Consider the following 72089-nt stretch of genomic DNA (forward strand, 5'->3'; position numbering starts at 1 on the left):
ATTTCTTTCCTCCAATGTTGTTTTCATTTCTGTGATTAATAAGTTTATTATTGCCTGCATACTTTTCTTATCTATGGTTACTTCTGACTGATTTGTGGTTTCTTCTGGGCTCTTGTCTTCATTCATTGGGGTAGCAGTTTTATTTGTTTTTAATCTACCCATTTTTTTTTTAATTTATGTGTTTCTTTTTTTTTTTTAATGCTCTGTTGTTCCTCAGTTGTTGTGTTTTGAGCACAAGTAACACTGTACTAAATACCTTTATGACAATTGCACTCACCAACCTCCGGAATAACAGTAGCAACTGAAGTAAGTATTGAAGGAGTTTAATCGTTACCAGTTAGCCAAACAATTTCTCCAGTCCGTGAAAAAATAGTAACCAAATCCCAGTGAAGAAAGAGAAAAGGAAGAGAGGATAGCAAGAATAGACAGTTATGCAAATCTACTATCCAGTGTATATTCTAAGGGTAACAAGAGTGTAAAGGGAACTAGAGCAGAGATACACACGTAGAGAGTCCACTCTGGGTCAGATTTCTTCCCCAAAGTAATTCACAAATTCAGAAAGGCAAAGAAGAAAGAAGTGTATGACAAGATTAACAAAAAAAAAAAAAAAGAGAGAGAGAGATAGAGAGAGATAAGAGAGAGAAAAGGGAGAAGATAAGAAGAAGAGTTGTAATTAAAGAGCAGTGCGAGGAACTTCCCAAATGTGTATCAGTGAATTAAAAAAAAAAAAAAAAAAAAAAACCCTGTTTGGTGGTATGGGCTATCCTGCTAGTAGCTGGTCCCAGGCACTGCTTATGGGGGCGGGGGGGGGGGGCGGCGGGAAGGATGTATGCTTGAAAATTAAAAGGAAGAAAAAAGAATTTTTTCCCCCTACTCTAATTCTTAACCCAAATTAAGTTATAGACACATCCTTGGTATGACCGTTATGGCCCCTTATTGGCTGGCCTGCTAAAGGCAGAAAATCCTATTGTTTACACGAGATGTGTCCGGAGCTCAAAGGCTGGCAGCTTCTCCGGGCGCCATCTTCCGGGAAACCCCGCCCTCCAGACTTTTTTAAAGGATTTCTCAAAAATGAAAACTAGCTCCAAGTCCTTTGATCCAATGAGAGCTATACTCAAGAAGTCTTTGGATCCACCCTCAGGGTCGCGGTGGACCCTCGCGACTCCCAAGAGGCAGCCCCCGAGCTAAAGTGCTCTCTCTGGGTCCTCTGCCCGCCGGGCTCTGCAACCGGCGGAGGAGCCGCCTTCCCGGGCGGGCGGAGGACAATGCCCGGCGCACTCGCCTTGCCTGGCGCCGCCTGGGAATTCTGGAGCCCCGCTAGTCCGTGTCACCTTTGCTCTAATTGTTAACCCAAATTAAACTGTAATCACTTCTTTGGTGCTCCCCCCTTATTGACTGGCCTGCTAAAGGCAGAAAATCCTACCGTTGCCGACGATGCTATCAGAGCACTCGCTGTCAGCGATTTCTCAGGCTGCCGCCATCTTACCTCCCTCCCACTATTATAATTTTATAAATCGCTGATTTTTAAAAAAAGACTTCAGTTCTATTAAAGGGTAAAAATAGGGATAGGGGACTGGGCAGTTGTGTACCCAGTTGAGCACACACACTACCGTGCACAAGGAACTGAGTTCAGGGCCCTGCTCTCCACATGCAAAGGGGAAGCTTCATGAGCAGTGAGGCAGGTATGTAGGTATCTCTCTTTCTCTCCTCTCAATTTCTCTCAGTTCTATGCAATTAAAGGGGAAAAAAAGGTCACTGGGAGAGGTAGATTTGTGGTACAGGCACTGGGTTCCAGTGAAAACCTTGGTGGCTATTAAAAAAGAAATAGGGATAAACAGGAAGGAAGGAAAGGAAAAAGAAAGAAGAAAAGAAAAAAAACCGTAAAGGTAAAGGAAAAGAACAATAAAAGCAGAATGAACGCAGGAGATGTAAATGACGCATGGTGGCTGGCATACAGATGAGAAATACTTAAGAAAATGCCAGATATTTACCTTGATGTCTGTTTTCTTAACTGCCTTGCTTTCTACACAGGAAACTTCTCTGTTAACTTTATTAGCCCCCAAATCCAAGGAGACCAAAGTATGTATATAGGGCAGAGACAAGGCAAATCATTATACTGTATTCACATTCTAACCACTTTTTTCCCTTTGGATACATCCATGACACCTTAGTGTCTGTAAGGAACATATCCTAAAGAAATTCTCTCCAAGCCAATTAGTACAATTCTGTCATGGGCTATGGTTGACTCTTGCTTGTCATTTTTGTTTGCATGCTTTCTAAAATGAAAGTGTGTAGCCCACACTAGGGTCCCTGTACATTAGTGAGAGGTGAGACTTGTGTTTCAGTGTAAGACAGGCAGGTGTGTATTAGTTTGATTTCTCATCTGGGGAGAGAATGGTAAGGTAATTTGCGTGCTCCAAGATAACTTAAAAGTTAACTCTGCATTCCTAGACACTGATGAAACAAGACTGTGCCCACAGGCAGTGGCTCAAGGTCACACTTTGTATTTTCCTTTACCCCTTCATTCAATCCCTGCAAATTTATATTGGTAAAATGAGCTCACTTTGTACTGAATGACCCATCTTAATTAATACTGATGTTGTGTAACTTCTCATAAGTGTAACTCTGACAGACATTTACATGGCAGTCTCTAGTGGATTGAGCAGGTTAGGCTATAATAGTTCCGTGAAATCTTTTTTGCCTGGAGAACTAAATATTTCCACCAGCTTTACGGAGGTTTTTTTAAATTTTATTTTATTTTATTTTTTATTTTAAGAAGTAGTTTTATATTCCAGTAAAATTCTGTGATTCAAACTTCTTCTTTCTTTTATAGCCTCAAAGCCTATATATTAATATTACCATTTTAATATATCTGGCAATATTATATTATGTATAAAGTTATCAATACATTTAAACCATGTATTATTTTATTTTTTTTATTTATTGAATAGAGAATTGAGAGGAATGGGGGGGGGGATAGAGAGGAAGACAGACACCTGCAGCCCTACTTCACCACTTGTGAAGCTTTCCTCCTACAGGCGGGGACCAGGGACTTGAACCTGGGACCTTGTGCGTTGTAATGTGTGCACTTAACCAGGTGCACCACCACCTGGCCCCTAAGCCATGTATTCTTATAAAACAAATAAAAGAGCCAAATAAGACTTGAAATTAATTTTTCTCGTGAAACTCTTGACATTACTGGTGGAGCTGGGGCTGGGGCAGTGGCATACCTGGTAGAGCACAGGGGTCACCATGTGCAAGGATTTGGGCTCAAGCCCCTGGCCCCCAGTTGCAGGAAGGAAAACTTCAAGAGTAGTGAAACAGTGATGCAAATGTTTTTCTTTCTCTCTTCATCTCTATCTTCCCCATTTTCCCTCTGTCACTACAAAAAAAAAAAAAAAAAGAAAAGAAAAGAAAAGAAAGGAAAAAGGTTGATGTCTCCTATAGATTAAATTAGACTGTATAGAATGTGTGTACAACTATACAGGTATATACACATGTATATTTTCTATTCCTAGACAAATGTTGGGTCATATTGTATATATCTTTATACACTGTCTTGCCACTGAATAAATGTAACATCAGCAACTCTCCACATCAGTTCATATGATCTACCTTATTCCTTTTAAAATATTCAGAAGAGCGGGGCTGGGCAGTGGCATACCTGGTTGAGCTGAACTCCTATATGTTATATGTTTCTAACAGCTATATGTTAGAAAATTCACCCCATAATGACCCTGGGTCCATACTCCCACAGGGTTAAAGAATAGGAAAGCTATCAGGGGTGGGGATAGGATACAGAGTTCTGGTGGTGGGAATTGTACCCCTCTTATCCTATGGTCTTGTCAGTGTCTCTATTTTATAAATAAAAATTTAAAAAAGAAATTTCAATAGATACCAGAAATTGCAGATTTCTCATTTGGAAACCCCTATAAATTCCACTAATTGTAACTTGCCTTTGCAACTCTGAAGCAGCAGTGTTGAGGAAATTTACTCTAAGGCTGCTCATTCAAATTGAGTTTGAGACGAGTGATCCTCTTATCAAGAACCTCCATCACCCTGGTGAACTGGCGAAGGGACTAGCCTTGTCACATCTACTACCCAAGAAACCTTGCAAATTGCTAAATCTGATCGAGTTTATCTGTAAAGTGTTATCATAAAAATCTCCATATTGACATTTAGCTAAGGGCTGAGATGAGATTCTTAATGAGATTGCATGTGTAAAGCATGAAGTATAAGTCCTGGCCCAGAGTACCAGCCATTTTTACTGTCACCCATCAAGTAAATAGTTTGCAATCCTAGTTGAACACCAGATTCGCCTAGGTAACTTTTAAAAGAATGCAACACTTCCTCCCCGTACTCTCCTGGAGTTGATGTCTAAAAAAGCCCCACAGGCAATGCTGCTCAATATCTGGGTTAGAGGAAAAGTTCAGGTGATTTGACCAGTTTCATCTCTCCCAAATCCCAATTTCTAGAAAGACCTTCCTTCTATCTAGACAAATTTAATCTCTGTTAATATTGCTGGTAATTGTAATCATTTTAAATATTGTGTTTATTTTCATGACAAAGAGAGAACAGAGAATGCTTAGCTCTGGCATATGCTGGTGCTAGGGATGGGCATGTGACCTTTGAGATCAGGCTGGTACACTACTTTTTGTTATCTCCCAACAATATTTTTATTTTAGCTCTGATAAACAGAACAATGAAATGTTCTCCTTCAAAGTTCTTCAGACACATAAAAGCAGCTATAACCTTTCCCACTGTGTCCCTTCCCTTCCTGGGCTAAATACTCTGTTTTTCAACTACTACTATATAACATGAACATTTTAAATCTCTGTTTCTAGCATACTAAGCTTTGATATCAGCCTAGGACAAAATGCAGCACTCCAGATTCTGCTGATCAGTCATGAAAAGGTCTTATTATTCCCTAAGTTGGCATTAGGCATGTTGCCATTGTTATAGTTGAGAGGTTAGAAGCAAGGTGCTATCACTGATTCATGCTGTGTTTGCTATAACTTGGAACTCCACTATTCTTGACTCCAACTAACTCCACTGGTTAACTGTGCGTCTCGGTCCATGAGTCTGATATTTAGTTCACTTAGCCAACAATTTTGTTAAATTTTTATCTATTTTGCCTCTCATGTTCTATATAAATTACAAACTAATCATCCAATACAATTGCTATAATTCTGTAGAGTTGCGGCATCAATATTTCAGCACAATATTAGCAAAACTATCCCCAAGGACTAAAGTGAGAGGAGGAGCCTGGGAGTACACCCCTAGACTGAGAGGCAGACTTTGAATCCAAGTATTTTTGCAGTTGCAATCTCTCTGCTTATAAACTGTATATCCTCTGTGGGGCAAGCTCTGGAAGGCCTGCCCTGTCCACCCCATGTCCACTACTCCGTTGGCCACCAGAAAGGTGTCATAGAGGAGGAGAACAGGCCATCGTGGGGGTGAGCACACAGAGTTAGGACTCTGGAAACTACAGCAGGGGATAGTGCGTTTATTGAAGAAAAAGGCAGGGTTTATATGGGGTAAAAAGAAGCCAGGTGCTGAGGCAGGTGCTGGGGCAACAAGCCAAATAGGGGCAAAAGTTTGACAGGCAAGAACCAATCAGATACTTCAGACTCTAGCTTCCTATTATTGACTCTGGCTCTTGATTTCCCCTTACCTGGGGCCTGGGACTTAAGAATGAGGAAGGGACTCTTCGGGTTTATCCACATTCCATTGAGTAAATCAGGTTTATCCAGACCAGGTGGAGGGGGAAGGGTTATGGCCTCTGGGTCTACAAGATGGAGGTCAGGGAGAGGTGGGGAGGCTTACAGGTGAACGCCTTCCATCCTTACAGAGAGGTATCTGGGGTTCCAACCAGGCTCAACCCACCATGTCCCCACAATCCTGGAAGGGAACTATCATGGTTCCTGTGCCTTGCTGATCTCATCTATGAAGCAGTAATAAAATAATAATAATGAATCTTATGTTTTTTGTGAGGATTAAGCTAGAGTCGTATGTAAAGCAAGATAAAACAGCTGGTAAAGTCAGAAAGTGTTGGTTAGAGGCATTTGTTTAGATTTGAGTTATACTACCATTCCACACTTAGGAGTCGTTTGAACATAAGCAAGCTGTCTGTGCATGTAAAGCACTTAGTATAGGATCTGTTACATAAAGATCACTAAATTAAGTGCAGTATTGTTGCTGTAGTTGTTGTTATTTATACTGTCATTCAGTCTTTTGATTCCCTGCAGAATGTTATTGTCATTATTTTATATTACCCAGGTCCCCATTTTTCAAAGCCAAACTACTTGGCCATCAGTCCCTAAATAAATCTTTGTTATTTTAAAGGAAACAAATTGAAATAAAATAAAAATGTTTATGTAGAATATTCACAAGTTTTATATCTTTCCCTACAATAAACTTTTAAACATACTGTTTAGAATCTATTTCTAACTTAATAAATCTTTGAGGCTCTTAATTTTTCTAGTTGTGTTTTCAGTTGCCTTTATTACATGTACAAAAAAAAACATTCTGTCTTTACAACAGTGCTGCTGTTAATTCTTCAGTTTTGAATTCTGTTAAAATAAAGTTGTCTTTTTATACTGTTGTAGTTGCAGACTTTTCAGTTAGACATAAAATTACTGGAATTTGAAAACTCTTACTATCTCTAGTACTTATACTTTATATAAGCACATATGAGCTAGCACCCAAAATTCCACTCAGGTGCAGATACAAATAAAAGTGTGGTTATGGGAAAATGACTGATGTTCTCACTTGCTCACAGAGAAGCTTCTTCCTGAGGTCTTCTTGAGGCCAGGGAGCCCCACTTCCTGCCTTTGCGCTTGTCCTGATGCCTGCCCATGTTGGACCCTTGTCTGCAGACCCTCATAAATTCTGGTTTTCCTCTCAACAGTTATTTTCTTGACTCCTGATTTCAAGTTTGGCCTCAAGGACTCTCCTACAGGGCTATCTGTAAACTATCCTGGTCTCAGAATTCTTTCTTTTAACCTTTCTTTGCAGATTGTCCCACAGAAGGTTGAAATATTGTCCCTCCCTCTCTTCTCATCTCTTTTTCTCATGCCCTGCTAGCAGATGTAACTCCAGGTGGGTTGACTGGGATTCTGTGGACACTTTGGTTGGATATTACATTGAGAACTTGGTAAAATACAGATGGATTTGCCCAGCTCAATTATCTTTGGTGAGATATAGAAATCCGTGTAACTAAAATACCAGGGACTGGAGAGATAGCTCTCCAGGGAGATTCAGGACTTGCCATGTGCATGCCCTGATTCAAGCCTGAGGGCCACATGGGAGGTGCTATGGTATGGGAGATACTCTGTCAAGGTAGTATCTCCCCCCTACCCCTGAATAAAAATGTAACCCAGAGCAGTGCGGTTGTGTGTGCGGGAGACCTCAGGCCAAGTAATCCCAATGTATGCCAAAGGTTCTGGTGTGGTGGTTCTTCTTCTTCTTCTAGCGTTTGCCCTTCCTCCATAGCCAGTCAACAGCATCAGGTTGAGCCTGATGTAAAGTTTCGAGACCTCCTTTGAATCTGGAGAGGTGGCAGTCGTTGACTATGTGGGTCATAGTCTGTCTGTAGCCGCAGGGGCAGTTTGGATCATCTCTGGCTCCCCAGCGATGCAACATAGCCGTGCACCGGTCATGGCCTGTTCGATAGCGATTGAGGAGGGCCCAATCATAACGTGCTAGGTCAAAGCCTGGTTGACGCTTGCAGGGGTCTGTGATGACGTGATTGTTCTTTACCTCAGCTGACTGCCAACTCTGTTTCCAAGAGTCTGGAACAGAGAAGTTCAGTGTAGGCATAGGGGACCAGATTGGATGATGGGACGTCAAGCTTTGAACAGGGTGGGCAAAGATATCCGCGTATATTGACAGATCTGGTTGAGCATAGACGTGGGAAATGAACTTAGATGATGCCGCATCCCGACGAATATCTGGCAAGGCAATGTTGCTAAGAACTGGCAGCCATGGAACCAGGGTGGAATGGATGGTTCCAGAAATTATCCTCATGGAGGAATATAATTTGGAATCGACCAAGTGGACATGGGGGCTACGCAACCATACTGGGGCACAGTATTCTGCAGTGGAATAGCATAATGCCAGAGATGATGATCGTAGTGTGGAAGCGCTCGCACCCCATGAGAAGCTGGCCAGTCTTGCAATGATGTTATTCCTCGCGCCCACCTTTGCTGCAGTTTTTATGAGATGTTCGTGAAATGACAGAGTGCGATCGAGAGTAACGCCAAGGTAGACTGGCTGGACTTCATGCTGGATTCTCGTATCGCCAAGCTGCATATTAAGCTCATGCGAGGCCGAGGCATGGTGTAGATGGAAGATAGATGATACCATTTTTGCAGTGCTAGGGATTAGTCGCCATTTTTTACAGTAATCAGATATCAGAGACATGTCTTTCGTGAGTGTTTCCTCGAGGATGTCGAACTTGGATGCCTGAGTTGCACAGCAGATGTCATTGGCGTAGATGAACTTCCTTGAAGAAGTTTCTGGGAGGTCATTGATGTAAATATTAAATAGCGTAGGAGCCAGAACAGAGCCCTGGGGGAGGCCACTTGAGACAAGTCTCCATCTGCTAGACTTGTCACCCAGATGCACCCGGAATCTTCTGTTTCGGAGAAGAAACGATATAGTGTTGGCCACCCATGGAGGCAGGCATCTTGAGATCTTAACTAGGAGACCATGGTGCCAGACCGTGTCGTAGGCTGCTGTGAGATCAACAAAGACAGCACCCGTCTTTAAATTCTTCTGGAATCCATTTTCAATGTAAGTTGAGAGGGCCAGGGCTTGTTCGCAGGTAGATCTTCCTGGGCAGAAACCGGCTTGGGCGGGTGATAGGAATTTCTCTGTAAGAGGAGAAATTCGTGACAGAAGCAGCCTCTCAAGGAGTTTGTAACACACGGAGAGGAGAGAAATTGGTCTATAGCTGGCGGCCAGTGTTGGGTCTTTCTTTGGTTTCAAAACTGCTATAATCTTCGCACGATGCCAAATTTTGGGTGTGGTGGTGATGTTTTGCATATCACTACCACACCAGAACATGCCAAGTGCCTGCTCACAATAATGTTTATTAATGTTTCTTCAGTCCTACAAATTAAATTCAAACCCCCTAATACCATAGACAAGTGTACCATAGCTTGACACCAACGAGTACTAACTTTTCTGTGACTCCCATATACATACTACTTATGATAGCCAAGCTTGGCCTAAGTCTTCTGGCCTCTGTGATTTAACAAATGACCTGCCCTCCACCTGAGTCACCTTCTGCCCAGCTCCGTCAATTGCCCTAATCTCCCCCATCTTTTGCTGTTATTGTTGTTGTTACCAGAGCTTCACAGCTCTGAGCTGACTTCTGCAGATAACAAGAGCCAAAGATAGAGAGAAAGAGGCAAAGAAGGGGATATATATCAAAGCATGGAAGCATCCCCCAGCATGACAGTGGCCAGGTTTGAGCCTGGGTTGTGTCCATGACAAAAGAAGACCATTATTCAGGTGAACTCCCTTGTAGCCCCAATCCTCCTCAAATTTAGAGAGACAACTCAAGACTCTACATCAGAGCTTTGTTCGACCTGTGCCTTCCAATTTAACCCCTGAGGGAGTGTTCATTTATTCAGTGAAAAAATGTAAAGTGATCATGTGCCTAGTGGTAATAAGTCCTTGGTGATACTCTGCTCATGAGACAAGGCTTTGTGGCTTGTATCGTCCAGCATAATTATGCCTTTTAACCCGGACAGATCTTGGTGTCTGCCTTTCTTACAGTGTTGACCTTGGATAAGTCTTTTGTGTGCATGCCCCATGTCCTCACTCAGACTGTGCCCCTCCCTATTGCTCCCTGCAGCATCTGCCGTAGGCTTGTTCACATGGCTGGCGCTCATCGAAGTGTTATTGGACTGAACTGAATTCCTCCACCGAGATAAGCACCAAGTAGAGGCTACCCACTGATTGTCATTAGACACTTCAACTACCTCAGATCATCCTCGGCAGTAGAAAATACGCTTTATGGATACCAAAGCGGAGCAAAAAACATTGCTGAATTTCTAAGGGCCAATGTGCTTTTCCTCACAATGTCTTTAATATTAGAATCTGAATCCAGAATACTTTGAATTCTACTTCAGAGGCAGGTACTGAAATAATCACAAACCCATGTATGATTTATCAGCCACGTTGGAGAACTGAGATAAGAGAATATGCACAAGGTGCCCATGTCAGCTTAATTCTCAGGAATAAAGCTGAAGTGCTGCCTTTCTTGAAAATCTCAAGATAGGCAGGCCCAAGAAGAAATAGTAGTAATAAAAAAGCCTTGGAGGTATGTGACTAGCCTCTAAATTCAGTAATAAATGTGCTTTGTTGAACATTAGTGTCAGCATGTCATAACGTCAGCTCATTTGATGTGGCATAACTCCTGTAAGTCTTCTTAAAATGTCAAAATACAGGCTATAGCTCTTTTTTTTCCTGTGGAGGAAATAGGAAATAGTAATAAATTTCTCTGTTCTATGCAGACTGCTGGACAGGCCTGTTTCCTAGCTCCCAGGCTGGTTGTCAAGTGGGTTATATCCCTGAGGAGCATGAAATGTTGTTCCATGGGTATCTGGTGATTGGCCTCCTGTGTTTACAAAATGGCTAAAGGCAGAGTTCCCAGTAGAAAGCAGGGAACAGAGGCAAGAATAACCTGGGGGAAACTCCTCTGCTCATAAAAGTGTATTTTAAAAAAATTATTAGATAGAGGCAGATATAAATTGAGAGGGGAGGGGAGGGAGACGTAGAGAGGGAGACACCTGCAGCCCTGCTTCACCACTTGTGAAGCTTCCCTCTGCTGCAGGTGGGGACCAGGGGCTTGAACCCGCATCCTTGTATATTGTAGTGTCTACGCTTAACCAGGTATGTCAGTGCCTGACCATAGAAAAAGTATATCCTTAGACTGTGTCTCTGTGCCTAGCACTGTGTTGGGCAAATAGCAGACACTTGCTAACTGGTGAGTCTTGAATGGATTCTAGTTAGTTAAAACTGAAATATATAAAGCCTAGGTCAGATGCTAAAACACCTTAAAAGTGAATGGACTATATATGGGGATATCCAAAGGATTTCAAAAGAAAAGTCCAGAGATACACAATTCAACATGTATCACAAACTTGCCTTCTCCAATTTGTTTAGAAACAATATGCTAACAATTATATGCTTGTCCAGGACAGTGTATACAACTCAAACATTCTCATAGCTCCTACATACTTCAAAGGATGCTTGATGTGTGTTTATTAGCTAATTAAGGGAAGGAAACAAACAGGCAAGAGAAAACTTTAATGTCAATGCAAGTGGAAAATCCACAAGCCCTGAAGGAAAAGGTGGTTTTGGCCTCAGGTGGCCCTGAGACATAGCTGTTTCTGTTGTTCCTGTTCTGTCCCAGCTTCTCCTTATTGGTTCACACTCTTATCAGTAATGAATTTGCATCTGATGGATAACAGAATTGAGCATAGTGATCTCCTCTCTTCCTCTCCTCTCAGGAAGTGTGGTAGATGTCTTGTACCTGTTTGACCCTCTTCCTGCATGATGAGCTCATCCCTTTAACTGACTCCTTGGAAATTTCTTGAAAGAAGGTGGCAAAGGTTGCCACTTTATTAACTTCGTGTACACTTTGTGATGACTAAAAGGGAAAATTTTTACTTTGTCTTCCTTCCCCCAAATATCTTAAGTATCAGTCAATGAAAAGTCAAAATCTGAAGATATCTTCAGGGTTGTACAGCTCAAAGACATTCACACACAATCCTCTCTGAAAACAGGTGCCTTTTTAAAAAGCTCCAAGCACACTCTGTTGGCATTATTCTGGCAAAACTGAAAACCCTTCAATAAAGCTAGAAGGACAGTACTGGGAGCTGGTGTCCCAAGCCAAATTCACAAAATTTCATTAATCCTAGTTAGCACCCTAACCCACTCAAAGCAGATGGCACATTAAGAAAACACCATGCTTCAAAATACTAAAGTAGGTCACCAGATTCATCAGGACCTACAAAGTTATTGTGATGCTGAGAAAAAGTTTCTTGAACTAAACGCAAGAGCAGACTTTGCTTCAAACACAAAATGTCACTTATTAATTATTTCTTCTTCTTCTAGCATTTGCCCTTCTTCCGTAGCCAGTCAACAGCGTCAGGTTGAGCCTGATGTAGTTTCGAGACCTCCTTTGAATCTGGAGAGGGGGCAGTCGTTGACTATGTGGGTCATAGTCTGTCTGTAGCCGCAGGGGCAGTTCGGGTCGTCTCTGGCTCCCCAGCGATGGAACATAGCGGCGCACCAGCCATGGCCTGTTCGATAGCGATTGAGGAGGGCCCAATCATAACGTGCTAGGTCAAAGCCGGGTTGATGCTTGCAGGGGTCTGTGATGAGGTGTTTGTTCTTTACCTCAGCTGACTGCCAACTCTGTTTCCAAGAGTCTGGAACAGAGAAGTTCAGTGTAGGCATAGGGAACCAGATTGGGTGACGAGACGTCAAGCGTTGGACAGGGTGGGCGAAGATATCCGTGTATATTGGCAGGTCCGGTCGAGCGTAGACGTGGGAAATGAACTTAGATGATGCCGCATCCCGACGAATATCTGGCAGGGCGATGTTGCTAAGAACTGGCAGCCATGGAACCGGGGTGGAACGGATGGTTCCAGAAATGATCCTCATGGAGGAATATAATTTGGAATCGACCAAGTGGACATGGGGGCTACGCAACCATACTGGGGCACAGTATTCTGCAGTGGAATAGCATAATGCCAGAGATGATGATCGTAGTGTGGAAGCGCTCGCGCCCCATGAGGAGCTGGCCAGTCTTGCAATGATGTTATTCCTCGCGCCCACCTTTGCTGCAGTTTTTATGAGATGTTCGTGAAATGACAGGGTGCGATCGAGAATAACGCCAAAATAGACTGGCTGGGCTTCGTGCCGGATTCTCGTATCGTCAAGCTGCACATTAAGCTCATGTGAGGCCGAGGCATGGTGTAGATGGAAAACAGATGATACCGTTTTTGCAGTGCTAGGGATTAGTCGCCATTTTTTACAGTAATCAGATATCAGAGACATGTCTTTCGTGAGTGTTTCCTCGAGGATGTCAAACTTGGATGCCTGAGTTGCATAGCAGATGTCATCGGCATAGATGAACTTCCTTGAAGAAGTTTCTGGAAGGTCATTGATGTAAATTACTAATTACTAAGTATGAGCCATTTCATCTGTATATAAACCTTTTCTATCAGAGTGAATATGAGTCCTACAAACTCCCATAGAGCTTCTGAGTTTTTTTTTTACTAATATACATAAAAAATACTTTGAAGTGCTACTTATATATGATAGCAACTGTACTTCAATATTCATAGAAATGAGGCAACATCCCTATAACAATCAAATTCTCTCTCTTCATTCACTCATTCATCTATGAATCCATTCATTTAAGCAATCAGAAGTATGTGTGAGGGCCAGCGAAGACACAGCTCACCTCACAGAGTGCACACTTACTTCACCAAGAGTGAGGACCCAGGTTTGAACACCTGGCCACTACATGGTGGCACCATGCATGGCAGGTGCGATGGTGTCTCTCTTTCTCTATCTTCAATTTTTTTAAAATAAAAGATTCTTCCAGGAACACTGGAATCAAATAGGTACAAAGCCCCAGTGTACCAATATGCTTGTATGTGTGAACATGCACACATATACATGTGTGTGTATTGAATGCTTGTGTTCTAGGCAGTGCTCTAGGGGTTGGAAATGTAGAAATCATAAAACAAGTTCTTACTCTCATGAAGTCCACATGCTAGTGAGGACAACAAACAATAAGTGCTCTGAAGTCAAATGAAATTCTGTTGGTGAGAGTACCCGCTTTTGGTAGGAGATTATGATATTAAATACAGTGGTGTGGGCAAGGAAGATGTCTCTGATATAAGACATTTAGAATGACCCCTGGAGGAAATGACAGAGTATGCTATGAGAATACCTGGAGAAGCAGCATTTCGTGCACAGAGGACAGGCAAGTGGAAAGATCCTGATCTTCGGTGCCCTTAGAGAACAGAAGTTGGTGGGGCTGAAGCACTGGTGAGTGAGCACCAAGGCGGTCACAGAAGTTTCCTCATGGCAAGGGACAGGAAATTGTCAAGGTACAAACTGAACATTACTCTGAGAATGATGAAAATAAGTATTGGGACGCTTTGAAGAGAGGGGAAACAAGTTTTGCCTATGCTTTTACTAGGAATTTTCAGACAAGTGGGTAGGTTATAAGAGGACACAGATGTAAACCGAGAGACTGTTATAAACAATTTGCAGTAATGTAGCAGGATTTTTTAATCAACTGGATTAGGAAGTGACAGTGAAGATAATGCCTCTGGACATATTTTTATTACCACAGATTTAGAAGTATCAATTTTACAATTTGTTAATTTACTTATTGATGATTTCCAGTAGTGTTTTTTTGGAGGGGGCAGAGTTTTGGGGTTCCTCTAGGTAAAATATCATGTCAATGTCTCCCTTAGTTTAGTTAGTACTTCTTTTATATGTTTCAGTACACTGTGCTTAAATATATATATTAATTATGGTTATGTCTTCTCTTTGGGTTGATTCTTTGACCATATGTGTTTGAAAAAGCTTGGCTTAATGTTCCAGTCAGTCAGTTACCAGAGGTCTGTTTACCTTTATGTGAGTCTATCGTAGTGCAAAGACAGACTACAGAGATTCTCCATCAGATATTTTCCCTGTCTCTGTGATGAGTCCTTGCCAGTAATTCAGTGGTCTGACTCTCCTGATATGGTGAGGATGTCATATATCACAAACAACAGTAGCAACAAATGCTGGAGAGGTTCCCCTCCTGCATTGCTGGTGGGAATGTAAATTAGTAATACAATTTGTAATAGCCAAAACATGGAAGCAACCTAGGTGTCCAACAACAGATAAGTAGCTGAGAAAGTTGTGGTATATATACACAATGGAATACTACTCAGCTATTAAGAATGATGAAGTCAAAGGAAAACTACAGACCAATATCTTTGATGAACATAGATGCTAAAATATTAAACAAGATCCCAGCCAACTGGATACAGTAGTATATCAAAAAGATTGTTCATCACAACCAAGTGGGATTTATCCTAGGAATGCAAGGCTGGTTCATAAGTCAATCAACACCACCCACCATATCAATAAAAGCAAAACCAAAAACCACATGACTGGGAGTTGGGCTGTAGAGCAGCAGGTTAAGCGCAGGTGGTGCTAAACACAAGGACCCGCATAAGGATCCTGGCTCCCCACCTGCAGGGGTGTCGCTTCACAAGCAGTGAAACAGGTCTGCAGGTGTCTATCTTTCTCTCCCTCTCTCTGTCTTCCCCCTCCCCTCTCCATTTCTCTCTGTCCTATCCAACAACAATGACAACAGTAATTACAACAATAAAACAACAAGGGCAACAAAAGGGAATAAATAAATAAAAAGTATATATATATATTAAAAAAACCACATGACTATCTCAATAGGCACAGAGAAAGCCTTTGACAAAATCCAACACGCATTCATGCTCAAAACACTACAAAAATGGGAATATAGGGGAAATTCCTCAAGATAGTGGGGTCCATATATAGCAAAGCTACAGCCAACACTACACTCAACAAACAGAAGTTGAAAGTATTCCCCCTCAGATCGGGGACTAGACAGAGATGCCCATTATCACCACTACTTTTCAACATAGAATTGGACGTTCTTGCCATAGCAATCAGACAAGAGAAAGAAATCAAAGGAATACAGATAGGAAGGGAAAAAGTCAAACTCTCACTCTATGCAGATGGTATGATGCTATACAAACAAAGACCTAAAGAATCCAGCAGAAAGCTACTGGAAGTTATTAGGCAATATAGCAAGGTATCAGCAACAAAATCAATTACAAAAATCAGTGGCGTTTCTTTATGCAAACACTAAGTCCGAAGAAGAGGACATCCAGAAATCACTCCCATTCACAGGTACAACAAAATAAACAAAATACCTAGGAATAAAGCTGACCAAAGAAGTAAAAGACTTGTATACTAAAAACTGTCAGTCGCTATTCAAAGACAGAAAATGATACCAAAAATAGAAAGACATCCCATTCTCAAGGATTGGAAGAGAAAGATCATCAAAATGAATATTCTCCCCAAAGACATATGAAAATTTAATGCAATGCCCATCAAGGTTCCATAAAGCTTCTTTAAGAGAATAGAACAAAAATTACAATCATTTATATGGAACTAGAAAACATCAATAATTGCCAAAATAAGGAAAATAAACAGAAATGGAGGCATCACTCTCCCAGATCTCAAACTATATTATAATGCCTTCATCATCAAAACAGCCTGGTCCCAGGACAAAAATATGTACACAGACCAGAATGGAACAGAATTGAAAGCCTAGAACTAAGCCCCTATACCTAGAGAAATCTCACCAAAAACAAAAGTCAACTCCAAATGGGTCAAGAACTTGGATGTTAAAGCAGAAACTATCAAATACTTAGAGGAAAACATTGGTAGAACACTTTCCCACCTAAACCTCAAGGATATCTTTGATGATACAAATACAATTGCAAGGAAGACTTAAACAAAAACTAATCAATGGAACTAGATCAAATTGAAGAGCTTTTGCACAGCCAAAGACACCATCACCAAACAAAGAGAGCCCTCACAGAATGGGAGATCTTCACATGTCATACATCAGATATGAGACAAATATCCAAAATATACAAAGAGCTCAGCAAACTTAGCAACAAAAAAGCAAATGACCCCATCCAAAAATGGGCAGAGGATATGAACAGAATATTCAGTACAGAAAAGATCCAAAAGGCTAAAAAACACATGAAAAATTGCTGCAGGTCACCGATTGTCAGAGAAATGCAAACAAAGACAACAATGAGATACCACCTCACCCCTATGAGAATGGCATGCATCAAAAAGTACAGAAGCAACAAATGATGGAGAGGTTGTGGGGACAGAGGAACCCTTCTGCACTGCTGGTGGGAATGTAAATTTGTCCAGCCTCTGTGTAAAGCAGTCTGTAGAACCCTCACAAGGCTAGACATGGACCTTCCATATGACCCAGTAATTCCTCTCCTAGGGATATTCCCCAAGGATTCCATAACACCCAACCAAAAAGATATGTGTACACCTATGTTCACAGAAGCACAATTCATAATAGCTAAAACTTGAAATCAAACCAAGTGCCCAACAACAGATGAATGACTGAAAGAGCTATGGTAGATATACACAATGGAATACTACGCAGCTATGAAGAACAATGAACCCACTTTCTCTGACCCATCTTGGATGGAGCTAGAAAGAATCATGTTAAGTGAGCTAAGTCAGAAAGACAAAGATGAGTATGGGATGATCCCACTCATAAACAGAAGTTGAGAAAGAACAGAAAGGAAAACTCAAAGCAGGATCTCACTGAGTTTAGAGTAGGGGCCAAAGTAAAAATCTCTGGGTGGAGGGTGAGGGTGGATGCTCAGCTTAATTGGGGGGGAGCGGGGGATGGAACACAGTCTTTTCCTGGTGGGAATGGTGTTTATGTACACTCTTATTAACTTCTAGTCCTATAAATCACTATTTAATTAATATGAGAAGGAAAAATTGATGAAATGTCGCAAACTTTTTAATTCACAGACCATAGGCTGAGTCTTTGAAATGTTGACTCTCCTAAAAGCTTAGGAGAGCAGAAGCAACCAGTGGTGTTACTTTATAATATATATATATATATATATATATATATATATATATATATATATATTAAAAGGACAAATTATGGTGAGGTTGTGTATGATACAGCAAATCCTAACAATGGGATATTCAAATTTAACCCAATTGCCAAATAATTTGATTATAGAAATAACTATCTATTGTCTTCTTAAACCCTAAGTCAGCAGGAACCTTCCACTTCCTCTATAGAGCCTATATTTCCCCCAGTCCTGGAACTTCTAGGGTGGAGCTCACTTTCCAGCATGCTTCTCTCAATTCATACCAACTGATACTCCATCTACTAATCCCAACCTATTCAATGCAATGAGTACCACCTCAGCATGCTTCATGTCGGACTGTGTACAGAGACATCAGACATGGAATGTCAACCCTTCAGCCTCATTACTCTGGTTCAATCTTTCCTTTCAAATAGGACTCCTTAATTCCATTCTGGGTGATCCATTTCCTAACGAAGCCTAAAAAATAAGATATAAACCAGGGACCATGTATCCATAAATTAGGGCAAATATATACCTTAAAGCAAAAGTGCACAATGGTTTGCAGTGAGTCAATAAATGAAGCAAGTAGAAAGACCTAAAAAGACACTATAAAGTTCCTAATAAAATAGTTTCTACTTAGATCTAGATTCCCTCATCACCTACTTCCTATTACACTTCCCTTAGTCACTCCAAAGCTAACCTTATCAAAGGACTACAAAAGCTGAATAAGGGCAAGAGACTGGCATACGTTAATGATGACTCTGTTACCACTATTAGGCCACCCCATCAGCTGGGGCCCTAATTGGGATTCCCACATAGGCAAGATGAACCTAGACCTCGAATAGATCCCTCTTCCTATTATCACTTGTCATCTCCATCAGGAAAAACATAACAGATCTCTTTGGGGGCCCCCATAGGACCTTGCCAAATGTGGATCAATAATGGTAGAGAATGTTCCATCTTAGAAGGGGGGTTGGATAACATACTCTACCACTTTAAGAAGATGGGTCCTGAAATTGAACTCAGAATGTTCCTATTAATGACCACAGAATGCAAGTTCAGACCTACAGGGATGTAGAGGTTACATGGGCTACTGTGCTGAATATGGGCCCCAGACTCCCTCAGCAAATGACCCACCAATGTGTCCTGGGGCTCTGCTTCCCCAGAGCCTTGCCCCACTAGGGAAGGTGAGATACAGGGAGTATGGATCGATCTGTCAACACCCATGTTTAGTGCGGAGGCAATTACAGAAGCCAGACCTTCCACCTCCAGCACCCTATCATGACCTTGGGTCCATACTCCCAGAGGCTTACAGAATAGGAAAGCTATCAGGGGAGGGGATGGGATACAGAGCTCTAGTGATGGGAATTGTACCCCTCTTATCCTATGATCTTGTCAGTGTTTCCATTTTAGAAAGAAAGAAAGAATTAAAAACAGGCTTGCCCAGTAGCTAAATAAATAATAAAGAGTGATGAAGTCACCTTCTTCACCTCATCTTGAATGGAGCTTGAAGGAATAATGATAAGTGGGCTGAGCCAGAAAGAGAAGGATGAATATGGGATGATCTCAGTCAGGAACAGAATTTGAGAAACAAGAACAGAAAGGGAAACACAAAGCAGAACTTGGACCAGGTTTGGTGTATTGCACTGATGTAAAAGACTCTGGGGAAAGAGAGGGTTTCTGGGTCCTGTTGAATAAAGGTGGAGGAGGACCTAGGCTGGAGGTGAGAGTGTTTTGCAGAAAACTGAGAAATTTACACATGTACCAATTACTGTATTTACTGTAAACATTAATCCCATCAATATAAAGCAAAATAGTTTATTTGTAATCCAATTAAGTTTGATAGACCTGGGTTCAAATAATAGTTCCATCCCTTATAGCAGCATGATTTTGGGTACTTATCCATTCCAAACTTAAGTCAGTCTCCTCTAAATTCTGAATGACAGTGCTTGATAGCATCTGAGCTATTCTTAAAAATCAGCTTGGTTTTGTATTTGGTACATAAGTCTCACTTAAGTTGTTACTTCCTCTTCAATGTCTTCCAGAAGCTCCACAAATAGACCGTCTTCATGTGGGCACGTAATTACTATCCAGTATATTCTTTTCACAGAGGTAACTAGTCTGTTCCCCAAGTTATTCAATGGCAAATACTCCTTTTATTTTCTTCATGTTCCTTGAGTGTCTGGTACTGTGCCAAGTGTTAGGAGGAGTAAAAGGTGTGTTTGCTATTTGACACATCACAATTTAGTGTGAGGATGTCTGCTAATCAACATTCAGCTATGCAACATGGGAGCCTTTTCAGACTCATGAGCAGAAGTGCATTCTGGGGTAGAATGCTGTCTAAGTGGAGCTAGTGATAGACATGATATCAACCTCACAATATGGTCTTCCTAACTTATTAATTTGGAAGGGTTTCCATAACAGAGTACCAAACTAAGAAACTTAAATAGAATATTTTATGGTTTCAGTTCTGAAGTCCAGAAATCTAAGATCAAAATATCAGTAGAATTGAATCCTTCCAGGTGCTGCGAAGAACTTGTCCCATACTTCATGGGGGAGAAATGTTAGTAGGAGATGATGAGAGGGCTCTGAACCCCAACTCTATCAGGACCCAGAGAGAAGAGGGGGAAAAAATCGGGAAGGACACTCAAGAGCAGTAGGTGTGACTTAGGAAGAAAAGGCAGGACCATAGGAAAAGAAATGCACAAATACATATAAGTAGAGATAGATAGCTACATCTACCTATACATAAGTATAATCCAGGCGTCCAGGCAGTGGAGAACCATGTTGAGCACACGTAATATAAGCACAACTGTTCAAAGATCCCAGTTAGAGTCTCTGGCTCCCCACCTGCAGGGGGCCATTTCACAAGCGGTAAAGCAGGTCTGCAGGTGTTTATCTTTCTCTCTGTCTTTCTCTCCACTCTGTCTCTCTCTGTCTTATCCAAAATAAATAAATAAATAAATAAGAAGAAGAAAAGGAAAAAGAAAAAAATGGCCACAGGAGCAGTGGGTTCATAGTGCCAGCACACAGAGCCCCAGAAATAACCTTGGAATAAAAAAGATAAGAAAGAAATAATAGTCCAATTTACATTGAAATTCTTGGTCCCTTATCTACATCTTATCTGCTTTCTCATTATTCATCACTACCATAAAAAATATCCATTATTATCTGTCAGTTTACTACTATTTCTTTTTCCCCCTTTCTTCCTTTACCAGAGCACTACTCTGATCTGGCTTACAGTAGTGTGGGGGACTGAACCTGGAACTTTAAAAAGTCCTAGTTATAAAAGAGGGGGGGGGGAGGGAGAGGGAAAGGGAGAAGGAGAGAGAGAGAGAGAGAGATAAATGATAGTCAACTCATATGTGTGACCTTAGGAAAGCTACTGCAGTTTCTGATGGAGGGAATGAGGACACAAAATTCTAATGGTGGGAACAGTGTGGAATTATAACCTTGTTATCTTATAATTTTGTAAATCAATATTAAATCACTAATAAAAATGCAAATTAAAAAAAGACTCTGTTCCATGCCTTTCTCCCTGTTTGTGGTAGTTTTCTGGCAATCTGCAACATCTCTTGGCTTATTAAAACATGCCCCAATCTGTCTTTATTTTCATGTGGTGTTCTTTCTCCCTGAGTGCATTTATGTCAAATTGTCCCATTTTTATCAGAAAGCCAGTCATACTGAAATAGGTCTTTATCTTAACTAATTACATTCACAAAGACCCTATTTCCAAATAAAATTACATTGTTCAGACTTGCACATATGAATACTGGGGAAAACAATTAAATCCATCACAGTCATGCTGCATGTAATTCCCCATGCTTTCCATGTCCGGAAACTTGGCTCTGTCCTGCTTTCCACTTCCTGTTACACAGTTCAGTTTTCTGACTAGTATTTCATAAGCTCACACCTATGAGTACCCTAAGGTAGCACTCTGTATTCTTATGCACACTTAACAATGCAAGCCTGGTCCTCTGGGAAGAAAGGGAGTTTGCTGCACTTTGTATTGTCAAAAACAAACAGAGATAACTTGTTTGAAGGACCCTTTGATAACCCACTCGTCATTCCTACACGCACTCTGTCTTTGCTTGTGTTTCCTTACTTGATAACCTTCCCTTTTGGCAAACTCCTTCAGACAAAGAGTTTTCCTTCTCCCTAAACTCAGCCTACCCACAGCAGGATTCTGCATGCAGGTCATGCATAGAAATGATCAGTCCAGGCGCCACCGAGCAAGGTTAATGCAGAGTAGTTTTGATTCAATGGTCATCTCTACATCTTTCCTCTCCATTTATATTTTCAACATATGGTGGGTTTTTTTTTTATGTCACTATAATGTTTTCTCTTGTATTTAATTATTTAAAGATTTAATAAGAAACTGCTAAGAATCAATCGCACGCAAGGGACACATTTCTTTGAATTCTTGCTCTTTCTTCTGCTTTTGCATAACAGTTAATTTAAGCCACTGGAGTTTTTGAAAGCACACAGCTAAAAGGGGGGCGAGGGAATAACTTAAAAGCATCCAGGAAAGGATATCTGTAGGTTAAATCAAACTTTCAACAACATCTGATATGTATCTCTTATCAGTTATAGGCAGCAGTGATAAAAAAGGAACACAAAAACAAATACTTAAATTCCATTTTATACCTAATAATAGCGTATAAGTAAAAGATCTTCTTTTAAAAATAAGTTCCTCTGAGGATTCATTCTGAATGTAGGAGGCAAAGAGATAAAAGGATAAATACTGCTCTAGGGCTACAGTCCTATTCACAGAGAGAGTGATTTAAAGAAAAATCACCTTTTTTTGTCATCACATTACTCTTAAAAGGCATGTTTCCCCTGATAGAAAGAGACAGAGAGTCAGGAGGAGAGAAGGAGCTTCCCTCAGTGCAGTGGTGAGTTTGTGCATGACAAAACAGGCACTTACCCAGGTGAACTATCTTGCCTGCCCAAAACTGTACTTAAAAGCACTTAAAGGGAGTCAGATATAGTGCAGTGGGTTAAGCACATGTGGCACGAAGCACAAGGACCAGCATAAGGATCCAGGTTCGAGCTCCCTGGCTCCCCACTTGTAGGGGAGTAGCTTCATAGGCAGTGAAGCAAGTCTGCAGGGGTCTATCTTTCTCTTCCCCTCTCTGTCTGCCCCTCTTCTCTCCATTTCTCTCTGCCCTATTCAACAACAATGACAACAATAATAACTATAACAATAAAACAATAAGAGCAACAAAAGGGAAAATAAATAAATATAATTTTTTTTTAAAAAAAAGCACTTAAAATTGGTAACTTCAAGAAACTAGTGACACAAGCCAGATGGAGAAAGATAAACAACTTATTTTTTCACTGTTCTAATTTTAATGTCTGTTTGCTTAAAAGGACCTCCTTTTGCTAATTCTCTATTATCTAGAGACACTAGTAAGGCAGACATTTCCCCTCTAACATATTCTACTTACAAAAATAATCCCATAACAAACATCCCCCTCACTAAAATGATACTGAAATTGAAGAAGAAAAAAAAACATTAACAGGATGATTGAAGTTATGAATATATGTGTTTGTGAGAAAAGATGAGATCTTCTCTTTGCTACAACAAAGATGGGACTGAAGAGAATCATGTTAAGTGAGATAAGCCAGAGAAAGAAGGATGAATACTGACTGGATGGTTTCACAAATTGTGAGACTTCAGAAACACAGCAAGGAAAAACATACATTAATAAACTGTGGTCTGCTGAGTCAGGTGGTAGCACAGGAGCAGATTAAGCGCAGGTAGCACAAAGCACAAGGACTGGCATAAGGATCCCGGTTCGAGCCCCTGGCTCTCCACTTGAAGGGGAGTCACTTAACAGGACTGCAGGTGTCTATCTTTCTCTCCGCCTCTATGTCTTCCCCTCCTCTTTCCATTACTCTCTGTCCTATCCAACATCAATAACAACAACAATAATTACAACAATAAAAAACATTGAAAAAATAAAAAATAAACTATGGTCTGTTGCAGCAGATCTGGGAACTCAGTAAGGGAAGGTGAAGAGATATTGAGAAAAAGAGAAGACTGGAGATTCAGCATCCTGTAGTGGAGGATGATTTGGGGAAGGCACAGGGGGAGGTGTCCTTACAAAAGTGGACACAGAGACCAATTAGGAGGCCATCAGTGTCAAGAAAGAATTGATGGTGGGCAGGCCCAGGGTGATGATGATTGAATTAGTGCCCAGAAGGAAGACAGGATGAATTGTATAACAGATTTGATCAGTTTTTGCCTGTAAATTGACAGTAAGGTATCAGAAGTAGAAGTCGGGGTGAACCCTAATTTTTCCCACCTAGGCAACTGAAAGTCTTAAACTGCATTTAACTGAGCTGAGTAAGCTTCACATTTGGAGGGTTGAATCCATTTTTGTACGGATATGCACAATAATATGCATTTTGAAAAAGTATGCTTTCTTTTATACCCTGAAAACTATGCATAGATTTTAAAAATGTATCTATTTTAAAGATGGAGAGAAATCAAGACGTAAGGAAGGACAGAAAGGGAGAGAGAAGGAGAAACACCTGTAACACTGCTTCACCGCTTATGAAGTTGCTGGTAGGGACTGGGGGTTTGAAGCCAGGTTCTCATACGTGGTAACGTGTGCACTCATCCAGGTGCACCACCGCTCATCCCCTCTATGGATACATTTTTAAATGCAAATTCTGTCCTGTTAAAATTGATGTATACTGACAGCATGCTTTTTTCCTGGAAGACTTAAAGATGAACTTGAGTGAGAAAATGAAACACAATACAAAAAAATACTCTTTGACCAAAAAAAAAAAAAAAAGATAACTTATTATTTATTCATTGGTGCTGCCCTTTGGGCAATTTTCATTGACATTTCTGGCTGGAGCAGACATGCAGACATTTTCCTAAACCTAGTAATTTCCTTTATCACTACTCTGCCATGAATGCTTTCAAAGTTTGCTGAGACTCAGTCTGGCCTATGCTTGACCGGGCCTGAAATAGAAAGCAGAAGTATCATATCGCTGGCTCCATCTTACCAATTGACCTCAATTTTGCTGCTCTCTGTTACTACTAGTCCTACACTCGCCTTGAAAAATAAATCTAAGTGCCTAAAACCCATTTACAATCTTTTTTTTTTCTTTCCCTCCAATTCCTTTCCCTGGTAGCTCATTTCATGTTTATTGCTCTCCTTGTATGAAACAGTTCTACCTGAACTATCCATTTACTTTCACTTTCTGAAATGTTAAAAATACCTTCCTCTTTTTTAGATCCCTATTAAGCTAATTTCATCAAGCTCTCTCAAAAATCTGAAAATCAGCATCAATACTGATCTTCATCATGTTCAAAGAGCACATGCTAACAAGAAGCTGATATGGTCTGAGATTTACTCAGAATGATAAACTCCAACGCCTTTCTTTTTGCCTTAGTACTTGAATGATAAGTTGGTGAATTTAGGGTTCTCGGTTCAAAACCATTTTCCTTCCAACTCTGAGACATTGTCTCACTATTTTTGAGGATTCTATGTGGCAGCTAAGCTTTCTACTGTTAGTAATATCCTTACTTTTTGCAGGTAACTTTTCCATTCATAGGAATAGTTAATTTATGAGATTTTCTTTTTACTTTTGCTCTGAGGTTTCACATATATGTTCCTAGGTATTTTCTTTTCTTTCTGTCCTAATTTTCCTCTTCTGTCAACCTTTTATTTATATCAGAAGATATTACTTCTTTTAAAAATACTTACTTATTTTAATGAGTGATATTAAGAGGGAGGCCACTAAGTAAGTTCTGGTTTATGATGGGGTTAGGGAATGAATCTGGGAGCTCAGATCCTCAAGCATGACAGTATTTTGTATAACCATTAGTCCATCGCCTCAGGCCAAGAAGATAATTACTTTAATTTTCATGATAATATTTTCTATTTACTTTTCTTACAGTTACTGGATAGATGTTGAATATATTAGACATATATTTCTTCACTTCAGCAAAAAAAGACACTCTTTTTCTCCCTTTGCTGTGAAGTTGTTAATCACAGAAACTTCTGCTGCAATGAGTATGTATGTCTGGGGTGGTGGTGATCTGAGCAAAAAGGGAACTTGCCTTCTGAGACTAGGAGCCCTACTCCATTGACTTACTCTACTTCCACATCTTCAATCAATACAATGCTGGATCTTTCCATGAATCCATTGTCCCATGTGTTTAATGAACTACTTATAAATCTCTACAATGCAGCAAACTGTCCTTCAGTCACACTTAACTGTGGAAGCTGGAGTAGTTGGGGAGCCAGGCAGTAGTGCATATAGTACTAAGCACAAGGACCTGAGAAAGGATCCACGTTTGAGCCCCCAGATCCCCACCTGCAGTGGGGACGCTTCACAAGCAGTGAAGCAATTCTGCAGATGTATCTCTCCCTCTCTATCTCGCTCTGCTCTTTCAATTTCTCTCTGTCCTATCCAATAAAAAATTTTAAAAAGTGGCTTCCAGGAGCAGTGGATTTGTAGTGCAGGTACTGAGCCTGAGTAATAACCCTGGAAGCAAACGAAAGAGAGACAGAGAGAGAAGGGGAGGGAAGGGGAGGGGAGGGGAGGGGAGGGGAGGGAAGGGAAGGGAAGGGAAGGGAAGGGAAGGGAAGGGAAGGGAAGAGAAGAGAAGAGAAGAGAAGAGAAGAGAAGAGAAGAGAAGAGAAGAGAAGAGAAGAGAAGAGAAGAGAGAAACTGGAATAGTTGATCCCATAGGTATTTTCTGTATATGGGATTCATCTGTTTTATGACACACAGAATGACCAGAGCAAAAGCTGCAGCATATGTAGTGGTAGGGATCAAACCTGGGTCCTCATACACACAAGAATGTTTTCTGCCTACTGAGCCATCTTCCAAGCCTCTCATTGGCCATTTAATAATAACTATGCTTTGATTTCTTTCTTTTTGTTTGTTTGTTTTGCTTTAGGCAGAAGCAGAGAGTCAGATAGAGTGAGAGAAACCACAGCACCAAAGCTTCCTTCAATGCAGTGGGGGCTGGATTTGAACCGGGATCATGCACATGGCGAAACAGCATACTGACCATATGAGCTATTTCGCTGGCCCTTCTTTGAAGTTTTTGCTACTTGTGCTTGTTGTGCCTTTAATGTAAGAAGTTTTCTTCATTGACCAGAATGTTTATTCTTTTTCCTTGAACTTCAATATTTTTAAAAATATTTATTTATTTATTCCCTTTTGTTGCCCTTGTTGTTTTATTGTTGTAGTTATTATTGATGCTGTTGTTGTTAGATAGGACAGAGAGAAATGGAGAGAGGAGGGGAAGACGGGAGTGGGGGTGTAGAAAGATAGACACCTGCAGACCTGCTTCACTGCTTGTAAAGCGACTCTCCTGCAGGTGGGGAACCCGGGGCTGGAACCTGGATCCTTATGCCGGTCCTTGCACTTTGAACCATGTGTGCTTAACCCTCTGTGCCACTGCCCGGCTCCCGTGTGTTGGGTTTTTTGTCTTTTATTATTGTGCTTCAACACAGTGTTATCACTAGAGCTCTACAGCTGCATGATTGCACTGCTACCTGCTGACTCTTTTTTTCCTTTTAGATGGTCAAAGACAGTGAAGGGAGACAGAGATAAAGACACAAAGAGGAAAAGAGACACCATATCATTTTCCACCTCATCCTCATCGCTTTTCAGGTGTTCCCATGTGTTGGTTGAGGACTGAAAGACAAGTCCTCTTGTGTGGTGACATGTGTGCTCCACAGGGTGCACCATCTCCAGGTCAGTGAGTTGCGTTTTGTTTGTGTGCTTGCTTGTTTGTTTGTTTTACTACCCAACAATTCTCCTTGGTCTCTGCCTTTGATGGGTTTGTAGTTTCACTATAAGTTTATCCTTGTTTTTATTTCTGCCATTTCAGTAGAATCATGGAATTAGAAAAAGCAAATGGATTTTCCTAGTTGGACATTTTGAACCAAAGTAGATGAATTATGTTTTAATTGTTCATTCACATACCTACTTGCTCCAACTAGATTAAAAAAAAAAACTGATGCAAAGATCACCACATTACTTCATTTTTATAGACATGTAAAGTTATAAAATAGTGGTTATATAATTAATAATTGATAGAATTAGCTTGGGTGACTATAATTAAATATATTATTACATTATGTATATATAAGTAAGTAACAGAAAGTAGTTTTCTCTTGAACTTGCCACAGGATGATAGTAGAGAAGTTTTCATCACATCCAGTATGCTTCCATTTTGCTCTACAGAAAGGGAGGCTGTGCAAAGAACCCAGCCTTTTATAAGAACTCAAACAAGAGTTAAGACTGTTTGGGAAGAGAGAATGAAAGAAGGTGAAAAGTAGAAAAGTGCTCCCTTCAGCCTGTCTTTATAAGAGATTCCATCCCTGTCTCCTGCCTTCTAAATATACTCTACAGTATCTCTTCTCACGTCTGAATTCACACTCAGCTTCGTTTCTCCCACTATAATCTGGCCTCTTGTTCTGCCTTCCCTTATGTATTTGGGTTGCCTCAGCTAATTCCCCCACTAGCTAAGTAAGTCCATCCCTTGTTTTTTGTCCTTCCAAGCTGTATCACAACCACAGTTATCTGTGCTCTATAAGTAAGGACTAGGTAAGTTTGTGTATATTTTTGCCCAAGTTTTCTGTTTCATTTTAACCTTTAATAAAATTAGTATAATAATGGTCTCTCATTTTCAGTCCAGAGCAAATGACAAACTTAATGTATTACCTTTTATTTTCAGAGCCTCAAAGCAGTATAAAAAATGCTAATATGCAAGAGCCATGATGACTATGAACAAAAATAATAGATTAAAAAGTTCAAGCACTTTTGATGCTTCTCAAGCTATTGGTCACTCTCTACCCTATCCACTCCCCCTCACCCCCAGCCATTAAAGCAATTAATAAAGAGTTATGTGCTTGGAAGCCAAAATTATTAAACATGATTTTTAAAATTGCATATAGCAAATAGAGAGTAACAAAGTTTTATATACCGTAGCACTGTAAGGCAAAGAGCTTATGATTGAATAAATTCACACGTTTTACTGTTAGTTATTCTAGTAGCTAATGTAGCCAACCATTTCCTTATCTGAAAGAGAGGTGCTGCTTCAGGTCATTTTGAGGCATTGAGCTTAATGAGCTGGAAAGTATATGCTGTGAATTTCTACTTGTGGCAAGAAGTTTTGCACTGAAGTATTACATTGGTAATTTAGAACTGAATTTTGATTTATTATTTAGATTTGCAAAAAAGTTTGTGGGTGTGAGTCTGATGCATGATAGTAACAGCAGCAAATTAATGTAAGTGAAAATAAAACTGGTGAGAAAATTCACTCATTCAGTGGTTCATTTTATCAGACACACTTTATCTTGGTCTTATGATGATCAATAAATTTGAATATTTTTCAGACTTTGAGAAAAATGAAGTCTGAAAAAGCTTGACTTTGATAGTGACTGGTCACATTTATACAACATTCACTTCCTCTTCTTCCAGGACAACTAGGCTAAATTTTCAAATGAGAAATAATATTGTTCCAGAATGTAGGCATGGCCCCTTTCCTTGCAGGTCCATCTCATCTGTGTCCTTTCCTTTCACCCCCACCCTCTGGATGAGTGAGAACTCTGAGATTATACAGGAAGATGAAACAGAAGATGACAGATGTCTGTCTCCAAAAGACATGTACTAACAAAGCACACCAGCATTGAACTATTACACAAATAAGAAATGCTTCTGTGTTTTATCACTGTGATCTTGAGATTCATTCACTATAACAGTTACCATTAGCTATTCTGATTTCTTGCAGTGGGTCAGCCTTTGGAAATCAGAATTGATCACTATGTATAGGAATTTTGTGCGATAAAAAAATTACCACGGGGTAGAGATGGAGCTAAATAGATTGTAAAAGGTGAGTCATTAACCTGAACTAGCATCTATAACTCACCTTGGTCAAACTTAACTCTCACATCTTCCCGTCAGATAGGAAAGAGAGATACAGCACCTCAGAAGCCTTTAGGACTCACCCCAAGCAACATTTCTACTGCATGCTTTTCTCCATAAATTTAATCATTTGTAAAAAACATTTAGTGGGGGAAAAGAAGACTTTTTCCTTAAGTGGTGCTGGAAAAACTGTACAGCCACATGTGGAGAAATGAAACTAGATCACCACTTATCATCACACAGTAAAATTAACTCAAAATGAATCAAAATATAGATGAATAATAATCTAGGTATTAAACTTGAAACTATACAATAAATAGAAGAAAATATTGGTGACAAATTTCAGGACCTTAATATCAAGATGAATTTGGTGACCTAATACAAGGGCAAGGGAACTAAAACACAATTGTGGGGAAAGGGCCCACTGTCTGGGAAGTCTAAGCCATTATTTTCATGAGAGTCTGAGCGGGTTGCCCATGAGCCCCCTCCCTGAGGGACGGTAGGCTGGTTCTCCTGACCTCGTGAACTTAATGATGAATGGGCTTTTCTGGACGGGGTACCTTCCTGTACATGCTCCTCCATTCCCTTTGAACAAGAGCCATGAATTACTGTGTATGGCCAACCTGACACCCACCGCAAATATCCTGGCTTTGTTCTACTGCCCCCACGCCTCCCCGCTCCTGACTGGAGGTGCTTGTAATCCACCCTTAGAGAAAAAGGCGTACCTAGGCATTGTAAGCTCATGACCAGATCCTATATGGTAAGTTCCCAGCTAAGATCAAACACCTGACAGGTCAAGATTTAACTCTGCACTGTGTGTAAGGCTTAATGATTATCTTAACCTCTCTCAAACCTTTTGGGTCTATCTACTTGCTTGTATCCCCCAATAAATGAGTTGTCCATGAGGCTTCTCCTGAAGCTGGTCGTGTGTCTCCTTCCTCTCCGCGCACTTCACCCTCCTCACCAGGGCCCCCTTAGGACTCTCAGAGGCCACCCCAGTCTCTGCCGCCAGTGGCCAGGGAGGCGGAGAGCCAGGGACGACCTACGCACAATTAGATAAATGTGTCTACATCACATTTAAAAGCTTTGATACATGGACAGAAAAATCCACAAGGATAAAAAGGCAAGAAAGTAATTGGGAGATATTTTAGTAGTACACACATGACAGGAGATTGATATCGAACATCTGTAAAGAAATTATATGACTCACCAACAACAAAATAATCATTTTTTAAAAGTGGACAAAAGGGTGGGGAGATAGCATAGTGGTTATACAGCCTGAGGCCCCAAGGTCCAGGTTGAATCCCAAACACCATAAACCAAAGCAGTTGTCTAGTAGAACAACAACAAAAGTGGTAAATTATCTGAAGAGACAATTTTCAAAGAAGTACAGATGGCCCATAGAAATATGAAAAAAAAAAAAAAACCTCCTTCCCATTTCACTTATCACTAGAGAACTGCAAATTAAAACCACAATGAGATACCACCTCACATCAGTGGGAATGGCCTATATCAACAAAACAGGAAATAACAAGTGTTTGGCAAGTATGTAGAGAAAATGTGACTCTGTTATGCTGCTAGTGGGAATTCAAACATTGGAAAACAGTATAAAGAGTCCTTAAATAGGTAAAAGTGGAAATGCCTTAATATACTACAGTGTGACTCCTAAGCAGATATTCAAAGGTCATGACAATGCTAATTTAAAGGGACACAAGTGTCCTTATGTTCATAGATGCAGTATGCACAATTTCCAAGGAGTAGAAACAACTTATATGCCCACTGACATATGACTGGACAAAGAAGTTATTGAACATATATTCAATGGAGTACTACCTTGCAATTTAAAAAGACATATTGTATCCTTTGGGACAAAATGGGTGAAACTAGAAGTAATTATGCTTACTGAAGTAAGTAAATAAAGGAAAGACAACTACAATATGTTATTGCTCATATGTGGAATATGTGGAACTAAAACACCTGGACTTGCTAAAGAGAGAGACCAAACCCTATCTCTAATACTTTCTTAGAACTATAGTGATTATCATGGGGGGAAGGGAGTCATAGAACTTTGGTGTTGAATGTGGTATGGAACTGTAACTATAATCTTACGACTTAATAAACTATTATTAAATCACCAATAAAATTATACTGAGTATAGATCTCTTTGGATGGTGTGCTTTGTTTCTTCAGGATATACTTCCAGGATAGAAATTGCTATAGGTCCATTTCTTTTTTTTTTTTTTTCCTCCAGGTTTATTGCTGGGCTCGGTGCCTGCACCATGAATCCACCGCTCCTGGAGGCCATTTTTTCCCCCTTTTTGTTGCCCTTGTTGTTGTAGCCACGTTGTGGTTATTATTATTATTGGCATTGTTGGTGTTGTTTGTTGTTGGATAGGACAGAGAGAAATGGAGAGAGGAGGGGAAGACAGAGAGAGGGAGAGAAAGACAGACACCTGCAGACCTGCTTCACCACCTGCGAAGCGACTCCCCTGCAGGTGGGGAGCTGGGGGCTCAAACCGGGATCCTTACACTGGTCCTTGCACTTTGCACCACATGCGCTCAACCCACTGTGCCACTGCCCGACCCCCTGTAGGTCCATTTCTAACCTTCTGACAGTTCTCCAGACTGCTTTCCATAGTAGTTGGACCAATTTATATTCTCATCAGCAATTTAAAAGGGTTTCTTTACTCTCAAAACCTCTCCAACATGTATTGTTACTGTCCTTTCTAACATATGACATTCTCACAGGGATGAAGTGTACCTCATTGTTTCTATTTGCATTTCTGTGATAATCACTACCCTTCAGAATTTCTTCATATGTCTGTTGGATCTGTGTATACCTATGTTCATAGCAACATAATTTGTAATAACCCAAACTTGAAAGCAATCTAGATGTTCAACAACAAATAAGTGTCTAAGAAAGTTGTGGTCTATATACACAATGGAATACTACTCAGCTATAAGAATGATGATGGGCAGAGGCAGATAGCATAATGGTTATGCAAAGAAACTTTGATGCCTGAGGCTCCAAAGCCCCTGGTTCACTCTCAGGCACCACTATGAGCCACAGCTGAGCAGTGCTCCAGTGAAAAATAAAGTAACAAGAAAAGTTCAAGAATATTACAATAAAACATTTTTTAAAAAAAGAATGATGGAACCACCTTCTTCATCTCATCTTGGATGGAACTTAGGGAAGCATGTTAAGTGAAATTAGCAAGAAAAAACAAAAGAATGAACCTGGGGTGATCTCATTCATGGACAGAAACTGAGAAATAAGAACAGAAAAAGAAAATGCAAAGTAAAACTTTGACTGGATTTGGTGTATTGCTTCAAATCAAAGGACTCGAGGGAAGGATGGTAGGGAGAGGTCTCGGGGTTGGGCCTTTGGGGTCCTGGTGCATGATGGTGGAAAAGGACCTAGGCTAGGAGTGAAAGAGTTTTGTAAATACCTGTTTCATGGCGAGATGAGAAATTTTAATCATGTGTCAACAACTGCACTGTAAACCATTAACTCCTCAATGAAAAATTTATATTGTAGCATTATTTGTTTTTGTTATCTTGGGTGTCAGTCCTATCAGAGTGAAGAATTAGCTGGTCCCATAACTCAATATACCAAGCAACTCAAATACTAGATTTGTATTAGACACTGGTTGTAACATTGTTGAGTTGATAAATGACCCTTGATGTAGATAACTAGTAGTACGGCTAAAAACAATACAAGACATTAGTTGTGCCCTCAAGAAACATACGTAGAGGTAGAGAAAGATATGACATAGTAGTGTGAAATACGACAAGCAGTGAATAGTAAATGGTAAATTTAATATAAGTGGTAGCATTCAAGTGATTATAGGACTTCAGAGCAAAAGACAGAGTGGTTTTGAAAAATTCCATAGGAAAAACAGTTTGCGTTAAAGTGTAGAGTCAACGGAAACTGATACCCTAGAAATGTGCTCACCAAGTGAGATACACTTACCTAAAGGTTGAGGGGGCTGGCTAAGGCTCAAAAGACAGATCCTGAAATGGATAGAGAAATAGTCAGAATACTCATTTGAATCTACTTTTTAAATAGGCTTTACTAATATTTATAATATGCATAAATAATATACGTGCATACAATTGTATAATAAATATTAACATATGCGGGGTTCGTGCATCCCAGCTGGTACAGCACAAAGGGACGTGTAAGAACGACATGTACATTATAGTTAAAATTACGAGGAGCACCAAGTATAAGAACATTTATATTTGATTTTTGATTCTTTCTCAAGAACACAGCCCTGTGTATCCACTCTTTTCATCTCCATGATTGCCCTCCTAAGAGAAATTCCACCAGTTTGTCCCCTCAACTCCTAAGTCATCTATCTCCTTGCTTCCACTACTCTCTGCTCCCCACATAACAGCTATTACGATGTTAAAAAAAAAGTGAATGGGATCATTTCATGCCCCTGCTTAAAAGCTTCAAATAACATGCCACTGCACTCAGACTAATATCCAAATGTCTGTACCATCTGTGTTCTGTCTACCTTTCCAGCCTCATCTTGCATGACTCCTGCCCTTGCTTTCTATAAGCAAGTCACATCAACCCACGATTTCATTTCTCCTTGTAAATATAATCACTTCCATCTCATTTTTACACTACCCATGCCCTCTACTTGACCATCCATCCCTAGGATGCACACCTCATGCCTTCCAACATCCAGGTGAGCACTGTACTAGGTGCCTTCACATAGATATGTGATATGGCTCGATAGCCTCCCTATAACACAGTGAGGTGAGCAAAGTGGGAGAGGATAATTATATCTAAAGTATAGTTGTGCATGTATGTGTGTACATATAGCTATGCACACAGATTCACTTACTAAGAATTTTACATAAGTTCATTTGTTCCTCACCTCCATTCTGTTGGTAGAAATAGATTTCTAGAGAAATGGACTAAATTTAGAAAGAAGGTGATTTCACCAAAATCATGCTTGTATGGTTGTAAGATGCAGATAATGCCATTGGACTTCAAAATCTAGTTCAGACAAAGATAAGTTTCAAGAGTATGAAGAGAGCCATTAACATCTCATTTTTGTACATCAAAGTCTCAGGCATTAAAGTATATTGCATAAACCACTGTGCTACCCCCTGCCTATAACAACAGCTACACTTAAAGTCAGCAAAGAACAAAACTGTATTTACCAGGAGGCCGGGAGTGAGCTTGGAACATACACTCAGTCAGTCAACACAACTGTTGAATTAAAATGTTCATTTGATTCTGGCCATGTACAAAATACTGATCTACACTAAAAGTTGCTTAAATAGTGACTGCTGTTCCCTAAGATGAAGTTTTCAGCAAATAGTGGCAGCAGAAGAGGATAAGAGAAAGAGGAGAACACACACAGGCCAATTCTCTGAAAACTTGGCCATGAAAGGAGATAGCAGAAAGAAGGAGCAGGTGTATCCAAGACATCAGGCAAACTGCAATTAGGCAGAAATAGTTTCACATTGTTTTGTGAACTGTTTATTTAGCCAATGCTAATAAATTGCAATTTTGGGGAGTCATGTGGTAGCACAGTGGGTTAAACGCAGGTGGTGCAAAGTGCAAGGACTGGCTGAAGGATCCCGGTTCAAGCCCCTGGCTCCCCACCTGCAGGGGAGTTGCTTCACAGGTGGTTAAGCAGGTCTGCCGGTGTCTGTCTTTCTCTCCCTTCTCTCTGTCTTTTCCTCTTCTCTCCATTTCTCTCTGTCCTGTCCAACAAGAACAACATCAATAATAACGACAACAATAAAACAACAAGGGCAACAAAAGGGAATAAATAAATAAATATTAATTTAAAAATCTCTAAATAAATAAATAAAATATTTTTAAAATAAATACATATAGTTTCATTTTTCACCTTAGGCCTCTAGCTACCTGCTTTTCTGTGGTGTCATCAAGTTAACTTTTTAAAATCTCTCTTCTGGGAGCACATGTAAATATTCGAAGCTCAGTATGGTGTGGGGAGGTGCTGACTCACAGAAAGTGCCCATCTGATGATTGATGCTCTTGCTGCCTCTGTTTGGCAGAATGACACATTGACCCAGGGCCAGGACTTGACTAATTCTTGGGAGTATGATGAGAGTTTTGGAATGCCTTATGAATAACACTGATGGGGCCAGGGGGCATTTGATAGATATCCATCTGCCTTTCTGAACTCATTGTTATCCTAGAGACCAAGAATGGGAAAGGAACCTCCAAAGTCTGTTTAATTACTGCAGAAAGATTCTCAGATTTTACTCACAATCCTCCCCTATCTCTGAATTTAGTTTTCAGTTGGGTTGCTGGTTGATGTTATCTTAAATGGCAGATGTCATGCTATCCTGGACATTTACTCAAGTTCTGCCTTTGGAAGCTTTCCTCAGAAAATGAGGAAATAGAAAATGGCCCCCATCCTCAAATAATGCAAATTAGGTAATTGTTTATAAATATCCTAGGAGAAGAGAAAAAAAAGAGATGTATGTATACATATATTCATAGAAGCAAAATTTGTGTGGTCCCGGAGGTGGTGCAGTGGCTAGGGCACTGGACTATCAAGCATGGGGTCGGTCCTGAGTTCAATCCTGGCAGCACATGTACCAGAGTGATGTCTGGTTCTTTCTCTTTCTCATTAATTGATAAAATTTTTTAAAAAAGAAGCAAAATTTGTAATAGCACAAACCTAGAAGCAACCTATGTGTCCAACAACAAATGAGTGGCTGAGAAAGTTGTGGTATATATACACATTGGAATATTACTCAGCTAATAAGAATGATGAAGTCACCTTCTTCACCTCATCTTGGATGGAACTTGAGGAATCATGTTATGGGATAAGCCAGAAAGAGAAGGATAAATATGGTATGATCTCATTCATGGGCAAAAGTTGAGAAATAACAACAGAAAAGGGAAACAAAGTAGAACCTGGACTAGGTTTGGTGTATTGTATCAAAGCAAAGGATTGGAGTGGGGGAGGGTGGCTTTCAGGTTCTGGTGCATGACGGTGGAAGAGGACCAAGGCTGGGGGTGAAAGTGTTTTTCAGAAAATTGAGAAATTTTACACATGTATCAATTACTGTATTTACTGTAAACCATTAATCCCTGCAGTAAGGAAAAAAAGTGTGACAAGGATGGAAGCTGAAGACATAAGCTATCAATAGACAGATGAAGGGATAAGGCTAGAATAAAACAAAAAGCAGCATATAAAGTAATGGTCTGGTCGATGCATAGGCATAATAGAACAAATCCAGGTATCCAGTGGGTTAAGTCAGCAGATTTGGTAATTATACTTACTCCATTAAAAGATATATTAGATGTTCTCAGTAGAATACATGTACATAAGTCCAGATTATCTGATACACCTACAAATGATGATGTCAAATTCTTCTTTCTACCATGTTTGAAGCCTGTTTTCTGTGGGTTTCACAATTAAATTTTTAAACATCTAATATAGTTCTAAGAGTTGATTCATCTTGAATGAAAGTAGGCAAGAAACTTAACAATGAAGATATTTTTTCATGTATTACCGTGCAGCCATGACAACCACCCACTCAATTGCCACCTCAACCCTGTCACTTGCGGCAGTGGGACGCAGAAAAAGGAGGTTTGGAGCAGAAAGGGAACTCAATCCTTTATTTGTGCTGGCACCTCAGAGTTGGGTGAGAGAACAGCAGTTTGGGCCATGCGGAGGTAGCAAAAATGGCTACCTCGCATAGCAACCTTCCCTGCGTCTAATCACCAAAGTGAATGGCGGGCAAGAGAGAAAGGGGTGGAAGAAGGTGGGCTTTTATGGGAATAGCTCTCATGAGATTGGGAAGGAGGAGGAGTAACCATAGCACTCCAACTATCGCGGGGAATAGACCGTGCCTTGAGGGTACAACATGGCAGATGTGACTGCATCTGCACAATTTCCCAGCACAACCCGATTTCTTTCCTATGTTATTATGATTTTTAATATATTTATATTCCCTCTAGTATTCTCACTGGGACTTGGTGCCAACACTACTAATCTACCACTCCCGAAGGCCATTTTTTTTTCTATTTGATATGATAGAGATAAATTGAGTGGTGAGAGGAAGACAGAGGGAGAAAAAAAACACAGAATGCAAGTTCAGACCTACAGGGATGTAGAGGTTACATAGGCTCCTAAGCTGAATATGGGCTCCAGATCAAATTGATGGAGTTTACAGTCAACAATATTTATACACTTTTCCCATATTTGGGAGTTACTCTCATCCCTCATCCAGCTTTCTACCCTTTTTCCAGCCATGACATCATCTCCCCAGACAATAACTTGGATCCACCTGCATATCAGATGTCAGGCTCAGGCAAAAACTAATAAAGTCATGGGCCCTTTGGAATATAACTAAAACAGACCTACTAGCTATTTCCAAAACAGAGACCCCAAATCTTCATCTGCAATATTCCATCCTTTAGGTTCATGATTATTCAATGATTTGTATGGATTTATATGTTAACTCTTTTTCAGACATGAGGTTCCAGATGCTACCATGATGCCAACCAGACTTCCCTGGGCAGACAATCCCACCAATGTGTCCTGGAGCTCCGCTTCCCCAGAGCCTCACCCCACTAGGGAAAGACAGGAACAGGCTGGGAGTATGGATCGACCTGTCAAAGCCCAAATTCAGTGAGGAAGCAATTACAGAAGCCAGATGTTTTACCTCCTGCACCCCATCATGACCCTGGGTCCATACTCCCAGAGGATTAAAGAACAGGAAAGCTATCAGGGGAGGGAATGTGATAAAGAGCTCTAATGGTGGGAATTGTACCCCTCTTATCCTATGGTCTTGTCAGTGTTTCCATTTAATAAATAAATGCATTAAAATAAAAAGGGAGAGAGAGAGAGAGAGAGGAGAGAGACCAGTAAACCTGCATCACTGTAGGTGAAGTGCCACATTCCTTCTGCAGGTGGGGAGCAGGGGGGCTTAAAGCCAGCTCCTTTCATATGGTTGTGTGTGTGCTCAAGTGGGTGTGCTACCGTCTAGGCCCCATGATTTGATTTCTTTATTGCTACCTTTTCCCTTCACTCATATTTCCCCTCAGATCTTTCAAGAACAAACCACTAGCCATGGGAGTAATAACCAAAAACTCCCCCAAATATCAATGGATCTGACATTTCTCTTGTTCTGCATCATCAGAATGAATCAATCATACTTTGGAAATTTCACTTATAAAACACAGATATTAACCTGAATATTTACCTTTTCCCAAGCAGTACAGATAAACATAGTTTTAATGGACCCAGAAAAGGTTACATCAAGGTAATATGCAAAAAAAGAGGAAGGATATAAATTAGAAGTTCTTAACACTGGAAGCATATCACAATCACTTTTGTGGTTTTAAAAAATATCAAAACCCAGTTCCCAGTCTAGACCAGCTAAATTATAATATATGAATGTAGCATCACTGATGTCACAACACCCAAGTTAAGTTCTTAGGCAGCAGGTTGAGGACCATGGATATATTCAGAGGAATATAAATCCAAAGACTAGATGCCAATCTCTGATCCCCCACTAATTAGTGCTGTGACCTTCAACAAGTTACCTGCTCCCTGGGTTTGAGCTTATTCCTTTAATATTTTGAGCTTCTCCTTCTCCTCCACCTCCTCTTCCTCTTTCTTCTTCTTTTTACCTACTTCACTTTACCTAGGCTAAATTCTCTAAAATGTCATCTGATGTTAAAAGTCTAAGATTTCAAGGCCTGAAAAATGACACAAGTGGGATTACTTTGACTTCTCAGATCATAGAAAAATCTCATGACAAAAGATACTGAATTCATTAAGGATGATAGATTGTCTAGGGAAAGAGACAGAGAATAGCTGTTATACAACAAAAGATTTAATATTAGCAACAAAGCTTAAAGGAAGTTCCAAGTTTTTCACATGTTCACGCTCCACCATGGACTTATGAGAAAAATAATAAGGAAGAAATTAAGGGGAAGGTAGATAATTCAGCAATAGCAGCAGGGATTTGTATGACATAGATTTGTACTCGACAGAGCTGAGTTGTGTTCTCATTGAAACTACCCAAGTTACTGATAAAGCAGATGATCCAAAGGAGATGTGTGATGGAGCAACGTGAAAATATTCATTGCTGTTTTGAAATTTCTGAATAGTATACTTTGTAGGAAATCAAACAAAATAAACTTTACAACCCAGTCTTATTTTATGTGAATATTGTATGTATTGATAGCTGTTGGGAAATTGTGAGGATGTGGTAGAGCCTGGCAGGGCTTGACCTGAGGAGTGCGTCTATCCTGTCAGTTTCTCTCTCTACCGAGAGGTTGAGCAAGAAGGAACAGGAGTAACCCCAAAGGTTTGCCCCGTCTTATCAGACTCCCTGCCTCACAAAGCACCCGGCATTCCTGATACTGTGGTCTGCTCCCTTATTATCTACACATTTTTTTGCCTGAAAGATCCCCACCCATTCCATTTCTTTGATCTATCTTTTACCCTCAAGACCCTCCCTGCCTGCAGGATATTATTATTTATCCTACCAGTTAAAACCCTCACAACAGTTGCTACGGAAGTTACCTTTCCCAGCCCCTTTTGCCTTTCTCCACCCCTTTCCAAACCATGTCAAGCCATTTCCATTTCCGACTTGCCACTACTGGGTCTGACCTTTAAAAGCTTGGGCTCCCTGATCAATAAAGAATCGAACTGCCTCGCCGCCACGAGCTCTGTTCATGAGTCATCTCTCTCACATCGCTGAGTGAGTAGCAGCCCAGGCTGGCTCCAGTTGAATTCTCTCCAACTCAGAGAGTACACACCCGGGAAAAGGCACCCCCATGCTAGCCTGGCAGATAGCAGACATGTATGTAGTTGAAATAGATGCAGCAAAAACGTTGTTTCAGTGGGTAAAGCATAGAACTTGCTTGAGGAGACCCTGAGCTTAGTCCTCACCTCAACACCGCAATAACTCAAGTGGTGGGTGCTCTGGTTTTGTGTGTGTGTGTGTGTGTGTGTGTGTGTGTGTGTGTGTGTGTGTGTGTGTCCCTCTCTGTTTCTATCTGTGTCTGCCTTTTACTTTCTGCTTCTCACTCTAAAATAAATAACTTTTTAAAATGTTTAACAATGGAGTCAGAACCTAAATGTTCAGCTTCAGACCTTAGAGCAGGTGCCTGCCCTTTCATATCTCTGCCCTGCAGGATGGCATTTTAAAGTGTGGTTCTGAATAGTTAAAAGTTGTGGCAGTTACACCAATATATAGGAGATAATGAGGGGCCTATAAAGGCAGAGATGGGCTATTTTGACTAACATGTAGAATATTCATTCTACTTACTAATCCATTTTTTGAAGGTGACTCACAAAATTCAGCAGATATTAGCAGTGAAAATGCTACAACTCTGTAAGTGTATTAGGTTTGACACTGAATGTTGAGTGTGACACCAGCAAGTGCTGAACTAAATTAATGTTTTGTTTATTGGTTTAGTTTGCTTTAGATTAACTGAAAGTAAGTGGATTTCCAGGCTTGAAAAAAGAAAACAAAAGATAGCATTTTGAATAAATGTTTACCTTTCTCAAGTTCTTATCTATCACAGTGGCATTTTAATGTCCGAGATTTTGAGTACCCAGGCTGTTTTTCTCTGTAAGTAAAGACAATAGCTTTATGTTTTGTTTTGCCACATATGATATTTTCACTGCTAAGCTCCTTACCCACTCTTCAGCATCTCTCCCTAGAATGTACACTGTTTATTTGAATGTCACTAATGCTTCTTGAGGACCTCAATTCTGTTTTGTCCTCCACTTTCCCACAGCCCTTGACACCTGGTGAACATCATCAGTCCTCCTTGAAACTGTTGCCTCACTCAACTTCTGGAAGGTTCTACCTCTGGTTCTTTGTCCTCTTTGTCCTACTCCCAATTTTCTGTCTGTATGGCTCCTCCCTCTGCTCCCAGCATCTTGTCCCCTCCATTATGTCATCCTGCTTCTCATCCCTGCTCCCTTGGTTAACCTGTGGTTGCTGTTTTTCTCTGTCCTATCTAGTAAAATGGGGGGGGGGAGGCCTCCAGGAGCAGTGGATTCATAATGCAGGTACTGAGCCCCAGTGATAACCCTGGAGGGGGGAAGAAGGAGAAGAAAAAGGAAGAGGAGAAGGAGGAGGAGGGGAAGAAGAAGAAGAGGAAGAGGAAGAAGAAGGAGATGGAGAAGAAGGAGATGGAGAAGGAGAAGAAGAAGGAGAAGAAGAAGAAGAAGAAGAAGAAGAAGAAGAAGAAGAAGAAGAAGAAGAAGAAGAAGAAGAAGAAGAAGAAGAAGGAGAAGGAGAAACCTTACACAGATAACCTTTATCACTCTAGCCTCACCCCCTCCAAGCACCCCCTTTTTAAGCTTTAGCCTTCCCCACCTAATTTCCTGTATCCCCCCCTTTTTTTTCCCACCAGAGTGCCTCTCCACTCTGGCTATGGTAACACTGAGGGTTGAACCTGGGGTCTTGGTGCCTCAAGCAAACCACTGTGCTATCTATCTCCCTGGCTCCAAGTGTGTTAAATTGTATCAGATCACACCCCATTCCTCAGACTTGATGCCTCAGAGCTTTTGCCCCGTTAGTGCCTTCTACCTGTAATACATTCTTTTCTCTGCCTAACAAATCTCTTTTTCCTTTAAGGTCCCCTTTCAAGAAGTTTCTCTGAAGTTTTCCTATCGTTCTGCTCAATTTATTTTGGTATGATCTTAAGTGTGTACACTGTAGAGAATTTAAGCATACGACTACACGTGTCCTCATTATTATCAGTCACATTGTTCTGGCACACCCTCCATATCTGTCCTGTCACTTCAGTTATTGTCCAAGCTATGGGCAGGCTCCCCCAGCCTCCACCATCACATCGTGCTTGTCCTGGATCACTTTTGCAAGCTAGCAATCTCTCAGGCAGAGCAGTCTTAAAAGTTCCAATGCTGGGTATTATAATTAAGCAACTATTCTCTGGGGAAGGGGAAGAAATTTCAACTAATGAGTCATGCTTACATCTTCCACTTTCTTTTTCACTTCAGGTTGCTAATCAATTCTTTGTAATTACTACTGATCCATTCAACTCAAAGGATTCACCATCCTCCTGTTCCTCAGGCTAAGATCCTCTGAGTAGGTTCATGCTGTGCAGCTAGAGGCACCTAAGAATCTTTTGCAGTTAGAAGTCCTTGCAGTAGCCATGCCTGGATGCTTAGCTTCAGGGATGAGAAGTCAAACAAATCCCCATTGCCAGAGAACATTATGTGTTTACTTAGCAGCAAGGAGAGCATTTTCTACATAATTAATTGTAAGCTTAGGGTCTTCCTGAACTGTGTTTGGCTCCTGGGATGCACCCTGAAGGATCATGTGTGCTGCCTAGTCACAAAAATCACTAGGGCCATAGCACTGCCTCTGTGTGAATTTTATTTTTCTTTCTGTATTTCTCTAAAAAAAAAAAAAAAAGAAATCTCAGTCACAGAGTGGTTTAAAAATTTTATTTTGACTAGTCAAAAATAGAGACTATGAAAAAGCTTTTCCTTAGGACAGTAAACCACCAAATGATTATATTTGGATTTGTCCTTGGCATGCCACTTCTCACATTCCTGTTCACACATTCGCAAGTCCTTCGCCTAAACATGCTTTCCATCTTTGCTTTTGTTTGGGGGCTTAGTATATTAGACTACAAGTAGTGCAGATTTTGAACAAAGCAGTCCTTAGTTCATGGGAGACTGATGGGTCATATCAAAGCATACCTGTGAAAACAGTGAGAAAAATACTTTCCCATCGCCACTTAAATTTATTTTGATTAAGTGAAACTCACAGGCCTAAGCCAGATAATAACTCAAAATTAGCTTCTTGATAAATGCTCTAAATCTGTGCAGAACTATGTGGATATATATAAAATACATACGTTATTGTGGCAACAAAATATGTTGTTAGAACCTGCAAGAATTACTTGTTCCAAAACAAAGGCTTAGAATTGATAGGAAAGATAAAGAATATCAGAGCAGTTCGACTGCTCAGAAATGGAACTCATACAATTGTAGAACTGTGAGCAGTCGCAAAGCCAACCCTCATCGTAGGCTGTGGCTTAAAAAGGTATAGTAGTAGCTTGCCCAACAAAAGTCTCATAATTATTTTATTAGTACTGAAACTAGCTGAAAGTTTCATGACTCCTTTAAGTCATGCCACTAAACCAAACTACATCTAATACTGTTTACGTGATGCAGCCTGTTAAGATTTGCCCAGTTTATCAGAAGAACCAAATTTAAAGAAAACAAACAAAAGTTCCACTACCTGTTGAATACATTCTCTTATTTGGAATGAGAATGGGATAAAGATGATATTAAGTCAAAATCAAATCAATCTTAAACTTGAAGGTCAAGCAATCATATGTTAAAGTAAACAATGAATTTCTTCTGACTGGTCTTTTTTTTCCATCCTTACATTCCTTTCTATTCCTCTGGCTGGCCCCCAATCCATTTTCTCTGACTCTTTTCTACTGAAGGACCAACCCAAAGTAGCCAAATAGCCCCTAAACACTCTACAGATATTAAAGGGATAAGTCTCAGTCATAGAATTTCATGAACCAAAATGATGAATGTGAAATGTTGCTCAGGACCAGCTTCCAGAGATCTCTGAGAGAAATATGCTATCAGATGCAAGAACTGTCTGTGTAGCCAGCCGCCAGCAACCAACCTTCTCTTCACCAGACAGAGTCTGGCTGCACAGCTATTCTGAATGAATGCCTACTGACTTAGTTCAAGTGGTAGCCAGCCATGATTGAGCTGTCAGAACCCTGAGCATCAAGAACAAAAGGTTAGATCTAGATTAAACTTTTTCTCTCTGAAAGCGTACCATCACTCTGCTCACTTTACCCTGTGCACTCTCCAGCCTGTGCACAGCCCAGCATGGCCTTTTCACACCACTGAGCTTCATCTAGTCAACATCCTGTGCACTCTTCTGAGGCGAAATCTACTCAATTAAAGGGTTCCAGGTGCAGAATTTTGTATTTCATTTTCCCAGTGTCTTATAGAACTTTTATAATAATAATGATTATTATGTATTTTTAATTTGTTTTTTTTTTTTGGCCTACAAATCCACTGCTCCTGGCAGCCAATTTTTCCATTTTATTGGCTAGGACCAAGAGAAATTGAGAGAGGAGGGGAAGAGAGAGAGAGAGAGAGAGGGAGAAAGAGAAAGAGAGGGAGAGAATATGCCACCTACAAACCTGCTTTGCTGCTTGTGAAGTGTCTCCCCTCAGCTGGTGGGGAGCTAGAGGGTCGAACCCAGATCCTTGAGCTGAACCCCAGTAAGACTTTGCACCCATAATGTGATTCCCTTGGGAGGATCCAAAGTCAGGTTCAGAATCTTTGCCATCTATTGCTTTCATTGTTGGCTTTTCTCTAGCATTCCAAAGCCACAGTTATGAGGACTGTATCTTACTCACTTTGCAATCCTTGCTCTAGTTCAGTGCTTAGGAAATAGTAAGAATTTGACGTGGTTGTTGAGAGAATATATAAGGATCCTGTGGAAAACAGTCTGCAGATTTCTCAGAATACTAGAAATAGACCTAATCCACGACCCGGTAATTTCTCTCCTGGGAATTTATCCAAAAGAAAGAAAACACCTATCCCAAAAGATCTATGTGCACGTATGTTCATAGATGCAATTTGTAATAACCCAAATTTGGAAGTAATCAGATGTAATGACAAAGAAGTTGCTAAGAAATATATATATATATATATATATATATATATATATATATATATATATATATATCCATGCACGCAGTCAAATACTACTCAGCTGTTAACAGTGATTCATCTTGGATAAAACTTGAAGAAATCTTACTGAGATAAGACAAAAATAGAAAAGACAAATATTGAATGGTCTCACCTATAGGTGGAACTTAAGAAACAAGGAAAAGAAAAGAGAAAAAAGACAAGGTGAAATATGTACTGGGCACGTTGTATTGCATCAAAGCAAATTACTCTGGAGAAGAAGAGGAAGCAAGGAGATGGAAAGGGCATTAGGGTTGGGGCCATGTGGTTACAGTTACAGTGCACAAGGACCCAGATTCAAGCCCCTGGTCCCCATCTACAGGGGGAAAGCTTCACGAGAGGTGAAGCAGGGATGAAGGTGTCTCTCTCTCTCTCTCTCTCTCTCTCTCTCCTTCTCTATCTCCCCCTTCCCTCTCAATTTCTGGCTGTCTCTGCCCAATAAATAAATAAAGATAATTTTAAAAAATTTTAAAAAAAGAAAGGGCATTATAGTCCTCATGTGATGATGGGAAAGAACTCGCTTCGGGCATGAGTGTTTAGCAGATATCTATCATGGGGAGGAGAGAGATTATATGCATGGTCAACAACTGTACTGTAAACCTTTAACTCCTAATAAAACTATAAGAAAGAATTTTTTTAAAAAAGAGCTCATGTTTCCTGCTTTCTCTTGAAGAAGTGTCTTTGGATTTCTCTACCTCTATACCCTCACCACCCAGGACACGTTCCTCATCTCTCATTCTTTTCTATAGACATTTTTTACATGTTCTAACAAACATCTGAGCTGCAGCTCCTGCCCATTTTCACAGTGAGGCAGGGCACTATGTTTTTTTCCACCTAGATTCTTTTTTCCCCCTAAGGCAAGTGGGAACATTTCTAGTAAGTAATCACTGGAGTGATTTTTCAGTGGCTAACCAAGCTGTCCTAGACATTTAGTTCTTCCAAATAGTCTATGTACCCAGTCTTCCTTTATTTACTTATATAAATATTTAAATGTTTCACTATGCACTTAAAACAGCTCCAGAGAAGTGCAGTAAGGATAAAGTCAGTAGAGGGATTAGTTGGAGTTTGCAGAATTTTCTAATTCTAGAAGCAGATTTATGGAGTATGAGATATTTTGAAATTTATTGTTGCTTCAAGAACACAGTTTCCTGTATGAGTGAAATCTTAGAGGTGTTGGAGGTGGAACTGTTAGTGAGAGGAATGGCCTTGTTATTTTTTTCTTTGCAAGTAACAAATTATTTTTTACTTCGAAGCTTTATTTTCCTTGTAGAATGAAATCTGTAGATTCAAGAGCTTGGGGTTATTGGTTTCTAAGTTTGAGTAATAGTAATTCTGAGGACTTATAATAATAGTTGACCAAGAGGCAGACCTCTTTTTTTTTTTTTATTTTTAATATGGAACGCTTCACGAATTTGCGTGTCATCCTTGCGCAGGGGCCATGCTAATCTTCTCTGTATCGTTCCAATTTTAGTATATGTGCTGCCGAAGCGAGCACAGAGGCAGACCTCTTTTAATAATATTTTTATTTGTTTCTAATGTGACACCAGGGAGTGAATCCAGGGCCTTCCATAACATAAAATGCCACTGAGCAGCCTTGGTGTTCCAATTTTTCATTCTCTCTTTATTTTTGAGAGGGGATCAGAGAGGAAGAACAAGACAGGTGAGATATGACAGAGAGAGCAGAAATATCAAAACACTGCTCAACTGTCCACAGAGTTCCCCCACTGTTATCTATGCTCTATAATGTAGTGTCAGTGCTGGAAGCCAGGATATTGTGTGCAGTGGGTCATGCATTCTACTGGAAGTAACTTCTGGTTTCTCAGTGATATTTTTTAATCCTGCTTATACCAGTCCTATATGACAGGGTAACTGAGTGCTTGATCTTTGTCAACCTGGAGAATCTAACAGTATATATTTCTACTCTTTAAGAGCTTTTGCAGCAACCTGCTTACATCTCAGTTACCTTGGAGTAATGAAAATACGAGCTTGTTGTTCACTATTGTTCTTTTGTTTTTAAAGTTTTACTTATTTTAGGGCTGGGGGCACAGAGCTCTTGTGGTATCAAACTATATCTTGTAATATTGGAAATCAATAGTAAAATAAAAGATTTTTAAATTTTAATTACTTACATTGTGCAAAATATGGAAGCAAATTAAATGCCCATCACCATTTTGTTCCAATCAATATTATTTACTGAGGATAGAAAGAAATAATTTTCACATTTTATAAACACTAGTATTTAAAACATAATTGCTTAAAAGAGATGTCTCAGGAGGTCAGGCAGTAGCTCAGTGGGTTAAGAGCACATGGCTCTAAGCACAGGGACCAGAGCAGTAATTCCCCAGCTCCTCACCTGAAGGGAGGTTGCTTCACAAAGGGTGAAACAGGTCTGCAGGTGTCTTTCTCTCCCCTTCTCTGTCTTTCCCTCCTCTCTCAATTTCTCTCTGCCCTATCCAACAACGATACCAATAACAACAATAATAACCAAAACAATGAAAAAAAAAAGGACAACAAAAGGGGAAAAAAATAACCTCTAGGAGCAGTGGATTCATAGTGCAGGCATTGAGCCACCCTGTAACCCTGTAAGTAACCCTGTAACCCTGGAGGCAAGAGAGAGAGAGAGAGACAGAGAGACACAGAGAGAGACAGAGAGAGGTCTTAAAGAGAAAATTCCAGTTGAAATTTCCATACATTCTTTTTAATATTTTAAACATTTTTCTTCTTCTTTTGTTACTGTAGTAAATTGTTCATGAGAGAAAAATCAGAAATACAGGAATGATATATAGATATATAGATATATATTATCCATTTTATTAACTCAGACTATTTTATTACTTCTCTTATACATTATTTTCTAAACTTGGCTATGTTGTTTTTTTTTTTGCTGTTGTTGTTAGTATAATCATTTTTTTTATTCAGAAAAAGAAGTTTTGCAATCACACACAAGGAGAGGTATGGGTGGGGGTAGGCATCTGTCCTACCATCTCCACCCCCAGCCCATGTAGTTTTGGCAGTAATAAGGGGTGTGGGATAATGGCCCCCAAAATAAAATGGTGTGTGTGTGTGTACAGGAGGGAGAAGGTATGAAAGCAGTGGGGAGTGGTAGAGAAAAGTATATTATCATGTATTGTATGTTATGATCAACAGATTTATACTGTCAAAAATGGTTTTGTGACTGTTAAAACTAGTATCAGATCATGAATATTTAATGTAAAATATGTAAAATATGCATTTCTGAAACACACTTTTAAATGGCTATATAGTACTCCATTATGTAGACATGCTATGGTTTTGTATTAACAATTCCTTATAGCTATGAACTTCAATATTTTATACTTTGCAGGGAGTAATGTCAAGTAAATATAATTTTTGCGAATACTATTACCAACAAAACACAAAATAGGAAAAAATAGAAAAATTTAAACTACAAAGTATAACATAATTCAACTTAACAAATCAATATTGCCAAAAGTAAGAAGAAATCAATATACAATTTAGACTGTTCACTTTTTGACCTATTCCTTTTGCCAGTTGTGATCTGTATCATTTTACCCCAATTAGATTAATTTAACTTAATAGCTCAGACCAAACTTGGTCCAGTCAGGAATATCTTTGGTTACTCATACTGTCACATGGTTTTTCATCAAAGTAAAATTAATACTGAGAAATGTGTTTCTAATGGGAAAGGAAAAAAAAAAAACTTTGTTTTAACTTAAGATGGAAAAACAAAGAACTGAGATTGATGGCACTGGGAGGTAGTAAAAAGAAGACAAGTGCTGGAAGAGGAGAGTATCATTAGTACTCTGAAATGTCAAGATTATATTAATCGGAAATATGAAAATAGTGTTGGCGGTCACACCTTGGGTTTACATTGCATCTCCAAGTGAGACATTTCCAAACCAATGTCCGTACTTGGCTGCAAATGCTGGCAGACATAAGGTTTCCCTGGATCCAAACTATAAAATGATCTCCATGAGTCATTTGTCCTGAAAGTTTCAGCAGATACTGTACCTTTTCCTGTTAAAATTCCTGTACCATAGAATTTGAAGACAAATTCAGGAAGTATATACTGTTACTGTGGATTAAAATACCTTCTAAAATGTTAACTGGCTACCTTTCTTGTTGGGACACTAGTTTGGTCAAAGTTTGTCCCAACAAATTAATGCCCCTTTTAAACACTGCTAAAAACATCAATACTTTGAGAACTTGTTTGGAGGTTCTAGCAGGGGAATGCAGCTACTCCTGTAACCCTCAACTGATGACAGGTCAGTTTCTGTTGGGCGAAGGCCGTCCTCTTTGATTAAATAGGGATACATGTGGGACAGTGAGGGAGGAAGGGGATACCAGCCCAGCCAACCAGATCAGCTGAATCAACTCTGGTGATCAATGGGGTGACAGATGCCTCAGCCAGATCGCCCCCACATCCACATCAATACTTTAATGAGATGTAAAACCACATCTTTATAAACTGTTTTAAAACTAAGTATTTTCTCTAAGTATAAATGATAAATTCTTTTAAAAAATTAAATAGAATTTCTCTTAGTATTATTCTAAATGCAGAATATTGATAGTTTTAGATTTAATTCAACCTATTTTACAATGGGATTTAACATAGCCCTGCAAGATTTCATTGACTAATCCATAAAAATAGCTTACTTTTTCATTCTTGAAGATAAGCCTTGTTTTTCTTTCACCTTTCTTTCTTCCTTTCTTTCTTCCTTCCTTCCTTCCTTCCTTCCTTCCTTCCTTCCTTCCTTCCTTTCTTTTTTCTTTAATTGTTATTGGAGCGCCACCACTGCAGACAGATATTTTTCAGACAGAAAGACAAAAAAGACAGAAAGAAATACATTATAGCACCAAAGCTTCCTTCAGTGCAGTAGGAAACAGACTCAAGCCTTATTTCTCATGCCTTATTTTTTCCCCCAAAGGATTAGAAATTCATCTACAGGTAGAAGGGAAAATCATGCTCCACAGAAGCATCTCTCAAGGTGTGCTGTTCACATCTGAACTGTCTATCGATTTTTGGAAAAGGTTTATTTATTTATTAGAAATGCAAGAGAGAAAAGAGGACCCGAGCATCACTCTGGCACGTTCAGTGCTGGGACCTGACTTACAGGCCTCATATTTACTTGGAGTCCAGCACCTTAGCCACTACATCACCTCCTCGGTCACACTATCTATCAATTTTATGGAATCAAGCTTTATTTTTTACTTAACACTTTTAGGTTGTTATCACATGCTAGATATCAGGGATAAATGCCCCCAGGGCTAATCACACAGTAGGTTTTCAGTAAATACTGAATAATTGCACAGGTTGAATAGGGCTGAAAGAAGAAAGACTAAAGCTTCTTCCCTTGGTATCTTACAAGCCTTTATGCTGTGTTACAGAAAAGCCTTTGACTGAGAGGCAAAATTCCCGAGTCGCCATAAACTACCACTAACCACCCAGTCGAGTACAAGTTACCTGTCTTCCCTGAGTCTTCCTTTCTTCTCCCCTGAAATGTAGGATCTCTGCTCCATTTCAGCTGAAAATCTAGCGTGCTGAAAATAATACTATATACCAAGGAGGTCATCTATTTTCCCTAACTGTATTCTGTGCACACAGTCAGCCTTTTGCACTCAGTCACCTATTTTCCCTAACTGTATTCTGTGCACACAGTCAGCCTTCTGCACACAGTCACCTATTTTCCCTAACTGCATTCTGTGCACACTGTCAGCCTTTTGCACTCAGTCACCTATTTTCCCTAACTGTATTCTGTGCACACAGTCAGCCTTGTGCACACAATCACCTATTTTCCCTCACTGCATTCTGTGCACACAGTCAGCCTTGTGCACACAGTCACCTATTTTCCCTAACTGTATTCTGTGCACACAGTCAGCCTTGCACCTGAAGCTCAGCTCACCTTTTTTCTCTCCTGACTCTAAGAAAACATCAATCCAAGAATAATCAAAGTCTCCTAACAGCCCTAATCCTACACCTGAAGGGTAAATATTGTTTTCTCTTTTTGACCACATCCTTCTCATTTTAATGAAAGGAAAAGTAGCTAGTTCATCTTTGCCCAAATAAATAGCATACTCCATGGAATTCTAAATCAAACAGACCAACCAGAAATGCAAGCTCTTCTTATTAAGAAGAATGTTTCAAAGTTCTAAGTTCTAATATCCCTAAAATGTGAAGTGAGTTTAGGGGACTAGGCCAAATCTTAGGATAAATTTTTAAAAAGGTCCTGGTCTGTCTTGTTGTGGTAACAAGCACTGGGATTGCTAATGCTTCTTCCCTGTTTCAGCTTGGCTGCTGCCTTCTGGTTTCCCATTAAAAACCTCTTGTATGGTAATTACTAGTTTTTGCTTTTTCAAAATGTCACAGCGCCTATTTAGCCAATAGATCACCTCATGCAAGGCTACGACTTCTCGTTTAAATATTGCATTAATCGTTTAAATGTCGAAGGATGTGAATTATTGGCTTGGCAACAAAATGGTTTTTCCTCTTGGCTCTTTTTTTATTCCTTTCCTTATTATTACAGAAAAGGCAAACCAATACTTCACAATGGACACACGTCATGTCCTCAGGATTTGAATAATACTTCTCTGTTTCTGTGTCATTCAGTATGTGAAAAGTCGTAGAGGCAGCATTATAGAGGGCTATTCCCCCAGCCATGCCCATCAAGGACATGGCCACCCCACTGAAATTCAAAAGCCAGTTCACTGCCGGGAAAGAGTTGCATAAAGGAATCTAGGATGGTGCATCTGAGATCTAGATCTGCCCTAGATGCATGACAGACCAGCTGTGCAACAAAGGGAAGGTCAACTACTCTTAATTTTTTTCTCTTTTTAAAAAATATTATTTATTTATTTATTATTGGATAGAGACAGAGAGAAATTGAGATGGGAGGGGCAGTTAGGGAGGGGGAGAGACAGAGTAACACCTGCAGCCCCTCTTCACCACTCGTAAAGCTTTCCCCCTGCAGGTGGGGACCAGAGGCTTGAATCTGGGTCCTTGTGCAATGTGATGTATGTGCTTAACCAAGCCTGGCCCTCTCAACTACTCTTCTATAGCCTCCTGTAATAGGAGAGAAATAGAGACCATCTCTAAGCCAAAAGTCTATGAGCATCAGTCTCCTTCCTGTCCAAGTACTTTAGAAAAAGAAAATAGAGCAGCCATGACAAAAAGTTTGCATTTTAAACTCTTGTCAATTAAGGGCATCAGGACTGACGTACCACTAAGAATGATGGTCGGTTGTGATACATGCTATTTCCTTTCTGCACTTACTGTGAATGTTCAATTCTTGGAGCAGAAGTCCTTACATCATGAATCTATCATGTACAATGGTCTATGTGAATCACTGAAGTGATCTAACATCAGTTCCCTCATTTGTAAAAAAAAAAAAAAAAAAGCACAGATGTGTGCCTTGCATGGTGTTGTGAATGGGGAACACCTGTGTCCATGCTGAGAAACACTTGTCATGTTGCTGTGCCCAAAGCACTAAGTGACATGCTGCGATTCTCATAGTCCACATCCATGTTGCTATGACTGAGTTTCTCTATCCCGAGAGTGTCTGTGACAGGCCTCCTGTCTTTATTTTCTTGGGTGTATGAATGGGTAATCCCAACTGTGTGATTTAGAGTGGCTAGACTTGTATGCTTCCCACCTAAAGTGATTTACAGATCTGCTATAAGGGTAAAATAAAATGCCGATCATAAACAGTCTATCACATTATCATAGCATTTTATAATTTATACAGGACTTGTTCATATGACATATTTTCTGCTCACATCCTTCAAGAAAAATGAAGTATTAGTATTATTATTATTATTTAGAACTTAACTGATGAGCTTGAAGTCACTCAGTTAATCAAAGGGGAAACTATTTTGAACCTTGATCTCTCTAGTTGTTTTTCCCCATAATCTCTTCTTTGTAAAAGTAACAAGGACTATTGGAAATCACATTACAAATATAGTCAGAGGACCTAGTTGGGGTTGTATTATTGAGTGGAAAACTGAGAAATGTTATGTATGTACAAATTATTGCTTTTACTGATGAATGTAAATCATTAATCTCCCAATAAAGAAATTAAACAAACAAACAAAAAAACCAAATACAAGAAATATTTACTTATTTGCTTGTTTGTATGTTTAATTTTGTCATCACTGAGCTTTACTGCTTTGGGCTTTTTTTTTTTTCAGATAGAAACAGAGATAGAATGAAACAGGGAAAAATAACAAAGGACAGACACTTCCCTCAGTTCACTGGGGACCTGACTGAAACCTAAATCTTACATATAACAAAACTGGCACACTTTCCTGGTGAGCTATTTTGCAGGTCTTAATTGTTACTGAGATTAAGAAAAATTCTGGAAAAATAAGCTGGGAAATTTAATTTCCTAGGCCACTTATTAGGTAGGGGTTTCCCAATTAACAGAATTATTTCCTTTTTTTTAACATTATAGATACAGCCAAAATATCTGGCAAAGTCAGAGGGACATCACAATTTTAAATATCAACTGGTAAAGGAAATGTTTGAAAGACCCGGACTATATGTTCTATGATTGAAATTGTATAACATCATCTTAATACTTTCAGCTGAGTGATTGAGTCTGCTCTGTGATCCATAGTATCTCCACCAGATATTACAAAGGTTTCATCTTTCCTGTACTAGGATACCAAGACTGAATCATCATCAGAGTAGGACATGAGCCTTAAACTACATCTACAGAGACAAGGTGATTTCTTTTCTCTGAGTCACCCAGCAAACACTCAGGATGGGAGTCATCCCCCAGTCATTCACTCTGAGTTTTCTGTCTGTCAAAGAAATAACAATCACTGCCTTGCAAGACAGTAAGAATGCTTATAAAACAGCATGTACAGATAAATTATATTGATTTTAATAGGGCCATTATTACAAATAAATCACATTCAAGATCTTTGTCTTCTAGCACAAAACTCCCATCAAATGAGCCAGGAAGTTCACCAGTCACTTGCACTTGATCATTGCACTTGACAATCATTTCCTTAACACTCATCTGGTCAGAGAAGGATATAGTCGATTAAGTACATACTATTTTTTAAAAAAAGACACCTGATCTCGTCTGTCTAATAAACATTAGTAAATCAAAGGGATCTATCTTTGAAATTCTGTAAGCTTTGTGTGTTTCTTTAATATTCTCTTTGAATAATTAATAAATTCATTTCTCTTATTGCTTGGAAGAAACAGTCTTTGAAGGTGACATTTATTCATGATAGCCTAGTTTTAGGCCTTTAATGAAGACCAATTAATTTTATAAGATTCTATAGGTCTTGAGGCAAGATGTTAGTATGTTATTATTATTAATGTTGATATTGATATTAGCTCCCAATTGTTTAAGACTAAATGTTTTATATACACATTAATTGATTAATTAATTTGTTGAGTATCTTTTTTGAGTCAGGGAAAAAGTTAGGTGCTTCTCATTGAAAAGCTAGTGTTCTAATCACTGCATAACAACATGCTAGTTTAGAAAACACCATAAGTCATGATTTTCTAGGCCTCTTAACTACTTGTCTATACACTGAAGATAATTTTTTATCTCCCCAGATATATTACAAAGATTTTAAAACATATATATAAGAACTATTGTAAATAATTAAGAGGGTTTAAAAAATCAAAATAAACCACTGAAATGTTTGGTTTAGATCTTTATTTTGTTCACTTATTTGTTTTAATAGATTCTGAAACATCTCTTTTATGAGCCAGGATTTTGGGGTTGAATAGTGGCACACCCAATAGAGTGCATACATTACTAAGCATAAGGACCTGGGTTCAATCCCATCATCCCCATCAACTGCTAATATGGGACAAGCTTCTAAGTGGTGGAGTAGTGTCACAAGTGTCTTTACTTTTCCATCCCTCCCTTTCTCCTTCCATTTTCCTCTGTTGTTCACACTCCAGCAAAGAAAAAAAAAGGGGGGGTATGACCTCCAGGATTGGTGGAGTGGTCCTACAAGTACTGGAATCCAGCAATTACCACTAGTGGTGGCAGAAAAATAACATAAAATAAAGTATTAGACTGCTTTCCAGAGGAAAAGCAAAACAAAGGTTGTTTAACTGGAAAACGGTTATTTTTATAAGATAGAAAGTAAGGGAGTAAGCAGTCTAAAGTTCAACAATGATGTTAAGAACCCAGATTAATTCTCACTTCTTGTTAAAGTAACACAGGAGTTTGGTTTTCACCTTCATGATAATACACAGCTACTTCACCTCCAGGATCTCCTTGATGGTACAAGCAGAATGGTTCATGAAATTTTATCAGATACTTCAGAAAGATAGCCTCTTTCCAACTATGTTTAACATTTAATACATAAATGATAGCTTCTCTGATAGAAAGGGTGGTTTTATTAGTAAACAGATAAGAAGGATTGCATCCTATTACAAACAGAATAGGAGGTACTTGGGTGGTAGTGCAGCCGGTTAAGCACATGTGGCACAAAGCGTAAGTACTGGCATACGGATCCTGGTTCGAGCTCCCGGCTCCCCACCTGCAGGAGAGTCACTTCATGGGCAGTGAAGCAGGTCTGCAGGTGTCTATCTTTCTCGCTCCCTCTCTGTCTTCCCCTCCTCTCTCCATTTCTCTCTGTTCTATCCAACAACAATGGCATCAATAACAACAACAATAATAACTACAACAATAAAAAAAACAACAAGAGCAACAAAGGGGAAAAAATATTTTTTTAAAAAAAGAGAGAATAGGTAAGCTTTGGGCCAGGTGGTGGCACACCTGATTGAGTGCACATGTTACAATGCAAAAGGACCTGGGTTCCAGCCTCTGGTCCCCACCTGCACAGGGAAAGCTTCACAAGTGGTGAAGCAGGGCTACAGCTGTTTCTCTTCGTCTCTTCCTCTCTATCTTGTTCTACCCTCTCAATTTCTGGCTGTCTCTATCCAATAAATGAAAATAATAGATTATTTTTTTAAAAAAGAGAATAGGCAATCTTAGGGAGTTGCTGTAGAGAATGAAACAATCTCTTGTAATTGTTGTAGCCCTAAAAGTTAAAGAAGAAAATTAAGTGTGAAAATACCTGGAAAATTTCTAGGAATTAAATTTTAAACAAAGGAGGGTCTGGAATTTTTGGAAGAACATACATCACTCATACTATCAGAATAAGAACAAGGGAAGAATGAAAACAAAATAAAGATGAGTAGATTAAACTGGACTAAAGAATAGTTTAATCAGGTCTCTTCAGCAGAAACACAAAGTAGAAACCCAGATAAGAGTTGATGTCGTTTGGTTTCAGAGGACTTATGCGGGCTGGATTTCTTCTTTTAGAGAAGGCCTCCGTTGTTTGAATGAGGCCCATTACACTATGCAGAGTACTCTACTTTTCTCCTAGTCTATTAATTTATATATTGATCTCAACATCAGAAAAAACAACAGAATGCCTTCACATTCAAATGTGTTTGACCGTGTGTGTGTGTGTGTTTGTGTGTGCACGTGCGCGTGCGCGTGTGTGTACACACAATGTGCATTACTGTCAAATACTTAAAATTAACCATCGCAGGGACTAGAAAGATATTAAAAAGCAGACCAGGAAAATACAAAGTGAAAACTATTGTCATTTTTCTACAGTGTCAGGATCTAGGAAATTACTGAGAGGAGCCTTCTGAAAACTCCAGACATCCATATTATAAAAGCATATATTCCTCAAATTTTGGGGTGGCTTTTTTGGTATGTGTGGAAAAAATCTCACAAAATATTCAAAGATCATTATAGAGTATTGCTAAAAATAATGGACTTCAAATGAAGCAAAGTTCTTATTGTCCATTCCCATTTGCTGAGCCACTTTGCTGTGCCTTCCATCCAGATACAGAGACAATATTTCCACCCCTTAAATCTGAAATGTTCTAGTGATTCCTTCAGCCAAAATCAAATCTGACAAAACTATTGTTCTGTGACTTTTAGGACTTAAATCCCCAGATGTCACCTCTCCACAATGAAACTTCTTTGTTGTATAAAGAAATATGGGCCTGTGAAAAGAGACTCAGCTACTCAGCTGTGGCAGCTGGGTTCAGTCCTCACTGACTTGCCAGCTGCAAGTAGCTTCATAGTGAGCCCTCCAAAACTAGCAGATGAGTAGTCTAGCCAACCCCAAGCCTCCAAATTACTATTTAGAGAGTTAAAGGCCATATTCTATGGTGTTAAAATATGTTATGTGTGACTCAACTAATCTTCAGAGAGCTCCCTTGACCACTGTCATACTCTCCTCCCCTTTTTACAGACAAGAAAACTGAGAAACAAAGAATGAAAACATCCAGCCTAGCTTCTTAAACATTTCTTATATGAGCAAGGATTTGGGGGCCAAGTAATGGTACACCCAGTAGAGTGCATAGTGACCTGGGTTCAAGGCCCTGATCGCCACCACCTGGAAATTTGGAATAAGCTTCATGAGCGGTGGAGCAGTGCTGTATGTGTTAGTTGGTAGAACTGGGAATTGAAGCTGGTACTGGCTTCAGTTTGCTTTTATTTCTCTCTAGATACATTATTTAAAATAAATTATATTTTATTTTTTAAAGTAAACATATTATTTTTTTAAAGAATGTCTTCCAGGGTCAGGTGGTAGCACACCTGGTTGAACACACGTTACAATGTGCAAGGACCCAGGTTCAAGCTCCCAGTCCCCACCTCCAGTGGGGAAGCTTTCCAAGTGGTTAAGCAGGTCTCTCTGTCTCTCTCCCTGTCTATCTCCCTCTCCCTCTTGATTGCTTGCTGTCTCTACCCAGTAAATAAAGATAATTAAGAAATAAAATAAATTTAAAAAATTAAAAGAGAATGCCTTCCAATCTAATCCATCCAGCAATAGACAACATTATGAAAACCCCACACAAATAAATTTCTAAAAATTTTGCTAAGTGGAAATAAGCCACATTAGAGTTAGAAATCTAACTACTAGCATTCCATCCTTGATACTTACATGTGTCATAAGCACACATAGTTTATCAATAGATGTGAAAGAATTTAAACCAAAATACTAACTTTAATCACCGCTGAATGTTACTGATGGACTCTGCCTGGGTTGTTAATATTTCTTTTTTTTTCCTCCAGGGTTATTGCTGGGGCTCGGTGCCTGCAATATTAATCCACTGCTCCTGCAGGCTATTTATCCCATTTTGTTGCCCTTGTTGTTTTGCTTATTGTAGTTATTGTCATAGCTGTTGCTGTTGTTGGGTAGGACAGAGAGAAATGGTGAGAAGATGGGAAGACAGAGAGAAGAAGAGAAAGACAGACACCTGCAGATTTGCTTCACCGCTTACGAGGCAACCTCCTGCAGGTGGGGAGCCAGGGGCTCGAACCGGGATCCTTACACCGGCCCTTGCACTTTGCGCCAGGTGCGCTTAACCTGCTGCGCTACCGCCCATTAATATTTCTATAGAAAATGATTAATTCGGGGAGTCGGGCTGTAGCGCAGCGGGTTAAGCACAGGTGGCGCAAAGCACAAGGACCGGCATAAGGATCCCGGTTCGAGCCCCCGGCTCCCCACCTGCAGGGGAGTCGCTTCACAGGCGGTGAAGCAGGTCTGCAGGTGTCTATCTTTCTCTCCTCCTCTCTGTCTTCCCCTCCTCTCTCCATTTCTCTCTGTCCTATCCAACAACGACAACAACAATAATAACTACAACAATAAAACAATAAGGGCAACAAAAGGAAATAAATAAAATAAATATTTAAAAAATTAAAAAAAAAGAAAATGATTAATTCAGGGGCCTGGTGGTGGCTCACCTGGTTGAGTGCACAGGTTACAGTGTGCAAGGACCCAGGATTGAGCCCCTGGTCCCCACCTGCAGGGGGAAAGCTTCTTAAGCCATGAAGCAGTGTTGCAGATGTCTCTCTGTCTCTCCCTGTCTCCCCCTTCCTCTCAATTTCTGGCTTCTCTATCAAATAAATAAAGATTAAAAAGAACTTTTTTAAAGTGTAGAAGAGTTAAAAAATGATTAATTCCATTGCTCTACTCTCCAAAGGGAGTCTGGGTCAATATACTTTAACACTTGAGGAAGACTGGTCCTGAAATGAGTTCAGCTTTGAATGCCCCTAGCTATGACCATAGAATGTGAACTCAAACTGTCAAGGACACAAAGGTTACACAGGCTTTTATGCTAAATCTGAACAGACATGGGCCCTCGGTCAGATAGATTGGGTTTACAGTTGATGGTATTTATATATTTTTTCCCATATTTGGGTGCTACTCTCTGCCCTGATCCAGCTTTCTAGTCCTATCCTCAACTCTGACACAATCTTCCAAGACAAAACTCTTTTTTTTTTTCCTCCAGGGTTATTGCTGGGCTCAGTGCCTGCACCATGAATCCACCGCTCCTGGAGGCCATTTTTCCCCTTTTGTTGCCCTTAGCCCACCTGCATCTTAGCTGTTGGGCTCAGGCAAAAATTAGTAAAGTCATGAGCCCCTTGGAATATACCTAAAATAGACTTCCTAGCTTTTTCCAACATGAAGACCCCAAATCTCATCTGCTCTATTCCTACCTTTAGGTCCCTAATCATTAAACAATTTGTTCTGCTTTATATCTTAATGCTTTTCAGCCACCAAGTTGTAGATGCGAGCATGATGCCAACCGGACTTGCCTGGGCAGACGACCCCACCAATGTGTCCTGAAACCCCACCTCCCCAGAGCCCTACCCCACTAAGGAAAGATAGAAACAGGCTGGGGTATGGATCAACCTGCCAACACCCATGTCCAGCAGAGAAGCAATTACAGAAGCCAGACCTTCTACCCCATAAAAATTTGGGGCCATACTCTCAGAGACTGATAAAGAATAGGGAAGCTTCCAATGGAAGAGATGGGATGCAGAACTTTGGTAGTGGCAATTGTATGGAATTATACCCCTCTTACCCCATAATATTGTCGATCATTATTAAATCACTAATAAAAAAATAACTAATTTCAGAAATAAATTCTTCACTTGAGATTGTGACTACTGGTGCCATTGGACACCACCCCTATGAGTCTTCCATAGAAGACTTAACTCCATGGGAATGGTTTAAAGCTGCAGAGTCATGGTCGACTGCTTCACACTTAGCCACATGAATGAATAGTACTGACCAGAAACACCAGGTAGAATCACCCCTGATGCTAAAGATGTTGATAGTTTTGACTGAGCTTCTTATAAGTCATTTCAGGATAGATCTAATTCATGGATAGATCTAATTCTTCTGTTTATGAGTACCCTGTTTGGCACATGGAATTTTGCCAGAAATGTTACAGACTGCCATTAGCAAAGTGAGTTATTTGATGTATTACTCAATACCAAAATGCTGTTTCAATGAGAAAAAAAATAGCAACAGACCTTATTTTTGTGATAATTTTTTGCATTAGAATTCTCTAATTCTAATTCTCTAATACTCTTTGGAGTATTACACCAAAGTAAAAGACTCTGGGGTGGGTGGGTAGGTGGGGAGAATACAGGTCCATGAAAAATGATGAATGAAATAGTGGGGGTTGTATTGCTAAATGGGAATCTGGGGAATGTTATGCATGTAAAAAAAAAAAAAAAAAGAAGAAGTAGAAACGCAAAGCAGAAATTGACTGAGTTTGGAGTATGGCACCAAAGTAAGAAAGCAGAAGTATACTAGAGTTTGCAGTGAGTACCTCCCTAATACTTCCTCTCCACTTTTCTAAGCTTTGGGTCCATGATTGCTCAACAATTTGTTTGGCTTTGTATGTTAACTCTCTTTTCAGTCACCAGGTTCCAGGTGTCATCAGGATGCCGGCCAGACTTCCCTGGATTGAAGACACCACCAATGTGTCCTGGAGCTCAGCTTCCCCAGAGACACACCCTACTAGGGAAAGAGAGAGACAGACTGGGAGTATGGACCAACCAGTCAACGCCCATGTTCAGCGGGGAAGCAATTACAGAAGCCAGACCTTCTACCTTCTGCAACCCTCAACGACCCTGGGTCCATGCTCCCAGAGGGATAGAGAATGGGAAAGCTATCAGGGGAGGGGGTGGGATATGGAGATTGGGCGGTGGGAATTGTGTGGAGTTGTACCCCTCCTACCCTATGGTTTTGTTAATTAATCCTTTCTTAAATAAAAAAATTAAAAAAAAAAAAAAAAAAGAATTCTCTAATAAACTTACCATTAAGGTTGTATAAGTTGGTTGTTCAATGTTAGTTTATTATTACAGACTATTTATTTTGTAATGACTTCAAAATAGACTCTATTTGTAATCTTCAGCAAATAAGACTTTAATAATCAAGAAATTGTTACTTCTATGCCATGTTAATTATTAAATTGAGCCAGAAAATAACAGAATTGAATCAGATAAAAAAATGTTACATCTTTAGTAGGAGACTGGATAAAACTATTTGATCACCTGAAGTTTATCTACGAGTTAACTCATTGTGAAAAGATAATAAATTACTTAATTATTCCCCATCTGTTAGAAATTCAATTAAATGCTGCTTAGTTTCTGTAACCACAAACCTCCTGCTCAATGTTATTTCTACTGCATATTGACACCACTGGAGGAGAAACTACAACTACTTAAAGAAGGGAAAGTGTGAGTTCTATCATAGACCCATAACATATCCATGCTCTAGGCTTGCATCTACTATACTTCATTCATTCAACATTTACTCAGTGATAGATATAATGCCTGGAATCCCTGGGTTCACCTAACCTACCCTCCTCAGCTTTCCTCTGACATTTTTTTGCAGTGTCACCATTGTCACTATGATACATATACATATATACATTCTTTTTCTTTTGTCTCCAGAGTTACAGTTGGAGTTTGGTGTTGACATACGAAGCCACTGCTCCTGTGGCCATTTTCTTTCTTTCTTTCTTTCTTTCTTTCTTTCTTTCTTTCTTTCTTTCTTTTTCTTTCTTTCTATTCCATTCTTTCTTGTTGTGGATTAATTTCCACAAGATAGTTTACAGGGCACCTTTGGGGGCCCTCCAAGGGTGTCCTGTATATAAAATTTATATATTTTAGTTTTGGGAATGTATAGTCACATTAAACATTTAGACTTTTACCTTAAATAGTTAGTTACCTTCCAAATTAATTTTTACCTTGTCTGGTAATAATGTAGCTGTAGGGTTACACTTTTGAGTGTTACCAAACTTGAGACATACCCATAAACATTTAGTTATAACACACTGGAGGAAAAAGAACTTTTGTTATAAAAACATATTATTTTAAAAACAAATTTATATCTGTCATTAGTCACACAGTTTAAGACTAAACACTTACGTATATACCAAAAACTATATATAAAAATCAAAAGAGGGAGAAAAACAAAAATTTTGGAATGTTTCTGGACGTCTCCAGAAACTTTGGCTGCGTCCAGCATTTTTATATAAAGCCAATTACCTTTTAGAGTACTCCCAGCAGATGGGTCATGCAAAAAAAAAAAAGAAAAAAAAATTTTGTCATTCAACGCTGAGGAATTATTCTGATGCAGTCTCCACCCCCAGGTTTTACCACGCCCCACGAAATCCTAGCAGTGCCCCCTTCAACCAATCCTGGCCCCACACGTCACCCCAGGTTGTCGCCCAATAAAAGCCCCCTCAACCCCCCTCGCTCTCTCTGGGCTCTCAGCTCCCCCCTCTCTCTCTCGGCTCCTTCGGCTCTCTCTCAGATCTCTCTCCCTTCTCTCGCCCCATGGTCAGGTAGTGGGGACGACCATTGTCAGCTGACTCCACGTGGCCTGAGCCACCCGCCCCATCCTATAATAAAGATTTGTGTACCCCACTTGCTCTGGACTTCCTCTCTCTTCTCCGTGGTGGGGTGTCGGGCTGCACCACGCCCCGCTGGGTGGCTCGGCCTGAGGTCCCTGAAAGCCGCCCAGACACAGGTAAGTGGCATCTGCCCACCTCTGTGGTCCTGCGTTTCCCTCCACCATGGGAAATTTTTCGTTTTATGAGGAGGTGTCCCAGTCATTATCTCCTTGTCTCCTGGGACAGATTCGTGCAGTCAGAGACAGTTTAATTTTCGCTACACCGTGGGTTCTCATAGCTATAATCGCAACTTACAAGATATGTACAACGTGGTCTGCCTTGAGGATATGCGACCTTGAGGAGATGCATGAGTTAAATCATATGTGCTTAAGATTTAGATGCCCTAAGCGATCAGCAGTTAGACCAAAAGCTCCCGTTCCCACCGACAGGCACACGTGTTCGGAGGCTCCTCTTTTGACCCCACCCCCAGCTGATTTTGTTGGCCCAGTTCCGGTATTCGGCTCTCTAAGCCCGCCTTCTGTTGACCCCGTGGTTCCAGCCCCTGCTTCCCTAAATCCTCCCCCTGCTGATACGTCATCATTAAGAGACCTAGTGGCTGAGATACGAGAGTTAAATGATATTTTTTCAGCATTTAAGGACCTTAAACTATGTGCAGTCCGCCCCAAGAGCTCTGTCCCTGTAGATACGTGTTCAGTTTCCCCTGAGGCCACTACAGCAGTTTCCACAGCACCTTCCACTTCTGTAGCTCCCTCTCCCGTGCCATCGAACCAAATCCACACCTTCCTGGTAAACATGGCCCCCTCTAAACAAAACCCTCAGCCGTGGCAGTCATATACCTCTAAAGAGCTTGGACAACTCAGGCAAGCGGTCAGGGAGGACGAGATTCATGCGCCATGGACTAAGTCCATTTTAAGGAGTTTTTACCAGCATCTTAACACCCCCCAGGACTGGAAATACCTAGCTCGTGCTGCACTCCCAGACCCACTCTTTCTTCAATGGAAAGCGTGCTTCTGTGATGAGTGCTCTAGACAATCACAGGAAAATAGTAACAAACAGGTAGAATGTAATTTTGATGCTTTGTTTGGAGCAGGAGCTTATGAATCTGGAGCTCAGCAGGCAGAAGCCAGGTTTTCAACTGGTTATTTTGAACAGGTACACATCTGCGCAACACAAGCATGGGAAAGGGTGACCCCAGCCAATGTAGATTCATCAGTTCCCATTAACTCTCTTCACCAAGGCACTGATGAATCATTAGCGAGCTTCATCTCAAGGGTGAAGACAAGCTTAGAGAGAAAGGTTTATAATCCTGAAGTCCACTCACTACTCCTGTGCTCTATTGTCTGGGAAGGCATGATACCACAATTCCGTCAGGCATGCCTTAATCTTAAACACCTACACCCAGATAATTGGATTTTTAGCGACACAGGAACTTACATCAGGCAATTATGGGGCATCTGCTACAACACAGGTTTATGCAGTTACCCCACGTAATCAAAACAGGGCCTTCTTTCAGTGCGGTCACCAAGGTCATTGGCGTAACCAATGTCCTGATAAGCCGACCACTCCTCCAGTCAGGGAAGCCCCGCCTCCAGTTAGAGCGACCACTCCTCTAGTCAGAGCAACCCCGCTTTCAGTTAGGGAGCCAGAAGCCACGTATGGTGTGTCCTAGATGCCATAAAGGGTTTCATTGGAAGAGAGATTGTTGGTCCAAATTTCATAAAGACGGCAAGCCCCTGAATGGTACAAATTCGGGGCCTGAGATTTTGTGGACCACTCCTATTTTAGAACACGGTCACCCTTCTATGACAGTAAAGATTGGCAATATTCCTTTTAAATTTTTGATTGACACGGGGGCAGCAAAGATGATTTTAAGGCAAGAAGAGGTTACCCAAGATTGGGAACTTATCCCTGGACCCAGTATACATGGAGTAGGAGGGGTGGCCCAATCATTTCGCACATGAGACTCGCTCATGTGGGAAGACCCGGAAGGTTCTACCGGACACTTCTGCCCTTTGGTAGCTGATATTACCACCAACCTACTGGGCAGGGATATTCTGGAATGTCTTGATGTTAGGATATCCATAGATGCCTCTGCAGAGAGTAACACTCGCTCCCGTGAGACCAGATCTAATCAGCACCCCCAATACTAAATGCCACTGTTTGTAGCCAAACACCCCACTTAAGCTGGCTTTCTAATGAGCCTGTCTAAGTGGAACAGTGGCCTTTACCTAGGGATAAACTAGAAATTTTAAAAGAGCTCGTCCGAGAGCAGTTGTCCTTGGGACACATTCGTCATTCTCGAAGCCCATGGAATACTCCTGTCTTTGTGATTAAAAAGCGCTTGGGAAAATGGCTCCTCCTTCAAGATCTCCGTGCAGTAAATAAAACCATGCAGGTCTGGGGCTCTCCCCAAAGGGGTTTTCCTCTTGCTTCTGCAATTCCCATGGGAATTCCAATCATAGCTATTGATATACAAGATTGTTTTTCTCTATTCCCTTGCATCCGCAAGATTGTAAACGTTTTGCCTTCTCTGTTCCTTCTATTAATAACGCCAGCCCTGCTGACAGATTTGAATGGGTGCTGCTGCCCTAGGGTATGGCCAATAGTCCTACAATTTGTCAGGAGGCTGTTAAATCTGCCCTTGTCCCATATATTCATAAGGGCCTTAATGTTTTTCATTATACAGATGATATTTTAATATGGGGAAAAACAGATACAGATCTCTGTGCCTTATGTGATTTTCTCATTCCTGCATTAAAGAAAAGCAGACTTAATGTAGCTCCTGAGAAGATACAACTAATTCCTCCAATATCTTTCTTAGGTTCAGAGATTTCTTTAACGCAAATTCGTCCCTTAAAACCTAATGTCACCTTTCCTTCTAACCTTACTCTTGCTTCTTTACAAAGTTTTCTAGGAAATTTAAATTGGCTTAGGTAGTATCTCTATCTGCCTACAAGCTGCCTCCAGCCACTGTTTGACCTGTTGAAAGGAAACAAACAGCCCTCCTCAAAAAGTAAGTTAACTCCTGAGGCCTCCTCGGCACTGGAAAGGGTTAACCAGGCCCTCCAGGACATGCACATTGTTCGATTCTCCCCCTCCTCTCTGGTAAACCTTCTAATCTTCAACTCCACCCCCACAGTAGTAGGGGCATTGTGGCAAGACCATGGGGTTCTCGAGTGGCTTCACACGCCAGTAGGAGCTCCAAGACTCGTCACTGAGATAGATGTGTTAGCATTCATGGTTCGCCAAGGGAGAAATAGGTCTGTGCAGGTCTTAGGGAAAGAACCGGATTTAATCATTCTGCCCTTTTCTCTCACAGATACAGAGTGGCTTATACGCCATCATTCCCGATTTGCCATAAGCTTCATGGGGTTTCCAGGACAAATAGATAACCATTTTCCTTCTAATAAATTGATAGCTTCTTTACCTCTTCTGCCTCTACTAGCACCTAAACTTTTCTCTCGGGATCCCATTTTCTCTGCTCCTACAATCTTTACTGATGGCAGAAAAAAGGGAGCTGCTGCCCTTGTATATTACCCAGACAAACAATCTCCTAAACCTCTCTTTACTGAGCTTCCTGAGAATTCACCTCAGTACAAAGAACTTTATGCTGTTTTCCTTGCATTAAAAGCTGCACCAGAATCCTTCAACCTTTTTACTGAAAGTGTGTATACTGTTAACTTACTTCCATGGCTTGCTCGTTCTTATGTGAAAATTGATGACAACCCACTTTCCCCCTCTTGATTCAAATCGCCTCTATGCTCTGTTCTCGAACCCAACCACTGTATATTCAACACCTTCATTCTCACAGCCCTCTTCCTGGTTCCCTGTCCAAAGGGAATGCCACAGCTGACCGCCTTGCCTCCACAGGAACTTTCCCAGTCTCTGTCTCTGATCCTGCTAATTTTCATTCTCTAACCCATGTTAATCTTAAAGGCCTTCGAGCTCGATTTCCTGATGTTCCTTTACCACAGTTAAAACATATCCTAGCTACATGCTCTTCTTGTGCAAGTCTCATAAAGATATCTGCTATCCAGACCCTTGGGGTTAACCCCCAAGGTTTAAAAGCTAATGCTATTTGGCAAATTGATGTCACCCACATACCAAACTTTGGCAAACAAAAATATGTGTCTGTCTCAATTGATACCTTTTCTAAATTTATGTGGGCTACAGCTCAGACAGGAGAAAGCTATAAAAAGCTTAAAAGCCATATGCTCTCCTGTTTTGCTATGATGGGCTTACTTCTTCAACTGAAAACTGACCATGGACCGGTGTTTACCAGCAAACAATTTAAAGATTTTTGTTCCCTCTGGAACATTACTCATACCACAGGCATTCCCTATAATCCACAGGGACAAGGCATTGTCGAGAGGGCCCATCAAACCCTTAAGGCTCAATTAAATAAAATTAAAGGAGGAATGTACCCCCTGAATATCCAGCTAGCAAAAGCCTTAACTACGTTAAATCTCTTTAATATTTACAATAACTCGGACCTACCTCCTATCATTCTTCACTGGCAAATACCATCTACCCTCCCATCCATTAAGGTCAAATGGAGAGACCCACTCAATAAAATTTGGAAAGGGCCTGACCCACTATTGACCATGGGAAGGGGTTTCGCATGCGTTTTCCCTCAAAATTTCTCTAAACCTGTCTGGGTTCCTGCCCGCCATGTCCGACAATACCCGCAGGATGGCACTGTTATCCCTGAAGAACAAGAAGTACTACAAGAGGACCAGATGCAGGATACATCCCAGGACCCATAATACGACATGGCAGTACCTACAAAACCTGGCTCACAGAGACCTCTCTCCTACCCTTTCCCTGAATGTCTTCTGTTATAACTGGCCAGTTGTGTTTTGTGACTGAGTGTGTTGAATGACATAATTTTTTTTTTTTTTGCATGACCCGTCTGCTTGGAGTACTCTAAAAGGTAATTGGCTTTATATAAAAATGCTGGATGCAGCCAAAGTTTCTGGAGACATCCAGAAACATTCCAAAATTTTTGTTTTTCTCCCTCTTTTGATTTTTATATATAGTTTTTGGTATATATGTAAGTGTTTAGTCTTAAACTGTGTGACTAATGACAGATATAAATTTGTTTTTAAAATAATGTTTTTATTTTATTTTATTTATTTTTTAATATTTATTTTATTTATTTATTCCCTTTTGTTGCCCTTGTTGTTTTATTGTTGTAGTTATTATTGTTGTTGTCGTTGTTGGATAGGACAGAGAGAAATGGAGAGAAGAGGGGAAGACAGAGAGGAGGAGAGCAGACTTGCTTCACCGCCTGTGAAGCGACTCCCCTGTAGGTGGGGAGCTGGGGATCAAACCGGGATCCTTATGCCGGTCCTTGTACTTTGCACCACCTGCACTTAACCCGCTGCACTACAGCCTGACTCCCAATAATATGTTTTTATAACAAAAGTTCTATTTCCTCCAGTGTGTTATAACTAAATGTTTATGGGTATGTCTCAAGTTTGGTAACACTCAAAAGTGTAACCCTACAGCTACATTATTACCAGACAAGGTAAAAATTAATTTGCTAAAGTAACTAACTATTTAAGGTAAAAGTCTAAATGTTTAACGTGACTATACATTCCCAAAACTAAAATATATAAATGTTATATATAGGACACCCTTGGAGGGTCCCCAAAGGTGCCCTGTAAGCTATCTTGTGGAAATTAATCCACAACAGATCTGGCATCAATCTGCCACAACAGATCTGGCATCAATCTGGCACAAACGTTAAAATCATTGTCACGAAAATGTGTTAACTCTCTAAGCAATTTGAGTCTGTTTAAAATACATATTTTAACTAAAATTGGTCTTAAGATCCTGCTGTAGAGACTGCTACAGGAGGTCACATTAGATGACCTTTAAATAAAATCATAAAGATATTTAAACCAATTATAATCATCGAGGTATCAAGTATAATAAACCTCTAACTTGTTACAAGTTCAAATTAACCACGAGAAGCAGATTGTTTGTGTTTCTTTCACAGGAATCCCGGAAAAACCATCTGAACCCCTGCACACCCTGACGTCACCCACTAGATGGCACGACTACAGTGGCACACCTCCCAAAACCCTAGATGTCACTTAACGCGATCTGAAGAACCTGATACACAGACTCCAAGGACAGAACTTTCTCAATGCCTGCTTGCCATTCCTGCTTCTGACTTGCCTGTCACGTGTTGACGGCTCCAGCTGGCTATCTACAGAAAAGCAGAATTCCAGCAGCTGACCTCCCTCATGCAGCGTCTCATCCCCTGCCAATTCTTCCCCTAGCCATCTACTTTGGACTGAGACTTGTATTGAACTTTCTGGCATACCCTATAGACATTTTACACAATTTTAAAGCAACTTATTTCCTTTCATGCTGCTGGTTTTTCATAGACTGATCCTGAGTAGTTCATAGACTTTACAGACTGTTGCCTTGAGGACTATACAATGCCAAATATCCCCTCTGGTGGGTCATGCCCTCCCGCCTCCCCCTCATTATGTACCCTTGCCCCTCCCCCCCCCCCAAGCAGGGAACGTTCCTTTACACACCAATCCTTCCCTTCACTTCACACGGGCTTTTACTACTCCCCTACTTGTCCCTTCCTGTTTTGTTATATCATTTAGGTTTATGCCCAAAAGGTTTCTGCTCCATGATAGTCTTTTACAGACTTTGAACCATCTTATGCTATTACTAGATAGAAAGATAGAAAAGATGTAGAGATATTGTGAAGAGATGGTTGAGCAGGCTGCACTTAAACCTATGAGATGAGTCCCTCCAGGTAAATCTCTCTCTCTAAAGTGGTGTTGAGCACAGGAGGATGCATAAATCTCACAAGGTTGGCAGCCATTTAAGCCTTCCCTCCTCCACAGAAAGTCCTACATCTTCCCACCTGAGCACAGCACTCTTTAATAACATTTAAGCCTGCTCCATTCCATTTTTCTTTATTGTGTCCATTTAGATATAAAGGGAAAGGAGGAGATGATGCTGAGGGATTATTCTGATGCAGTCTCCGCCCCCAGGTTTTACCACGCCCCACGAAATCCTAGCAGTGCCCCCTTCAACCAATCCTAGCCCCACACGTCACCCCTGGTTGTCACCCAATAAAAGCCCCCTGATCCCCCCCTCGCTCTCTCTGGGCTCTTGGCTCCCCCCTCTCTCTCGGCTCCTTCGGCTCTCTCTCAGATCTCTCTCCCTTCTCTCGCCCCGTGGTCAGGTAGTGGGGACGGCCATTGTTGGCTGACTCCATGTGGCCTGAGCCACCCCCCATCCTATAATAAAGATTTGTGTACCCCACTTGCTCTGGACTTCCTCTCTCTTCTCCGTGGTGCAGCCCGACACCTGACCACAACAACAACACTTTCTCTCTCTCTCTTTCTTAGTGGATAGGATAGATAGATTAGAGAGTGATGAGAAAAAGACACTTGCAGACATGCTTGACCGCTTGCGAAGCATCTCTCTCCTCCCCGCAGGTGGGAAGCCAGGGGTTTAAACTTGGATCCTTGTGTGGGTTCTTGCAGTAAGTATTATGTGTATTTAACCAGGTGCACCATTGCCTGCCCCCCTCACCCTGATATACTGACATGGCCACCTCTTCACCAAATGGTCAATTCTCTAAGTCCAGAAGAATGTCCAATTCACTATGAAGTAATGAGGCAAAATATTATTTAAGGACAAGAAGACTGCTTCAATTTTTCCTATTACGAGAAATACTATAGTTATATGAAATTAATGAGAATTTTGGGTGTGTTCTCTTCTGCTCCCATAATCATTTATAGAACAGAGGACAAGACTAAACTGAAAGGCCATTTGTAATTGTTTTAGCAGCTACATTTTGATGACCAGATTACAGATCCCATCATTTAACAGAAAATCCCAAATGTATTTCTGCATATTCAAAAGTGTGTTCAATTAGAGGAACAGGAAGTAAGTGTTCACAGTGAGGAGAACTAAACATCCTTGGGAGCACTTAAATAATGGAGGAGTTTCCCTAAACTGAATTTGACCGTTGACAAAATGACTCTCAAACTATTTGATGATATACAGGAGATTTTTGTTGTCTGAATTGAAGGAGGTGGGTAATTTTCAGTCATTAGAATGGATTTATTCTCAGTTTCTATATTTATTCATGATGAGTTAATAACAAGCCCCATTTTGAGTCATGTGGGTTTAAAGAGTGGGAAGGTTTAAGGACTATCAAGAACAAGAATTCTTAAGATTCATTTTTAAGATATGTGTGTGTATGTGTGTGTGTGTGTGTGTGTGTGTGTGTGTGTGTGTGTGTTGGTCAACACAAAACAAAGAGAAGGGAGTAGATGGCAATCAACAAAAGATTGATGAACTCAAGAAATCATAACCTTGACTAAGTAATCTTTGTACATTTCTAACTCTATAATAAGACCACCAAAAAAGATCTAGAAATTAACTAAAGCCAAATTTATTGCTCAGTGTAATAAAGGTGATCACTACCATCACAAAGACATAAAGATTATATTAAATAGAGAGTCTAGTGCTGGAGAGATAACATAATGGCTACACACACAAAAAAAGACTTTTGTGTCTGAAGCACCAAAAGTCCCAGGTTCAATCCCCAGCACCACCATAAACCAAAGTTGAGCAGTGCACTGGTAAATTATAATAATAATAATAATATAAGGCTCTGGTTTAAGGTGGGCCCCCTCAGTGCAGGAGCAGATTTCTATAGAGTGTGTGATGCAATAATTTAGAATTCACAGACACAACACAGGCAGGGCTTCAGATGGAGTCGTGATGAGTAAACAATATTGTTCTCAGGAAGGAGGCCATTTACCCTTAAAGAGATTATTTGGGCAATATATTATTGAAATAAATAGATTTAAGAAAGCTCGCAGGACAGATACCTCTAGGGTAAAAATTTCCTGAGAGACAGAAGCCAGATTAATGTGCACTGTTGAACAGCAAAGTCATGCTAATGCCAATACTAAACTACAGGTTTCAAAGCTGAGTTTTCAG

The 72089-nt window shown here is 40.2% G+C and overlaps 1 non-coding gene across 1 annotated transcript; it reads right to left on the reverse strand.

Annotated features, from left to right (window-relative positions):
• Positions 1-46764: 46764 nt before the first annotated feature.
• LOC132539586 (U6 spliceosomal RNA) lies at positions 46765-46871 on the reverse strand. Its single transcript, XR_009550927.1, has one exon. It is a non-coding gene; the product is annotated as a U6 spliceosomal RNA (small nuclear RNA).
• Between the last annotated feature and the right edge of the window lie 25218 nt (positions 46872-72089).

This window comes from Erinaceus europaeus, chromosome 7 (genome assembly GCF_950295315.1).
Source record: "Erinaceus europaeus chromosome 7, mEriEur2.1, whole genome shotgun sequence".
Classification (NCBI taxonomy): Eukaryota; Metazoa; Chordata; class Mammalia; order Eulipotyphla; family Erinaceidae; genus Erinaceus; species Erinaceus europaeus.